The following is a 72,089-nucleotide window of genomic DNA, read 5'->3' on the forward strand; positions in this document are numbered from 1 at the left end:
ACCTTCTGCTAAAGAAAAATCACACCTGGGTTTGGGGTCAGCCGCAAGAAACCGCTTTCCGGCGGGTAAAGCAACAATTGTCGTTGTCTGGGTTACTAACCCACTATGATCCTGGAAAGCCTTTGCTCGTCACATGTGATGCATCCCCGTATGGTATTGGGGCCGTCCTGTCCCACAAGATGGAGAACGGGGCCAAGCGACCGATAGCTTTCGCCTCCCGCACATTGACTGCAGCAGAGAAAAAGTACACGCAGATCGAGAAGGAGGGCCTGGCAGTGGTTTTTGTGGTGAAACGCTTCCACCAGTAGGTGTATGGCCGCCATTTCACTATCGTGACTGATCATAAGCCCCTGCTGGGACTTTTCAGAGAGGATAAGCCAATATCGCCCATTGCTTCCGCACGGATCCAGCGCTGGGCTTTGTTGCTTGCTGCATACGAGTATTCTCTGGAGCACAAACCAGGAACGCAGATAGCAAATGCCAACGCACTGAGCCGATTTCCTTTATCGACCGGCCCCATGTCGACCCCCACGACCGGTGAGGTGGTTGCAACCCTAAATTTTATGGACACCTTGCCTGTCACGGCATCACAGATCCGTGAGTGGACCCAGAAGGAACCAGTCCTGTCAAAGGTTCAGCACATAGTCCTGTATGGTGTATGGGGCTGTTTAGCACAGGGCTAAATCGCTGGCTTTGAAAGCAGACCGAAACAGGCCAGCAGCACGGTTCGATTCCCGTAACAGCCTCCCCGAACAGGCGTCGGAATGTGGTGACTAGGGGCTTTTCACAGTAACTTCATTTGAAGCCTACTTGTGACAATAAGCGATTTTCATTTCATTTCATTTCATGGTGGGCAGCATAGACAGCTCCCAGGCGAGTTGCGGGTATTTTCCTCCAAGCTGTCAGAATTCAGCGTGGAAGATGGCATCCTCTTGTGGGGGGACGCGTGTGATTGTCCCGGAAAAAGGCCAGGAGCTGATACTAAGAGACTTGCACAATGGGCATCTCGGTGTCACCAAAATGAAAATGTTGGCCCGGAGTTATGTCTGGTGGCTAGGCCTCGACACCGACATTGAGAAGGTGGCCCAAAACTGCTCCATTTGCCAGGAGCATCAGAAGCTTTCGCCGGCCGCACCCCTACATCACTGTGAATGGCCAGGGCGGCCTTGGGCACGCTTGCATGCAGATTTTGCAGGCCCTTTTCAAGGATCCATGTTCCTTCTATTAATTGACGCCCAGTCTAAATGGCTAGAGGTGCATAAGATGCAGGGGACAATGTCCTGCGCAACAATTGAAAAGTTGCGTTTGTCTTTTAGTACGCATGGCCTCCCCGAGGTGCTGGTCACAGATAACGGCACTCCATTCACGAGTGAGGAGTTTGCAAGATTCATGAAGATGAACGGCATACGCCATATCCGCACGGCCCCTTACCACCCGGCTTCAAATGGGTTGGCAGAGCGCGTAGTGCAGACATTCAAAAGAGGCCTAAAGAAGCAGTCTTCCGGATCAATGGACACGAGACTGGCTCACTTTTTGTTTACGTATAGGACCACCCCCCATGCGGTGACTGGGGTAGCTCCCGCAGAACTCCTAATGGGCTGGAGACTTCGCACCCGCCTCAGTATGGTTTTCCTGGACATTGCCGCAAAAGTACGCCGCACACAAGAACGGCAGGGACAGGGATTTTCTCGGCATCGGCCGATTCGGCAGTTTGCGCCCGGTGACCCAATGTTCGTTCGGAATTTTGCTGGTGGTGCCCAGTGGGTTCCTGGTGTAATCTTTCGCCAAACGGGCCCTATATCTTACCAGGTGCAAGCCCAGGGCCGTCTCCAGCGCAAACATGTAGACCACGTTCGGTCCAGAAGACTATCCCCTCAAAAGATTCCCCGCCCCCGGAGCTCATTTCTAAAGCCGCAGAGACCAGAGACAAGGGAAGGTAGTCCTCACAATCTTCCACTGGTGCCTCACTCGAAGCCTGCGCAGGTCGGTACAGAACCGAATGGAGATAGAGACGCTGACATGACGGAGGCAGCAGACTCTGACTCTGAGGTGGAGACACAGGACGCATCAGAGGGGGAATCCCGGGTCCACGGGCCGTGGATGTACAACCGTTGACCCGTTAATCACGGAAGCGCCGGTCTCCGTCTCGTTACACGCTGCCTGATCCAGCGCCGCGTGCAAATGGTGTCTGGCCTGCGGCAAAACGAGTCCGACGCCCTTCTTCGCCAGGGTCTTCGGTGGAGTCCTTGGACTTTGGGGGGAGGGATGTTATAACCTGCCTACTTACCATTGACTGGGGACTAATGACTATCCCACAATCCTGTGGGAGTATGAGCTTCCCCAATGAGGGGGGGCGGAGAAACCATTAGTAAACTCCAAGTATAAATAAAGCTGGCCAGTTTGGAACCAGCAGGAAGGAGTGTGCAGCAAGGGAAGTTGCTGCTGCTGCTGTTATATATATATATGTTATTGTAAATAAATGTTATTACTTTGTATCCTTAAAACTCGTGCTGGATTCTTCGTGGCCCTCACAAAAGTAGCAGAACTAAAAGAATTGTGGCAAACAAATTCTGTTGAAATCTGAACTTTATGAATCATTATGTGTTCGGATTCACCGTGGTACTGAAAGAGCTGCTGAGGTTTACCTCACCTGCTGATGTTCAACTTGCATGAGGTCCTGAATATGGGCGGCATGGTAGCACAGTGGTTAGCACTGTTGCTTTACAGCAGCAGGGTTAGAGGTTCGATTCCCAGCTTGGGTCACTGTCTGTGTGGATTCTGCATGTTCTCCTGGCGCCTGCGTGGGTTTCCTCCGGGTGCTCTGGTTTCCTCCCACAAGTCCCGAAAGACGTGCTGTTAGAACATACATAGAATTTACAGTGCAGAAGGAGGCCATTTGGCCCTTCGAGTCTGCACCGGCCTTTGGAAAGAGCACCCCACTTAAGCCCACACTTCCACCCTATCCCCGTAACCCAGTAATCCCTCCTAACCTTTTTGGACACTAAAAGCAATTTAGCATTGCCAATCCGCCTAACCTGCATATGTTTGGACTGTGGGACGAAACCGGAGCACCGTTCGGTGAATTAGACATTCTGAATTCTCCCTCCGTGTACCCGAACAGGTGCTGGAATGTGGTAACGAGGGGCTTTTCACAGTAACTTCATTGCAGAGTTAATGTAAGCCTACTTGCGACAATAAAGATTATTATTATTATTATTATGGAATTGGTCCTGTTCCACACAATGCAGGGGTCCAAATTAGGAGCCTAAAAGGATGCCTGAGCACCAGTAATGTAGTTAGTTTGTCATTTCTCAAACAGGACACTTTATGAAATGGAGCATAGGATATAATATATGCTTTTAACAGTTCAGGAATCAGCAACTCAGTGGTTTTCGCACATGGAATACCCCATTTTGCCCATTGTGAATCCAACATCCAGTGCCGGATGAGCATAAATTTCCTCCAGTTAAACACTTGGAAGACTGAAGCCATTGTTTTCATTCCAAATTCTGTTCCCTGTATATATACTGGAGGACAGACGGAAGTCAGGCACTTTGTAGCAGGACGGACAAGACAACAGACATCAGTGACGGAGACGGAATTGTTTGTATATATTAATGCATGGTTACCACTAAGAATAAATACTTGAAGAAACTATATTATTGTGTTCTATGTGTACCTTCATCATCGAAAAAGTAACAGAACACAACATGGTACCAGGCGTACTGAAGAACCCGGGGTAACCGCAGCAAGACAAACCACGCGGCACGGTGGAAGAAGCCAACCTGGTGAGCCAAGGGGGTGCAACGCAATGCAAGACAGTGAAGTGTGAGATGAATGGGCTTAAGGTACCACATAGATTTCAAGTCCTGGGCTATATGGACTCAAACTGGCGTCCGTTCAAGCAGCAGTTTGAACTTTTTTTCGGCCCGTGACCTACAGGCGCTACCTGATGAAAGGTGTGTTGTGTTGCTGTTAACGGCAGTTGAGTTTCCAAGTGCTCCAACTCTACAACTCGTTCAGTTTTAAAAAGGTAAACAGAGCTATGAGAATGTGGTTTAATGCTTTGATGTCACTGCTCTCCCAAAAGCAATGAGACTTTTGAGAGATACGTATTCCGGTCTCGCACCAAGAAAGGAATCCTTCGAATTTGTGATGGATCTGCGTTTGAAGGCCCAGTCATGCAGTTTGGGCAGTTGCAATCGTCACTGATACGATACCAGATCGTATATGAGGGGCGGGATTCTCTGACCCACCGCCGGACCGGAGAATCGGCAGGGGGCGGTGTGAATACCGCCCTGACACCGGCTGCCGGATTCTCTGCCGCCGGTTTTTCCGTGGGGCGGCGGGAATCATGCCGCGCCGGTCGGAGGCCGCTGGTAGCGGCCCCCCGGCGATTCTCTGGTCCACGATAGGCCGAGTGGCCGCCCATTTTCAGCGGGTCCTGTCGGCGTGTATTACACCAGGTCCGTACTGGCAGAACCTGGCTCTGCGGGCGGCCTGCAGAGTCCTCGGGGGGGCACGGGGGATCTGGCCCCAGGGGGGTGCCCCACAGTGGCCAGGCCCGCGATCGCCGCCCACTGATCCGCGGGTGGGCCTGTGCCGTGGAGGCACTCTTTCCATCAGCGCCGGCTGGTGTAATGGTCCGCCATGGCCGGCGCGGAGAAGAACCTCCCTGCGCATGCGCTGGGATGACGCCAGCACACTCTGGCGCTCCCACACATGCGGCAACTCGCGCCGGTCGGTGGAGGCCCTTTGCCGCCAGTTGGCGTGGCGCCAAGCCTTTCGGCGCTGGCTGGCATGGCGCCAGCTCCGCCGACGCCAGCCTAGCTCCTGAAGGTACGGAGGATTCCACACCTTCCAGGCGGCCCGACGCCGGAGTGATTCATGCCACTCCTCGGCGCCGGTACAACCCACCCCGCCGGGTAGGGGAGAATCACGCCCGGGATCTCTGATGGTTGCTGCGAGAACAGCTATTATGAGAAGACGACCTCAAGTTGGATGCTACTATCAGGATGTGCCAGGCAAGTGAGCTCTCTAAGCAGCGGATCGGGGCTTTCTGCAAACTCAATGCTGGTTCCGTTCCAAGTAAGGATTCTAATGCCACGATTGCTGAGACGCAGTATAAAGAAAATGTGGCCTTGTTCTTGGCTGTCATTTTGAGTGCTATGGTATGCAGCCGGATGGACAACGTGGGCTCGCTGGGGGCAGCCATTTTGGACAGCAGATCCCGTCCACATTTTGTGTCCAAGCTGTGGCAACTGACACTCGCTGAAAAGATGTCTGCCGTTTAACAAGAACTGTTACCGGTGTGGCAGTGGGGGGCACTTTGTTCGCTGCTGCACAGTTGATCAGCCAGTGCAAACGAACCCAAAGCAGGACAAACGAGTTGATTACCGGCCTGCCGTGAACGTGGTTACAAGACATGACTCCAGTGTGTTGGCCGGCTTCGGCCAAAATGTGAAGCGTACTGTCTGCAGTCACAGTGAGGTGCAGGTGGGGACCATCGAAGACAGGTGGTCGATCCCGGGAATGCTAAATGAAATGGTCATTAGGTGTAAACTTGATAAGGGAGCGAGGATCAACCTAATTCCGCTCTCGGTGGTGTGGCAGCTCAAGAGAATCCCTCACATATATCTGGAGGGCATCATTCTCAAGGACTTTAATGGATGTCAGATTGAGACTGTGGGAGAATGCGAGCTGGATGTCACCATTAAGAAGGTAACCCACAGGATACGGTTCTCCGTAATAGTGGCGGAATGTGAATCACTCATTGGCGTGCAGGTCTGTGAGCAGCTTGGGCTAATCAAAAGGGTATACGCTGCAGATTGAGTGGAGTTTTCCCAACATGCCTCAATGGAAGCTATTTCCAAGGCATATCCGGAGGTATTTGGGGGGTTTGGCACCCGACTGTTCACCTACAGCTGAAAGAAGATGCGAGACCAGTGGTGCATGTGCCCAGATGGGTTTCGGCCCCATTGAGGGAGAGGCTCAAGGCTGAGCTACAGTGGATGACAGACCTGGGTGTTATCAGACTCATTGAAGAGCCCATAGACTGCGTGAACTCGATGGTCTGTGTGAAAAAACGGAATGGGGGCCTGAGAATCTGCATAGACCCCAAAGACCTCAATGCGAGCATCAAAAGGGAGCACTATCCCATCCCAAAAAGGGAAGAAATTGCCTGTGAGGTGGCTGGGGCGACATGCTTCAGCAGGATGCATCGCAGGGTTTCTGGCAGCTCAAGTTCGATGAGGCAAGTACCAAGCTGTGCACCTTCAATACGTCCTTTGGCCGATATTGTTTTCAGCGGATGCCTTTCGGCATCGTTTTGGCCTCAGAAATATTTCATCGGGCCATGGGACATATAGTGGAAGAGCTGCCATGTGTGCGCATATGTGTGCATGACATTGTTATCTGGGGATCACATGGGAGGAACATGATGCTCGGCTCCTGCAGATCATCCAAAGCGTCGAGAAAAATGGCCTCAAGCTGAATCGGGCGAAATGCCAAGTTGGTGTAGATGCCATCACGTTTTTAGGCGACAGGATACCAGTTAAAGGGGTGCAGCCGGGTGAGGAGAAAATCAAGGCCATCATCAACATGCCGAGGCCCACAGATAAAAAGGGAGTCTTGCGAATTCCGGGTACGATTAATTTTGTGGGAAAATTCATTCCAAACCTCGCCTAAACCAGTGGGCTGGTTTAGCACATTGGGCTAAATCGCTGGCTTTTAAAGCAGACTAAGCAGGCCAGCAGCGCGGGTTCAATTCCCGTACCAGCCTCCCCGAACAGGTGCCGGAATGTGGCGACTAGGGGCTTTTCACAGTAACTTCATTGAAGCCTACTTGTGACAATAAGCGATTTTCATTTTTCATTTCATTTTCAAAGATGTCCCAGCTCAGGGAGTCCATTAAAAGGATGTGATCTTTCAGTGGTCGCCGAAACATGAGCAGGAATGGAGAGCGCTCTGTGTCTCCCTAACAACGGCGCCCGTGCTGGCCTTCTTCGACCCGGCTAGGAAGACAAATCTCCACGGAAACCTCTCAAGATGGGATTGGAGCGGTATTCTTACAACAGGGTGCGAATATAGACTGGTTGGCGGTAGCATATGCCTCAAGGGCCATGACGGACACTGAGCACTGTTATGCACAAATTGAGAAAGAATGCCTGGGAATTGTTACGGGGCTGGAAAAGTTCCACGATTACGTGTGTGGGCTCCCCACGTTCTTGGTTGAGACGGACCACAGGCCGTTGGTCTCAATAGTCCACAAGAACCTGTGCCAGAGGTCCCCACGGATACAACGGATCATGATGAAGCTTCCGCAATATGATTTTAAATTGATCTATATTCCGTACAAATCTCTGGCTGTCGCTGACACTTTCCAGAGCTGCATCTGTAGATGAGGTCTTTCGGGGGGGGGGCATGTGCGAAGTTCAGTACACGTCAATGTGGTGACCACATCACTGCCGGTATCGGATGAGAAGTCGAAGCTCATCAAAGCATAAACGGCCAAGGCTCTGGTGCTTCAGAAGGAATCAGGTGCCTGGAGGACGGCTGGACAAAAGGCTCCTGTCCCGCCTATTACAACATTCTGGCTGAACTCAGTGAGGTGGATGGGCTCCTTCTCAGACAGCACAGAATTGTCATCCCCCACTCATTAAGACTGCTCATGCTCAAGAAGCTGCATGAAGAACATTTAGGTGTTGAGAAATGCAAGTGCAGGGCCCAGGAGACGATATACTGGCCCAGTGTTACCCAGGTCATAGCTGGTATGGTGGAACAGTGTGACACCTGCCAGAAATTCCGCTGCAGGCAAGTCAAGGAGCCCATGCAGGTCGAGGAAGTTGTTGCCAGTCCATGGTACAAGGTTGGGGTGGACCTGCTCCATTTTCAAAGGGAGAGACTACCTGGTGGTCATTGATTATTTTTCCAACTACCCCGAGGTGGCGCAATTGTCCAACACGACAGCAAGTTGTGTGATCCAGCATGAAAAGCTGATATTCGCACTGCATGGCATACCATCAGTTGGCTAATGGTCTCTATTTTAGCAATTATGAATAGACTGTGTTTGCTCACCAGTATGGCTTCAAGCACATAACATCAAGCCCGCTTTATCCGCAGTCAAATGGGGAGGGGCTGGTCAGAGGGCAGGGCAGGGCATAATCAAATGGTTGCTTATGAAAACGTTAGACAATGGGGAGGACATGTACCTTGCCCTGCTCAGCTACCGGTCAGTCCCACTGGTAAATGGCCTGTCACCAGCATAGCTGTTGATGAACAGGCAGCTGCGGTCAACCCTGCCCTCCATCGCAGCTCCCACAGAAAATCGAGACCTCCTGGCGAAGCTCATCTCACAGAAGCACAAATAAAAGCTCGCATCTAACAAATCTGTGAGGGCCCTTCATCTCCGCAAATACGTGACACAGTTAGGATAGAGAATCCCAATGGCAGAGGGTGGACAAAGCTAGGAATGGTTGTCCAGCATGTGGGTCCACACTCATACAGGATGCTCACGGAGGATGGCTCATATCTGCGCCAAAATCGAAGAGCTCTACTCAAGGTACAGCAACCCTTTGTCCTCAACTGGGCAGGTGAGGCGGAGTACACTCCCAAGAGCGACATGGGTGCACAGGATCTGGTGCATCCTGGGGCAGCTGATGCGTCTGTGTTGGTGCCAGGGGAAGGAGCAGTGAGTAATGCAGATGGGGTATGCTCACCAGCCCAAATGATATCTAGGCGGTTGTCCAAAGTGTGGCCGAAGCCGGTTAGACTAAACCTTTAACTGAACACTTCTTTCTCTGAGCAGGAATGTGGTTGTAAATAAGGGGATGTTAAAAAGAGAAACATCTCTCTAAAGGAGGGGGCATGTGGTGATATGCATACAGGCATATCTGTTCATAATTGTACATAATTGTCTCAATGTACATATGTATATTTAAAAGTGCCGCTGTATATGGACAATGACCAATGCATGTAGGGACAGCTATAGCCTCCAACCAGCAGGTGGAACCAAACCAGACAGATGTATATATATTGGAGGACAGACGGAAGCCAGGCATTTGGTACCAGGGCGGACAAGAGAACAGACATTAGTGACGGAGACGGAATTGTTTATATATAGTAATACATGGTTACCACGAAGAATAAATACTTGAAGAAACTATATCATTGTGTTCTATGTGTATCTTCATCATCGAAAAGTAACAGGACACAATATTCTCTAGCTACCAACTCCATCTCACCCTCTCTGGCAACAGTCTGAAATTAAACAGGTTTGCTTGAAATCTTGAATTTGGATCTTGAGATGATCTTCTGATCTCACATTTGTGCTGCCACTAAGACCCTCCTTCAGGCCTTCACTACCTCGAAACCTAACTGTTCCAACTTACTCTTGGCTGGTCTGCCATGTTTGACCCTCCCGTAAACATGAGGTCATCCAAAACTCTGCTGCCTTTGCCACTTCTGGTAATTTTCCATTCACCTTAACATGGTTAAAGGACAATATGAAAAATAGGCTAATAAATGATATAAAGGAAATAGCAAGGCAATTTCTAAGCATATGAAAAGTAAGCAACCAATTAGAAAGGGTTGGACTATTCAAGGATGAAGGGAGAAATCCAATTGTGAAGGATTGAAGGCACAGCAGATGTGGTGAATAAATATTGTGTGGCAGCATGCTGGTTTCTGGTTGACTCCACTGCAATGAGATCTATCCACCAATATTTCACTGCTCCCATGTTGAATCCTCTGACTACCATGCAGACACATGAAAACCACTTTCAGTATTCTAGATGTGGTCAGAACAAGGTTATAGGGGGAAAGGATTGTATTTCTTGTTTTATATTTAATTATCCTGGCAAGACATCTTAACACCCTGTTTGTTTTTATTTTAGTCTGAGCTACTGGTCATGGACTTCCAGACACAATCAGTGTTGTATGGGAGTGATTGGTTGTTTTTTTACCTGGGATATTGTATACGTGTACAAGAGCTGATGCTGAGGCATGCATTAATCACCGAGCAAGTTCCAGTCAGGAGTGAATTGGCAGCCTTCACCCACAGTGTATTGTGTGAGCCAACCAGAATGAACAGACAAAGCTTGCAATGATTCAGCCCGGGCTTGAAAGGACAGAGCAGTTCTCAAAGCCTGAACATTTTCTGATTATAAAACAATGAGAGCAGCAGCTTATTGTTCAGTTTGCTGACAAGCCTCCTGCATTTGCAGGAGCATCTGAGGAATGCAGCTGGCCAAGGGTGCATAATAAACCCATTGCAATTAGCTTCTGATAGGGGAACTGTTCAGCAAAAGCAGGACCTTGTTGTGTGTACACACATTGTGCTGTAGCCAACAATGAGTACTATGTGAGGGCCTGCGTTGCTCCGTGTTTTCAAATCTGTGTTATTTTTAAAGACACAGTGAGGATTTCTATTGGCAAGTTTGACTTAAAAATAAATTAGCAATTCAAAATTGTGATTAGCCCCTTGGTGAGGAACAGGAGAATTAGCTCCTAATCACCAATCTCTTCACTATAACGTGTTGGTGCAGGACAAGGTGAACTATCATCTCCCCCTTACTTAAATTGCAGTGATATTGGAGGCTCTGACACAGCTTTCAAGTAAGTGGGACTCAGCATTTATTCCCTAACCCTTTAGAACTCTTCCTCTATGTCTGTGTGGAGTCTGCACGTTCTCCCCGTGTCTGCGTGAGTTTCCTCCGGGTGCTCCGGTTTCCTCCCACAGTCCAAAGATGTGCAGGTTAGGTGGATTACCCCTTAGTGTCCAAAACAGGTTAGCTGGGGTTACTGGGTTACGGGGATAGGATGGAGGTGTGGGCTTAAGTGGGGTGCTCTTTCCAAGAGCAGGTGCAGATTGATGGACCAAATGGCCTCCTTTTGCACTGTAGATTCTATATGAATGCCAAAGATGTTGCTCTCTCACTATAACTCTATTACAATTACAGACCTTGTAGGCTCTATATCCCAGCTTCTAAAATGTTATAACCTCTGTGAGGACCATGGGGAAACAATAACTGATCTCCCTGTGGGCTCATGGAATACGAGCTCCCTGGGTAGGGGATGGAGGCCAATCACCTGAAACCTGTTAAGGCAGGTGTCATGTGAGAGTACTTTTAAGACATGGATGCTTAAGCAATGTACCTTGAAGAAAACAGTGATGTCAGAGAGTGGGTGGGGCTGAGGTCAGGTCAGCCATTTTGCAGTTTAGTTTTGCAGGTTTTTAGTTTCAGTTTAAAAAGCAGTGGGTGTGTGTCTGTGTGTGTCCAGAGAGCTGCAAGAAGAAAGCAAGGTGCTGGAGCTGCCATTCTACAGAAACTATATATATCCTTTAACCTGATGTGATACTGTTTAAAGGTGTTAAGTCTCTTGGAAGTTTGAAGGAACATTTTAAAGAGTTATTTACTGTTGCAATATTTTCTGAGTTATCTTTGAAGTAAGGGGTGTTAAGAGATCCAATGTTTATTTAAGATGTTAAGATGAGTTCATGGAATAAACAGTGTTTTGTGTTTAAAAACCCACGTGTCCATAATTGTAATCCCACACCTAGGGAAAAGCCGTGTGCTCGGAAAAGCAAAAAATCCATTTCAGGAAGAGGTTGGTTGAACTCCATGATACATTTTGGAGTTCTGAAAACGCCTCACCCATAATAATTGGGGGCCCGAGGGGGATAAAAGTCTATCTATTGGATTGGCGTTTGTGAACTTAAAGACAGTGAAGGATTGTTGCTTTTCCAGTGTGGTATTTTAGTTTAAATGGGAAGAGTGTTGTGAACAATGGCTCTTTCAGAGGCTCAGAAGTTTTGGGGTGGCGAATGTTACACGTAGTACCTTACGGACAGAAACAAAAAGCAGACTGTTAGATTTGGCAAGAACATTGCAGTTAACATTACCTGACAAAATGTAAAAAGATGAGGTATTTATGGCGGTGGTTAAGCATTTAAAGTTGCCTGAGATAGAGTTTGACTCATTGAAATGGCAAAGATTCAGTTGCAAATTAAACAAATGGAACATGAGACAGAATTAAAGCGGCTGGCATACGAGAGTGAGAGAGAGGAAAAAGAAAGAGAGAGAGAAGAAAAAGAAAGAGAAAGAGAGAGAGAGAGAAGAAAGAGAAAGAGAGAGAGAGGAAAGAGAAAGAGAGAGAGAGGAAAAAGAAAAGGAGAGAGAAGAAAGGAGAAAAGAAAGAATAGCTCCAGCAGAACAGAAAGAAAAAGAAAGGGAGACACAGATCAGGGAAAAAGATAAAGAGAGGGAGTTTGAACTTCAGAAAATGGCCATGAAACATGACAATCAGTTAAAATTGGCAGACGTAAAGGGAAACGTACAGTTGGATGATAGTAATGAGGATAGTGAGAAAGAGCGGCATAGTCGAAGGCTTGGTGGGAATCTATTTAAATATGTCCAAGCATTGCCAAGGTTTGACGAGAAGGAAATGGAAGCCTTTTTCATTTCATTTGAGAAGGTAGCTAAACAAATGAAACATGTGGGTGTTACTGATTCAAACAAAGCTGGTAGATAGAGCTAGTGAAATGTTTGCATCACTACCGGAGTAGGTATCTGGAACGTATGAGTAGGTGAAGAAATCCATCTTAATTGCATATGAGCTAGTGCCTGAAGCTTACAGACAAAGATTTAGAAATTTAAGGAAAGAATTTGGTCAAACATACATGGAGTTTGAAAGGCTCAAACAGAGTAATTTTGATAGGTGGATAAGGGCTTTGAAAATAGACCAAACGTATGAAGCTCTCAAAGAAATAATACTTTTGGAGGAGTTTAAAAATTCAATTCCTGATGTAGTGAGAACTCATGTGGAAGAACAGAGGGTTAAAACTGCGAGATTAGCAGCGGAAATGGCAGATGATTATGAATTAGTTCATAAATCAAAGATTGGTTTCCGACATCAGTTTCAGCCTGTGAGGGATAGATATTGGAGACATGAGAAATACTCACGTGGCAAAGGTAAAGGTGATCTGATGGGAAACAATAAAGAGAGTGTACATCAGATTAAAAACAAAATCCAGGAGGGTGGAAAAGAAATGAAAAGTTTCAAATGTTTTCACTGAAATAAACTAGGCCATGTAAAGTCACAGTGTTGGTGGTTGAAGAAAAGCACTGGGAAGGCTGATGTGGTAAAACAGGATAAGAACGTGGGATTTGTTAGAGTGGTAAAGGAAAGCCCAAGAGAAGCGAAGGAGGTGCAAACGATTGCACAGCCTGTTCAAGAAGTAATTGTTAAGAAGGTGCCAGATGTCTTTAAAGAGTTTACTTGTGTGGGTAAAGTTTACTCATGTGTATCAGGAGGAGCAGATAAAGAAGTCACAATTTTAAGAGATACAGGGGCTAGTCAATCTTTAATGGTAAGAGATGAGGAATTATGTAGTTTGGGAAAAGTGTTGCCAGAAAAGGTGGTGATATGTGGAATTCAGGGTCAGAGGAGTTGCGTTCCATTATATAAGGTAAGGTTGGAAAGTCCAGTGAAGAGTGGTGAAGTGGTAGCAGGAGTAATAGATAAACTATCTTGTCCAGGAATACAGTTTATCTTGGGTAATGATATAGCTGGATCGCAGGTGGGAGTGATGCCTACTGTGGTTGATAAGCCATTGGAAAATCAGTCAACTGAAGTGTTGAAGGACGAATATCCTGGGATTTTTCCAGATTGTGTAGTAACAAGGTCGCACAGTCACAGGTTAAGACAAGAGGAGAAATCAAAGAGTGAAGATGAAGTGGAAGTGCAATTATCGGAAACAATTTTTGATCAGATGGTTGAAAAAGAACAAAAACAGGTGGAGGGAGGATGAGCCAGATATTTTTAGTTCAGGAAAATTGGCGGAGTTACAACAGAAAGATGTAGAAATAAAACGGATATATCAGAAAGCATATACGGAAGAGGAATCTGAGAGTATACCAGAGTGTTATTACCGTAAAAATGAGGTCTTGATGAGAAAATGGAGACCTGTTCATATGCAGGTGGATGAAAAGTGGGCAGACGTTCATCAAGCAGTATTGCCAGGAGGTGTTGCGAGTTGCACATGAGGTACCATTGGGAGGTCATTTGGGAACAAGGAAAACTCAAGCTAAAATCCAGAAACATTTTTATTGGCCTGGACTACATAAAGATGCAGTTAAATTTTGTCAATCGTGTCACACATGTCAAGTGATAGGGAAACCTCAAGCAGTGATAAAACCAGCGCCCTTAATACCCATTCCAGCATTTGATGAACCTTTTACGTGGGAATCAATAGCTTTTGACTGTAATAGATGTGTCTACTAGGTTTCCAGAGGCCATTCCAGTACGTAATATTACAGCTAAAAGGATTGTGGAGGAGTTACTTAAATTCTTCACTAGATATGGACTACCCACAGAAATTCAATCGGATCAAGGAACAAATTTTACTTCAAAGTTATTCAAAGACGTTATGGATAGTTTAGGAATAAAACAATTTAAATCAACTGCGTACCATCCAGAATCGCAGAGAGCGTTAGAAAGGTGGCATCAGACATTAAAGACAATGTTGAGGGCATATTGTCAAGATTATCCAGAGGATTGGGATAAAGGAATCCCATTCATATTGTTTGCAATTAGGGATGCACCTAATAAGTCTACCAAATTTAGTCCTTTTGAACTAATTTTTGGTCATGAGGTAAGAGGACCACCTTAGTTGATCAAGGAAAAATTGGTGGGTGAGAAATCGGAAATTACACTATTGGATTACTTGTCAAATTTTAGGGAACGATTAAATAGAGCAGGTGAATTGGCTAGACAACATTTGAAAGTTGCACAAAATGTGATGAAACAGGGAGCGGACAAGAAATCCAAAGTTCGTAGTTTTGCCAGTGGAGATAAAGTTTTAGTGTTGTTACCAATGGTAGGGGAGCCTTTAAAAGCTAGGTTTTGTGGACCGTATCAGATTGAAAGGAAATTAAGTGAGGTGAATTATGTGGTAAAAACACCAGATAGAAGGAAGACTCACCGAGTGTGTCATGTGAACATGCTTAAAAGGTACTTTGAAAGGGAAGGAGAGAAAAAGGAGGTTTTAATGATTCTAACTCAAAGTGATGAACCAAATCCAGATGACTGTGAATTTGACATACCTCAAATTAAATTGGAAAATGAGAATGTTCTTAAAAATTGGGATGAATTGTTAGGTTACCTTCCAGAGGAAAAACAAACTGATATCACATGGGCAAGTTTGTAGAGATAAATTGGGAAGTACTAAAATGGCTATACATGATGTAGATGTGGGAAATGCTGTTCCTATCAAACAACATCCATATAGACTTTAAAATTGGCACAGGTTAACAGAAAGATTGAGAGTATGCTGAAGAATGGCATAATTGAAGTGGGTTGCAGCCAATGGAGCTCACCCATAACACAGGGGATAAAAGCACACCCGACTGAGGGCCTGATCAGTCCTATCCTCCCAACAGGCTCTGCACTGGGAGTGAGAGGCTATGTAAAGTCGAACTTGTATATATGTAAATAAATTCATCTTTGTTGTGACTGTTTCCTGATGAGTTATTTCTAAAAGGTCAGTGTATACTTTGCACCCCAACTACAAGACGCTTAAAAGTTTCTCTTTTCTAACTCCACAGGAACTTGCTTTGTCCCTGATTTGAAGATGGCTTCTGAGTGGTGGAGGTGAGGTGTGGGAATGGATGGGAATTGCATGTGGGTATTGACGTGTTATATGAGTTTAACATTGACTACAACTGGATGCAGTGAGACGAGAAACAGGCTTCCGACACAGGAGACGGTTCAACACTGTTTTATTGAACCTGCTGATTGCTGTACATAATCTGCTGTGGGTTGACACTCTATTAATCTAAACTGATAATCTCTGTCTGGCTTGACCAGACTAGCTCTCTGTCACATGGAGATGGTGCTCACTGCACTGTGCACCCTGACTATCTCTGTAGCTGTATCCAGTGAGAAGAAGAGTCTTGATGCCTCGTGGTGGTGTCCCCTGCAGTGTCCTGTCTGGTGATTGGTTGTTCTGTGTCCTGTGTGTTTATTGGTTATTTTGTGTGTCAGTCATTGCCTGACTGTATCTCATTATATACATGAGTGGATATTATGACATCTCTCCTTATTAAAATAAATGTTTGTTTTTTGAACGGGCAGCACGGTAACATTGTGGATAGCACAATTGCTTCACAGCTCAAGGGTCCCAGGTTCGATTGCCGGCCTGGGTCACAGTCTGTGCGGAGTCTGCACATTCTCCCCGTGTGTGCGTGATTTCCTCCGGGTGCTCCGGTTTCCTCCCACAGTCCAGAGATGTGCAGGTTAGGTGGATTGGCCATGCTAAATTGCCCTTGGTGTCCAAAATTGCCCTTAGTGTTGGGTGGGGTTCCTGGGTTATGGGGATAGGGTGGAGGTGTGGGCTTGGGTATGGTGATCTTTCCAAGAGCTGGTGCAGACTCGATGTGCCGAATGGCCTCCTTCTGCACTGTAGATTCTATGATTCTATGAATGTGGCTGTATATACATGTATGACTATGTACAAATGGTGAGTGAATGAACATATATACAGGTTTCAAATCTATAGATTCAGTCTTTCTGGTTGGCGATGGATTCTTGTCGACCTCCTCAGAGGTGGAGGGGGGGACGCCGGCACCTGGACAGGCGGGCATGCTGCCAGATCGGTGGCCTCATGGTGCGAGATGTCCGGAGGAGGCATGATGACATGCGGAAAGGTGTGGTCAGGTGGTGGACAGGCAAATTTGCGCAGTGCCTTCCTGTTGCACCGTAGAATGGAGCCATCAGCTATTTGAACAACGAAAGACCTGGGAGCAGCCTGTCTGACGACAACAGTTGGGGCTGACGAGCCTCCCTCAGGCAACTGGATGCGAACAACATCTTCTGGAGCCAGCGCAGGCAAATCAGTGGCATGAGCATCATACGTGATCTTCTGCTGGTCCCTGGATCGCTGCACTTTCTGCAGCACCGTGAGGTGGTCAAGGTCTTGAACATGGATGGCTGGAACAGTCGTCCGCAGGTTGCGGTTCATGAGTAGCTGAGCCGGAGACAAACCAATCGACAGAGTGGTTGCCCTGTATGCCAACAGCGCAAGGTGAAAATCAGATGTTGAGTCTGCAGCCTTGCAAAGCAGTCGCTTGACAATGTGGACCTCTTTCTCGGCCTTCCCGTTTGATTGCAGGTAATGGGGACTGGATGAGACATGCCTGAAGTGGTAGGATTGTGCAAAATTGGACCACTCTTGGCTGTAGAAACATGTCACTCATTACTGTGAGTGGTATACCGTGCCTGGCAAACGTCTCCTTGCAGGTCTTGATGACTGACTTTGACGTGAGGTTCGACAGTTTCACCACTTCCGGGTAGCTGGAGAAGTAGTTGATTAAAAGCACATAATCACGCCAATTTGCGTGAAAGAGGTCTATCCCCACCTTAGACCAAGGAGAGGTCACGATCTCATGCTGTTGCAGTGTTTCCTTGGACTGGGATGGTTGGAATTTCTGGCATGTGGTGCAGTTGAGGACCATGTTGGCAATGTCCTGGCTGATGCCAGGCCAGTAAACTGCCTGCAGAGCTCTGCGTCGACATTTCTCGACCCCAAGGTGACCCTCATGGATCTGTTTGAGCACCATGGTTTGCATGCTTTGGGGAATGACGATTCTATCCAGTTTAAGAAGGATCCCCGCAACAACCGTTAACTTGTCCTTAACGTTGAAGAACTGGGGGCATTGCCCCTTTTGCCAGCCATGTGCGAGGTGCTGCATCACGCGCTGCAGTAGAGGATCGTTGGCCGTTTCTTCGCATATTTGGACAACTCGTCACACGTCATGGTGATGGATCGGGATAGGGCATCCGCGATTACCAGCTCCTTACCCGGTGTGTAGACGAGTTCAATGTCATATCGGCGGAGACGAAGAAGAATTCGCTGAAGCCGAGGTGTCATATCATTTAAATCCTTCTGCATTATGTGGACTAAGGGCCTGTGGTCTGTTTCCACCGTGAACTTTGGCAGACCGTATACGTAGTCCTGAAACTTGACTATTCCTGTCAGGAGACACAAGCACTCCTTTTCGATCTGGGCATACCGTTGTTCGGTCTGAGTCATGGCCCTGGATGCATATGCCACTGGAGCCCAGGACGAGGAGTCGTCTTTCTGGAGGAGCACCGCACCAATGCTGTCCTGGCTTGCGTCTGTGGATATTTTGGTATCCTTGGTCGGGTCAAAGAACACCAGTACTGGGGCTGTGGTGAGCTTCGCCTTCAGCTCAAGCCACTCCGCTTGATGCGTGGGAAGCCACTGGAACATGGTGAACTTTTTTACGAGATGCCGGAGGGCTGTGGTGTGGGATGCCATTTTAGGAATGAATTTTCCTCGAAAATTTACCATCCCAAGGAAACGTAGGACCGCCTTTTTGTCCTCTGGGGTCTTCATGGCATTGATTGCCAGCACCTTGTCAGCATCAGGTTGCACACCCTGCTAGGAAATGTGGTCACCCAGAAACTTGATCGCGGACCGACCAAATGAGCATTTGGCCCTGTTTAGCTGGAGGCCATTCTCGTGGACCCTCTGAAAAACCTGTCTTGAGGCGAGCTATGTGATCCTCGGGCGTCGCGGACCAGATGATCACGTCATCCACATAGACTCGCACCCGCTCGATGCCCTCCATCATTTGCTCCATTATTCGATGAAAGACTTCGGAAGATGAAATGATACCGAAAGGCATGCGGTTGTAACAATACTTGCCGAACGGAGTGTTAAATGTGCATAGCTTCCTCCTGGACTCGTCCAGTTGTATCTGCCAGAAGCCACGTGAGGCGTCCAGCTTGGTGAAGAATTTGGCATGAGCCATCTCACGGGTTAATTCTTCCCGCTTCAGGATCCGGTAGTGCTCTCACATTATGTTGCGATTCAGGTCTTTGGGATCGATGCAAATTCGTAGTTCACCAGAGGGTTTCTTGACGTAGACCATGGAGATGACCCAGTCTGTTGGTTCCGTGACCTTTGAAATGATGCTCTGGTCTTGGAGCTCTTGCAGCTGCGCTTTTAGAAGATCCTTGAGAGGAACTGGCACCCGGCGTGGTGCATGGATGACTGGGGTGGCTTTCGGCTTGAGTAGTATATTGTAGCAATACGGGAGCATGCCCATCCCATCAAACACATTGCAGTATTGCGTGCGAATGTCATCTATCTCAGCTTGTAGATTCGCATTGGGCGAGGCAGTCGCCGGTGTCGAGGACATGGCATGGACTCGCTGGACCAGATTTAGGAGTTTGCATGCGCGAGCACCGAGCAGGGATGCCTTGTCAGGCTGGACGATCTTGAATCTTAACGTCGCCTTGATTGCCTTGTGAGAGACACTTAGCTGACACGAGCCACTGGCAGCTATGGCATTGGCATTGTAGTAAAGGAGCTGGCAGGTTGGTGGAAGAATTCTAGGTTGGTCTCGGATGCTGTTGAGGTCTGACTGGGACATGAGATTCGCAGACGGTCCAATTTGAATCGGATGCGACACTGGTTGACCATGATGACAGCACACCATTCGTCATCAGGATCCACACTTAGGATTGAAAGGCGTTTTTCAGGAGTGGACAAGACTAGCTCACATGGGGTGATGATGCCCACCTGATATGGAGACTCGAGGCAGTCAGCATCGGGGTCTGTTGGGCATTTGGGATCGGAATCCTGCATGCCTTGCTGTACGCAGCGGACACGTCTGCGCTGCAGCTGGGATCACTGGCTGTTGATCAGTGGAGCAGACCTGCATAAGGCCGTATAATGCCCAGGCTTTCCACATTGTAGACATCGCCTTCCTTTGGCTGGACATTGCCTCTTTAAATGGGCAGAGCCACAATTTTGACACGTCATGACGCTGATGTCAGCGCATTCCGCGCGCCTTCACGCATGCGCAGTGCGGTCGGCCGACGTTCACACATGCGCAGTAGGGTTTTCGGCCTCATCGTCCCCCCGGTCATGGTGCGCATGCGTAGGAACCCAGGAAAAGCACGCAAAATGGCCACTCTCTGCGATGGTCAGGCCTTGCATTCTGGAGACGGCCTGTACCCTTTCTGCCTCGTGGGAGACCAGTTTTGCATTTTCTGCAGCCCTGATGCGGGAGTATCGATTGCTGGCAAGTTCATGGACAACGCATGTTTCGATGGCAACGGAGAGGGTCATCCTTTTGATTTTGAGGAGCTGCTCCCGCAGGGAGTCCGAATGGATCCTGAAAATGATCTGATCCCGGATCATGGACTCAGCAGTTGAGTCATAATTACATGATTGCGCTGGGATGCGGAGATGGGTCAAAAAGGACTGAAAAGGTTCATCCTTACCCTGAAGCCTCTGTTGGAAGATGTACTGTTCAAAGCTCTCATTCACCTCGACTTCGCAGTGGCTGTCGAATTTCAGCAGAACTGTCTTGAGCTTCGTCTTGTCTTCGCCATCGGCAAATGTGAGCGAGTTAAAGATGTGGATGGTGTGATCCCCCGCAGTCGACAGGAACAGTGCGATCTTCCTGGCATCTGGTGCTGCTTCGCGGTCGGTGGCCTCGATGTACAGGAGGAACTTCTGTTTGAAGACTTTCCAGTTGGCGCCGAGGTTGCCGGAGATCCGGAGTTGCGGAGGGGGCTGGATCTTTTCCATGCCGCTGGATGGTTGCTTGCTGGTCGTTGCAGATTCACTCGAGAGAGGTTTGTTAGAATTAATAGTTTCCTGATATCATGATGTGTTTCTGAGTTGGTTTAACACTAACTGCAACTGGATGCAGTAAGACGAGAAACAGGCTTCTGACACAGGAGACGGTTCAACACTGTTTTATTGAACCTGCTGATTGCTGTACATAATCTGCTGTGGGTTGACACTCTATTAATCTAAACTGATAACCTCTGTCTGGCTTGACCAGACTGGCTCTCTGTCACATGGAGACGGTGCTCACTGCACTGTGCACCCTGACTATCTCTGTAGCTGTGTCCAGTGAGAAGAGGCAGAGTCTTGATGCCTCGTGGTGGTGTCCCCCGCAGTGTCCTGTCTGGTGATTGGCTGTTCTGTGTCCTTTGTATTTATTAGTTATTCTGTGTGTCAGTCACTGCCTGTCTGTATCTCATTATATACATGAGTGGATATTATGACGGGAAGCTCCCAAGTCAGCTGAGCAGGTCAGAATTTACATAGTATAGAAAATATCCTTCGACCCATTGAGTCTGCACTGACAAAACAACACTGAATCTACACTAGTTCCTCTTTCCAGCACTTGGCCTTGAATGTTTCAATACTTCAGGTACTCATCCACATACTTTTTTAAAGGTTGTGAGGTTTCTTTTGTGAGGGCCACGAAGAATCCACCACGAGTTTTAAGGATACAAAGTAATAATATTTATTCACTATAACATATATACATAACAGTAACAGTAACTTCCCTTGCTGCACACTCCTTCCTACTGGTTACTAAACTGGCCAGCTTTATTTATACTTGGAGTTTACTAATGGTTTCTCCGCCCCGCTCATTGGGGAAGCTCATACTCCCACAGGATTGTGGGATTGTCATTAGTCCCCAGCCAATGGTAAGCAGGCAGGTTATAACATCCCTCCCCCCCAAAGTCCAAGGAATCCACCGAAGACCCTGGCGAAGGAGGGCGTCGGACTTGTTTTGGTGCATGTCGGACACCATTTGCACGCGGCGCTGGATCAGGCGGCGTGTAACGAGACGGAGACCGGCGCTTCCGTGATGAACGGCGCAATGGTTGTACATCCACGTCCCGTGGACCCGGGATTCCCCCTCTGATGCATCCTGTGTCTCCATCTCGGAGTCAGAGTCTGCTGCCACCGTCATGTCATCATCTCTATCTCCATTCGGTTCCGTAACGACCTGCGCAGGCTTCGAGTGAGGCACCAGTGGAAGATTGTGAGGACTACCTTCCCTGGTCTCTGGTCTCTGCGGCTGTAAAAATGAGCTCCGGGGGCGGGGAATCTTTTGAGGGGATAGTCTTCTGGACCGAACGTGGTCTACATGTTTGCGCTGGAGACGACCCTGGGCTTGCACCTGGTAAGATATAGGGCCCGTTTGGCGAAAGATTACACCAGGAACCCACTGGGCACCACCAGCAAAATTCCGAACGAACACTGGGTCACCGGGCGCAAACTGCCGAATCGGCCGATGCCGAGAAAATCCCTGTCCCTGCCGTTCTTGTGTGCGGCGTACTTTTGCGCCAATGTCTGGGAAAACCATACTAAGGTGGGTGCGAAGTCTCCGGCCCATTAGGAGTTCTGCGGGAGCTACCCCAGTCACCGCATGGGGGGTGGTCCTATACGTAAACAAAAAGCGAGCCAGTCTCGTGTCCATTGATCCGGAAGACTGCTTCTTTAGACCTCTTTTGAATGTCTGCACTGCATGCTCTCCCAACCCATTTGAAGCCGGGTGGTAAGGGGCAGTGCAGATATGGCGTATGCCGTTCATCTTCGTGAATCTCGCAAACTCCTCACTCGTGAATGGAGTGCCGTTATCCGTGACCAGCACCGCGGGGAGGCCATGCGTACTAAACAACAAAGGCATCTTTTCAATTGTTGCACAGGACGTTGTACCCTGCATCTTATGCACCTCTAGCCATTTAGACTGGGCGTCAATTAATAGAAGGAACATGGATCCTTGAAAAGGGCCGGCGAAATCTGCATGCAAGCGTGCCCAAGGCCGCCTTGGCCATTCCCAGTGATGTAGGGGCGCGGCCGGCGGAAGCTCCTGATGCTCCTGGCAAATGGAGTAGTTTTGGGCCACCTTCTCAATGTCTGTGTCGAGGCCTGGCCACCAGACATAACTCCGGGCCAACATTTTCATTTTGGTCACACCTGGATGCCCATTGTGCAAGTCTGTTAGTATCAGCTCCTGGCCTTTTTCCGGGACAATCACACGCGTCCCCCACAAGAGGATGCCGTCTTCCACGCTGAATTCTGACAGCTTGGAGGAAAATGCCCGCAACTCGCCTGGGAGCCTGCCCACCATACAGGACTATGTGCCGAACCTTTGACAGGACTGGCTCCGTCTGGGTCCACTCACGGTCTGTGATGCCGTGACAGGCAAGGTATCCATAAAATTTAGGGTTGCAACCACCTCACCGGTCGTGGGGGTCGACATGGGGCCGGTCGGTAAAGGCAATCGGCTCAGTGCGTCGACATTTGCTATCTGCGTACCTGGCTTGTGCTCCATAGAATACTTGTATGCAGCAAGCAACAAAGCCCAGCGCTGGATCCGTGCGGAAGCAATGGGCAGTATTGGCTTATCCTCTCTGAAAAGACCCAGCAGAGGCTTATGATCAGTCACGATAGTGAAATGGCGGCCATACACGTACTGGTGGAAGCGTTTCACGGCAAAAACCACTGCCAGGCCCTCCTTCTCGATCTGCGCATACTTTTTCTCCGCTGCAGTCAATGTGCGGGAGGCGAAAGCTATCAGTCGCTCGGCCCCGTTCTCCACCTTGTGGGACAGGACGGCCCCAATACCATACGGGGATGCATCACATGTGACGAGCAAAGGCTTTCCAGGATCATAGTGGGTTAGTAACCCAGACGACGACAATTGTTGCTTTACCCGCCGGAAAGCGGTTTCTTGCGGCTGACCCCAAACCAAGGTGTGATTTTTCTTTAGCAGAAGGTGCAACGGGGCCAGCGTAGTTGCCAGATTGGGGAGGAACTTCCCGTAATAGTTTACGAGACCGAGAAAAGAACAAAGATGCGAAGTGTCAGTCGGGGCGGGGGCTTGTTGAATCACACGAACCTTCTCTGCGACGGTGTGCAAACCTTCGCGGTCCACCCGATAACCTAGGTAGACTACTTCCTTAGCCTGAAATACGCACTTTGTGCGACGTAAACGGACTCCAGCCTCCGAAAGGCGTCTAAGGACAGCCTCCAGATTTTCCAAATGTTCCTGCTCCGACGTCCCTGTAATCAAAACGTCATCTAAGTAGACAGCAACACGTGGTAAACCTCTCAAAATGCCCTCCATAACACGTTGAAAGATTGCGCAGGCAGAGGATACTCCAAAGGGCAACCGTGTATATTCGTACAGGCCCCGGTGTGTATTAATCGTTACATATGGTCGGGAGGCAGGGTCCAGCTCCAACTGCAGGTAGGCGTGACTCATATCTAATTTTGTGAATGAGAGTCCACCTGCAAGCTTCGCGTAGAGATCCTCTATGCGAGGCATTGGATATCGATCGAGTCGGGAAGCCGTATTCACTGTAAGTTTATAGTTGCCACACAAGCGAACTGTGGCATCTGGCTTCATTACAGGTACAATTGGTGCTGCCCAATCAGCAAAACGGATGGGCCTGATAATACCCAAACTCTCCAAACGAGTGAGCTCCCCTTCTACCTTCTCGAGCAAGGCGTAAGGCACCGGACGCGCCTGGAAATAGCGCGGCGTGGCTCCTGGTTCGACTTGGATACGGGCTACGGCCCCTTTTATTTTCCCCAAACCAGGCTGGAATACATCTGGGTATTGTCCTAGCACCTCAGTCAACCCTTCAGAAACTGTTTGGAGGATGTGCTGCCATTGCAACCGCAAATGGCGCAACCAGTCCCGACCGAACAGGCTGGGCCCATGACCACGCACCACGATAAGTGGGAAATAACTGGTGTCCATAAACAACAGGGGTCATTGTAGTTCCTGCAATGTCCAGTGGTTCCCCCGTGTAGGTGGCCAACTTGGCCTGTGAGTCGGTTAATGTAAGGGTCTGTATACCCTGCTTGATGCGGTCGAATGTCCTCTGGGCAATCACGGAGACCGCTGCGCCAGTGTCCAACTCTATCTCAAGCGGGTGGCCATTGACCCGTACTGTCACCTTAATGGGGGCCACACGGGGAGCTGCCACACAATGCAGCTGCAGGCAGTCGTCCTCCGTCTCCACGTCCTCAGGAGTAGTCGCCGCAGGTTCATCCATATGGAAGGTACGGCCCCTGGGCTGGTCCCAGTTTTGGCCCCTGGGCTGGTCCCAGTTTCGGTCGGAACGACGGCGCCTCTGGCGCCCCCAGGACCGCCGTCCACCACGGGGCCGGTGCCTACAAGTCTGACACGGATATGGCTCCTCATCCATTGGCTCTGGAGAAGGCTCCCTTTGGGAAGGAATGTCCGATGGCCACTGCCGTCGGTCCGGACGTTGCCTCGCCCAAGGTACTGCAGGAGTGCGGGGAGAAGTTTTCGGACGGAAGGGGTTGCGCCCCAAGGCATGCACTTCCATTCCCTGTAGCTCCTGCACTCCTCGTTCTGCGCTCTCTTGGGACAATACTATTTGAATGGCCTGTTGAAAAGTCAATGTTGGCTCAGCTAACAACTTTCTCTGGGAGGCCGCATTGTTAATACCGCAAACCAAACGGTCGCGTAACATTTCTGACAAGGTCTCACCATAGTCACAGTACTCCGCAATCCTGCGTAGCCTGGAGAGAAAATCGGCAAGGGATTCTCCAGGGGTCCTCTCAGCGATATTAAACCAGTAACACTGGACTATCATGGACGGGGTTGGGTTAAAATGTTGCCCCACTATATTCACAAGTTCATCAAACGTTTTGGTGTCCGGCACAGCTGGGTACGTAAGGCTCCTAATCACCCCAAATGTATGCGGTCCTAGGCGGTGAGCAATATGACCACGTGGCGCTCGTTTTTGGTGATATTGTTTGCCCGGAAATAGTAATGCATCCGTTGTGTGTACTGGTTCCAGCTTTCCAGCGCAGCATCAAAAACATCCAAACGTCCGTACAGAGGCATGGTATAATAGAAAACAATTTCCAACCTGTATTCAACAAAACTCCAGGGAGGTGGCTTCAGCAGTGTAGACAGCTATTCACTTTAACATTCGTCGCCAGTTTTGTGAGGGCCACGAAGAATCCAGCACCAGTGTTAAGGATACAAAGTAATAACATTTATTTACAATAATATATATATATAACAGCAGCAGCAACTTCCCTTGCTGCACACTCCTTCCTACTGGTTCCTACACTGGCCAGCTTTATTTATACTTGGAGTTCACTAATGGTTTCTCCGCCCCCCTCATTGGGGAAGCTCATACTCCCACAGGATTGTGGGATTGTCATTAGTCCCCAGCCAATGGTAAGTGGGCAGGTTATAACAGTTTCCCACCTCTACTATCCTCCCAGGCAGTGCATTCCAGACTCCCACCACCATCTGGGTTAAAATCTTTTACCTCAAATCCCTCTTAAACCTCCTGCCCCTCCCCTAAAAATTATGCCCCTCGTTAGTGACCCTTCACCTCATGGGAACAGCTGCTTCCTATCCATCTTGTCCACACCTCTCAATCTTATACACCTCAATCAGGTCTCCCCTCAGCCTTTGCACTAAAGAAAACAACCCAAGCCGATCCAGTCTCTCTTTGTCGCTCAAAAGCTCCATCCCAGGCAACATCCTGATGAATCTCCTCTGCATCCTCACCAGTGCAATCACATCCTTCCTTTAGTAAAGAAATGTGCACAGTACTCTAGCTCTGGGTGCTGCGACCTAACAAAAGTTTTCAAAACAGCTTCAACATTATCTCCTTGCTGCCACGACTGATAAAGGTAAGTGTCCCATATGCCGCCTTAACTACCCTATTAACCTGTTCTGCCGCCTTCAGGAATCTGTGGATAAAACCTCCAAGATCTTCTGTTCCTCTGAGCTTCCTCCTGTCTTGCCAGTGATTGAGGATATTGAAATATTCAAGAGGCGGCTGGATACAGCACTTGGGGAGAATGCGATCAAAGGCTATGGGAAGAAAGTAGGATTAGGCTATTGAATTGGATGATCAGCCATGATCGTGATGAATGGCGGAGCAGGCTCGAAGGGACAAAAGGCCTCCTCCTGCTCCTATCTTCTATGTATCATTCTCTGTCTCCTTGCACCTTTGGGATCCAACTTGCCAAGTTACCCTGGATCCCATGTGCTTTTGGGGTGGATTCTCCATCCTGCAATGCCCAGATCGAGTTTCCCGATGGGAAGGAGACTCAGGAGTCGGGGGGAAAATCGGGATCAATGGCGGGTGCTGACCCGATGCTCCGACCCCTGCTGGCGCCAGGATAGAGATCCACGACCGTGTGCCAGCGGGATGTAAATGAATACAAATCGGTCTTAATGGAGCCCCCTATCTTCCAACCCTCAGTGATTCTCTGGTCCCTGGGGCATCTGATGGCCACCCTCCCCACCACAATGCACCAACTGCCCACCCCTCCTCAACCAGATACACCCCTCAGAAAAGAGACCCCTGTCTAGAAGCTAGAGAGCAGACCAGATAGGGGCAGTGAAAAAAATTACAACTGTAACAGTGACCAGGAGGCTCCACGTGCCCATTCCTCCAAGGAGAACAGTTGTGACCTGTGTTCCAACCCCGCGGCAAGCCATTCATAACTTTCTCGTAGTGGGGTGTGATTGACATCTTCCACAAACCAGCTACAGCATTGATTCATTCATTCATCTCCCTTCATGGATCAGTGACTCCAAGTGGTGAAACCACAATGTTTACAAATATTACCACATTTCATTTCAATTTCACCATCAAAGAGAGGTTAGTGCATTCCAACTAAGTACATCCCAATCACTCAAGTGTGTGATCAGAATGCACTTACCTCTTTATGTTTATCACTCTCCCATGTGGGACCTCGTCAAAGGCTTTGCTGAAATCCATGTAAACTACATTAGCTGCAACTGCACTACCCTCATCTGCAGAGCCGATCACCTTCTTGAAAATTCAACAAAATTTGTTAGGCAGCACCTCCCTCTGACTAGGCCATGCCTACTATCTCTGATCAAACCTTGTCTCTCCAAATGGAGAGTAATGTTCACCTTCAGAACTTTCTCCTATAGTTTCCCGACTCACTGGTCTGTAAATCTCTACCACCCTTCTTGAAAAGTGGTGTTCGGAATTTGAGAAATTAACGAGGTTAACAGTGAACTTGAGATAAAAATTAAATAACAAACATGTAACACGAGTAGCAGGCGTCTAGAAGAATAATGAGATGCAATTTGCCCAGTAACATGATTAACAGGCTTCTAGAGACATTGAGGTGCGAATGTCCATATCAGAAACATTGTTTACCTGAGATCAGTGGGGCTCTCATAGAATACTCATAGAATCCCTACAGTGGAAAAGGAGGCCATTTGGACCATCTAATCTGCACAGACCCTTCGAAAGAGCATTCCACCCATGTCCACCTCACCCTATCCCTGCAACCCATAACCTAAGCTGTACCCGAAGCTGTACATCCCTGGACACTAAGGGGCCATTAATTATGGCCAATCCACCTAACCTAGAAGTGGCTATACCCATTTCTAAAGGCAAGGAATTTGAGAAATGTAGAAAACTGAATCCACCGGGTGGGATATCAAAGGGATTAAACAGTATAACAGCGAGCACCCTTACTGGGGAAGAGACTGGTTCACCATCCAATAGACAGACAGGCCAGTTCCACCTGTGATCTGAGCCATGGAGGCATGTTCCATCTAACATTTAGGGCATGGCAGATATTCTCCTCTGAAATATATTGTTTCGTACCTTTGTTGAAACAGGAAGAGGCGTCTTCCCAGAATTGGTCACCTAAACAGTATTGTGTGGATTTGACCCATAGCGTTACTAAAATTGGGTATTGCTTGGGAAAAGGTGTGTCTCAGTGGCTTCAAGGATCGTGGCTATATTTTGGGAACAAGAGGTAACTTCAGATAAAATGGGATGTTTAGTTACTACTATATTTAAGTGTCACAGTACATATTAGCCTTGTGTCATATAGTTTTTTCTTTTCTTTTTCTTTATTAAATATTCTTTGTTAATTATTTGCACAACGACTGGACTGGTTCCTGATTGTGTTGTACAGCGTTCCTCACATTATTCAAAACAAATATACACCACGAGGAACCAGTGTTCCAAGTTATCCTTCAGAGTTTTGAGACACACCCACAGATATCATCAGCAGGGTTAACAGTGGAACCACATTAGCTGTCTTCCAATCTCCTGGCACCTCCCCTGTGGCCCGAGAAGAATTAAACATTTGGGCCAGAGCCCGTGCGATTTCCTCCTTTGCCTCCCACAGCAGCCTGGGATACAACCCCCCCCCCCCCCCCCCCCCCCTTTTAAGAGTGCCAAAACCTCCAATACCTCTTCACTCCCTATGTCAAACTGTTTAAGAACTTCACAGTCCCTCTGTCGGAATTCTATACCTACATCCTCCTTCTTGCGAGTGAAGACAGATGTGAAGTACTCGTTTAACACCCTACAAATGTCCTCCAGCTTTATGCACAGATTGACCATTTGGTCCCTAAGGGGCGCTACTGCTTTTTCACCCCCCCCCCCCACTTTGCTCTCCTAATTGCCTTCGTCAGTTTCCCCCCCGCACTTTCTATACTCCACTAAGGCCTCCACTGATTTGCTACCTTTGTACCTGCTAAAAGCCACTCTTTCTTATCCAGTCCTGAATATTCCTAGACATCCAGGATTCTCTGGGCTTGTTGCTCTGACATTTCACCCTAAATGGAACATTTTGGGCCTGTACTCTCCCTATTTCCTTTTTGAACACCCCCTCTGCTTTACTGTAGATTTTCCCACAAGAAGCTATTCCCAGTCTACTTTGGTCAGATCCTGCCTTATTTTAATAAAATTTGCCTTCTCCCTATCTAAGACCCTTTTGTGAAGACCATCTTTTTCATTTTCCATAACCAATTTAAATCGTACTGTGTTGTGGTCACTATCACTAAAATGCTCCCCCACTTTCACCTTGAACACTTTGTCCAGCTTCGTTCCCCAGAATTAGGTCCAGCACTGCGTGGTCCTTTGTTGGACTCCTATGTATTGATATAAAAAGCTCTTCTGAATACATTTCAAGAAATCTTCCCCCTCTAAACCATTTGCATTTATCTATCCCAATTAATATTGGGGGAAATTAAAATCCCCTAATTAATATTATTTTTACACACCTCAGTGAATTGACTATACATCTGCTCCTCTATTTCCCATTGACTCTTTGGAGGCCTATAATACACTCCCAGCCATGTGACTACCCCTTGTTATTGCTAAACTCTATCCACTGTCATGACACCCTGGGCTAGTGCACGGTCAATTCCAGCCTCACTTGACCCGCAGTCGCAACACAATTGAATGAATCAATAATTCTTCGAAAAATATCCAAAGCCTTTGGGCCCTTGGCTGCCCAATAATTACAGTCACCAGGTTTGTACATTTAAACACAATTACTTTTTATTTATAACAAGAACTACAATGAAATATACAGCAAATACAAGTGGTTAACTATTATCTAATTCCTAATCCCCCAATGTAATTTGCCTCCCACCCTCTACACATGCTCACATAAGACAGACAAACACAAAGGGGTGGATAGGAGTGAAAATCATAAGGAAAAAGAAATAGAGTCTTTGTTTCAGATGGTTGTTTTTAAAAAAATCTTTTTATTGGCATTTCCCATATTGAAAACAGTTGGATATATACGCATCAAATATTTCTCGCCCACGCTAATTTCCTTTATTATACAGAGAGGTTTACTTTGTCCTTAGTGTAACTGATCCTATGTGCGTTTTGTTGCCCTCTGGATCTGTCTATGGTTCCTCCCCCGTTGTCCCTGCCCCCCCCCTCCCCCGGTTGCGCAGTCTTTTGGTGCCTCATCTATCTTGGTGATTTTTCTTTAAATTTTTCTTAGCTTACTCCTCGTTGCTGGCCTCGAACAGGTTTTGGAACAGCCCAACAAACTGCCCCCAAGTATCCAGGAAGCCTTCCTCTGACCCTCGGATGGCGTACTTAATCTTCTCCAGGTGGAGAAATTCCGAAAGGTCAGCGAGTCAGTCTGCAGCTGTGGGTGGGGCTGTCAATCGCCAGCCGAGCAGGATTCTCAAGCGTGCGATTAGGGAAGCGAGGGCGTTGGCCCCCTTCCCCATGTGTAACTCTGGCTGCTACGATACCCCGAAGATTGCAACTATTGGGCTTGGCTTTACCCTCACGCCCACAACCTTGGGCATTGCCTCGGAGAAGGCTGTCCAGAACCCAGCAAGCTTGGGGCAAGCCCAAAACATGTGGGTGTGGTTGGCCGGGCCCCTCTGGCACCGCTCACATTTGTCCTGCACCTCCGGGAAGAACCTGCTCATTCCGGTTCTGGTCAGGTGCGCTCTGTGCACCACTTTGAGCTGCATTAGGCTTAGCCTTGCGCAGGAGGAGGTGGAGTTCACCCTGCTCAGTGCTTCACTCCAGAGTCCCCATCCTACCTCTGTCCCCAGTTCGTTCTCCCATTTTTGTCTCGTCTCTTCCACTGGAGTCCGGGCTCTGTCCAGTAGCTGTCTGATACACGATCAATGACTACTAACGCGAGGTTGTAGTCTAGCTGAAGGCTTTAATAAGCTAGATGTTTCCCCCAGCAGCTCAGGTACAGAAAGAAGGCTGCTGGGGCGCCAGGGACTCTTATACCCTGCCTTGCAGGGCGGATCTACCATACAGCTTGACCAATAGGAAACAGACAATATCTACCAATGGTATTCCAGCATTACCAGGTACCATAATACCTGTACACAGACAGCCACATTCACCCCCTGTTAAAAAAGTGTCCGGCGGGGGTGGTGGCTTGATACTACAACATGGTAACGTGATAGAAATTATAGTTATGGAGGTACCGTAATACGTCCGTACAGCATTTCGTCTTATTGTCGTAACTATTTACAATTTCACAGTCAACTCCATGCACTTTAAAATGAAGCAATCAGTCGGTTGGGGGCCCTGGTCATCCTCTGTGATCGTCGAAGCTCTGGTGGTGACGCCGGTGGAGGCTCATGTGACTGTGACCCCGGGAGCGTGGCCTCGATCTCTGTGGCAGCTTCAACACCCCTAGGCGGCTCTGGTGGGGAAGCCGGTTGACCTGGGAAGGGAGCGTCTGCAGGGTGTGTCGGTGGGCGGGGCGGTCTAGATGGGGCTGGCGGAAGAGCCGATCCTCCTGGGAAGGGGGTGGCTGTAAGATGCACCGGTGGGAGTGAGGGTGGGACTAGTGGCTGGGGTGTGCGTGGGGATCCGGCGGGTGCCAGGTCTCGTAGGGAGACTGTATCTTGCCGGCCATCGGCATGCGCCACGTAGGCGTACTGGGGGTTAGCGTGGAGAAGATGGACCCTATCGACCAACAGGTCCGACTTGTGCACCCACACGTGTTTTCGGAGCAGGTTGGATCCGGGAGCTGCCAGCCAGGTCGGGAACGAGGTCCCAGAGGAGGACTTCCTGGGTAAGACAAGGAGACGTTCGTGTGGTGTTTGGTTGGTCGTGGTACAAAGCAGTGACCGGATGGAGTAGAGGGCATCCGGGAGGACCTCCTGCCAGCGGGAGACTGGGAGATTCCTGGACTGTAGGGCCAGTAGGACGGTTTTCCAGACCGTTCTGTTCTTCCTCTCTACCTGTCCGTTACCCCGGGGGTTGTAACTGGTCGTCCTGCTCGAGGCGAGGCCCTTGCTGAGCAGGAATTGACGCAGTTCGTCGCTCATAAAGGAGGACCCCCTATCACTATGTATGTAAGCGGGGAACCCAAACAGCGTAAAGATGCTGTGGAGAGCCTTGACGACGGTGGTTACGGTCATGTCTGGGCAGGGGATGGCGAATGGGAACTGGGAGTACTCGTCAATCACGTTCAGGAAGTACGTGTTGCGGTCGGTGGAGGGGAGGGGGCCTTTGAAGTCCATACTGAGGCTTTCAAAGGGACGGGAAGTCTTTATCAGGTGCGCTTTCTCTGGCCTGTAGAAGTGCGGTTTGCACTCTGCGCAGATTTGGCAATTCCTGGTGGCTGTCCTGACCTCCTCGATGGAGTAGGCAGGTTGCGGGTCTTGATAAAGTGGAAGAAGCGAGTGACCCCCGGGTGGCAGAGGTCCTCGTGGAGGGCTCGGAGGAGCTCCACTTGTGCTTTGGCACATGTGCCGCGGGACAGGGCATCAGGAGGCTCGTTTAGCTTCCCGGGATGATACAAGATCTCGTAGTTAAAAATGGAGAGATCGATCCTCCACCGCAAGATCTTATCCTTTTTTATCTTGCTCCACTGTGCATTATCAAACATCAAGGCGACCGACCGTTGGTCAGTGAGGAGAGTGAATCTCCTGCCGGCCAGGTAATGCCTCCAATGTCGCAAAGCTTCTGCTATGGCTTGTGCCTCCTTTTTGACTGAGGAGTGGCGGATTTCGAAAGCATGGAGGGTATGTGAGAAGAAGGCCACGGGTCTGCCCGCTTGGTTGAGGGTGGCCGCCAGAGCTACGTCAGATGCGTCGTTCTCGACCTGGAAGGGGAGGGACTCATCGATGGCGTGCATCGTGGCCTTTGCAATGTCTGCTTTGATGCGGCTGAAGGCCTGGCGGGCCTCTATCGACGGGAAAAACTGTGGATTGGATTAGGGGACGGGCCTTGTCCGCATAGTTGGGGACCCACTGGGCATAGTAAGAGAAAAACCCTAGGCAGCGCTTCAGGGCCTTGGAGCAGTGAGGGAGGGGGAAATCCAGAAGGGGGCGCATGCGTTCCCCCTCCCTCACTGCTCCAATGGGCCTATAACTCCATTTCGCACTACGTAGCCGAGGATGGCTAGGCGGTCGGTGCTAAACACGCATTTATCCTTGTTATACGTAAGGTAAAGGACCTTTGCAGTCTGGAGGAATTTTCGGAGGTTGGTGTTGTGGTCCTGCTGGTCGTGGCCGCAGATGGTGACATTATCGAGATACGGGAATGTTGCCCGTAAACCGTACCGGTCAACCATTCGGTCCATCTCGCGCTGGAAGACCGAGACCCCGTTAGTGACACTGAAGGGAACCCTTAAGAAGTGGTAGAGCCGCCCATCTGCCTCGAAGACAGTGTACTTGCGGTCACTAGTGCGGATGGGGAGCTGGTGGTAGGCGGACTTAAGATCCACCGTGGAGAAGACCTTGTAATGCGTGATCCTGTTTACCAGGTCGGATATGCGGGCGAGAGGGTATGCGTCCAGCTGCATAAACCTGTTGATGGTCTGACTGTAGTCGATGACCATCCTATGCTTCTCCCCGGTCTTTACCACCACTACTTGAGCTCTCCAGGGACTGTTGCTAGCTTCAATGACTCCTTCCCTCGGTAGCCGTTGGACCTCTGACCTAATAAAGATCCGATCCTGGACACTGTACCGTCTGCTCCTGGTGGCGACGGGTTTGCAATCCGGGGTGAGGTTCGCAAACAGGGAAGGCGGATCCACCTTGAGGTTCACGAGGCTGCAGACAGTGAGAGGGGGTATAGGGCCGCCGTATTTGAAAGTTAGACTTTGGAGGTTGCACTGGAAGTCTAACCCTTGGAGTGTGGCCGCGCAGAGGTGGGGAAAGACGTAGAGCCGGTAATTTTTAAACTCCCTTCCCTGGACCGTGAGGTTTGCTACACAAAACTCCTTTATCTCTACTGAGTGGGAACCGGAGGCCAGGGAGATTTTTTGATTAACGGGGTGGTCGAGGAGAGAACAGCGCCTTACCGTGTCGGGGTGTATGAAGCTCTCCGTGCTCCCAGAGTCGATTAAACAGAATGTCTCGTGCCGTTGATTAGTACCGTTGTTGTGGCAGTTGAGAGTGTTTGAGGCCGGGACTGGTCCAGAGTCACCGAGGCTAATCGCAGCAGTTGAATGTTCCCTTCCGGTGGTGTGTGGTCAGCCGAACTGGGGTCCTGGGAGTCCATCCAAGATGGCGGCGCCCATTTGTCACACATGGCTGGGGGTGCACAAAATGGCGGCGTCCATCCATCACCTATGGCATCCGCGGGACAAGTTGGCGGCGCCCGGAGGACACACGTGGCCCTGGAGGAGGAAGATGGCGGCGCCCGCTGGCCGCACGGAGACCGTGGAGAGGATTGTGGTGGCGGTCCGCATTCGCCACCGAAGACCGCAGCGACCGCCCGGGCCTGGCATACCGCCATGAAGTGGCCCTTTTTACCGCATCCCTTGCAGGTGGATGCGCGGGCCGGTCAGCGCTGCCTGGGGTGCTTGGCCTGCCCGCAAAAATAACAGCGGGGCCCCCCGGTGTTGCCAGGCCGCCTTGCAGCACAAGCTTGTGGGGGGATGGGCAATGTTTCGGGGTCGGCCGCGGGGGGGGGGGGGAGGGTTCCACGCTGCTCAGGGGGCTGTCGCGAGGTCGGGGACATGAGCGCGGGTGTTTTGGGAGGCCACATCCAGGGAGCTGGCAAGGGCCCATGCCTCCTTGAGGCCTAGGGTGTCTTTCTCCAGCAATCGCTGGCGGATTTGGGAGGACGGCATGTCTGCAATGAAAGCATCCCGGATCAAAGATTCTGTGTGGTCGCTCGCCGAAACTTGTGGGCAACTGCAGTTTCCCCCCAACACCAGGAGCGCATGGTAGAATTCTACCAGCGATTTCCCAGGGCTATGTCGCCTCGTCGCTAGCAGATGTTGGGCGTAGACCTGGTTTACCGGGCGAATATAATGTCCTTTTAGCAGCTCCATTGCTGCACGAAGTCTTCCGCGTCCTCGATGAGGGTGTAAATTTCTGGGTTCACCCTCCAGTGCAGGACTTGCAATTTCTGTTCTCCCGTGGGTGTGTTTTCGCCCGTTCCGAGATATCCATTGAAACCCTACAGATCCACTTGTGGGTCTGTGTCCAGTCTCTGGCTATCTGGATCCCCAGGTAGCGGAATCTGTTCTGGGCTGTTTTGAACGGGAGCCCCTCCAGCTCTCTCCCTCCCCCGTTTGGGTTCACTGGGAATGCCTCGCTTTTGCCCAGGTTAAATTTGTAGCCCGAGAAGGGGACTTGCCTTCAGTCCCTCCTGTGCCTTCGAGACATAGAGGAGCAGGTCATCTGCACAGAATGGGACTCTGTGCTCTCTGTCTCCTCTCCGGATTCCCTTCCAGCTTTTCGCGTGACCCAGGGCTATCGACAGGGGTTCGATCGCTAGCGCGAACAGAGTGGGGACAGGGGGTAGCCCTGTCTTGTTCCTCTTTGCAGCTGGAAGTATTTAGAGCTGGTGTTGTTAGTTCAGACACGCGCTTTGGGTTGCACAGGAGCCTCACCCAGCCGCTCCTAGCCCAAACCGTTCCAGTACCTCGGGGAGGTATTTCCATTTGACTCTGTCGAAGGCCTTTTCTGCGTCCAGGGAGACGATCACCTCTGATGTTCTCTCCCCAGAGGGGGTCATTATTACGTTCAGCAGCCGCCTGATGTTCGCTGTGAGCTGCCTACCCTTGACAAAGCTGGTTTTGTCCTCTGCCACCACCTCTGGTACACGGCCCTCCAGCCTTTAGGCCAGGACCTTTGCGAGTATTTTTGCATCCACGTTCAACAGTCAAATGGGTCTGTATGATCCGCATTCCGTCAGGTCTTTATCTTTTTTGGGTATCAGTGAAATTGTGGCCTGCGCTAGCATGGGGGGCAGGGTGCCCCTTGCCAGTGAGTCTGCGAACATGTCTCTTAAGTGTGGGGCCAGGACTGGTGCAAATGTTTTGTAGAGGTCTGCCGGGAAGCCGTCGGGTCCCGGTGCCTTCCCCGCCTGCATGGAGCTGATGCTCTCCATGATTTCTCCCAGGTCTATTGGTGCTTCCAGCTCCCCCCATTTGTCTTCCCCCACAACTGGTAGTTCCAGTCTGTCTCGGAACTGTTTCATCCCCACGTCCCCGTTGGGGGGCTCGGAGGCGTATAGACACCGGTAGAAGGTCTCAAATGCCCGATTGACCTCCTTTGGTTCTGTTACCAGTCTTCCTCTGCTATCCTTTACCTGCGCTATTTCCCTTGTGGCTGCCTGCTTTCTCAGCTGGTGAGCCAATAGGCGGCCAGCCTTGTCTCCGTGTTCGTAGAAGGTCCCCCATGTCTGACTGAGTTGGTACACTGCTTTCCTGGTGGATAGCAGGTTAAAGTCCATTTGCAGCTTTTTTCTCTCCGTCAGCAGCTCTACAGTCGGAGCCTTGGAGTATTTTCTGTCGACTTCCAGGATGGAATCCACCAGTTGTTGCCTGGCGACCCTCTCTTCCCTATCTCTGCTTGCCTTGTAGGCTATGATCTCTCCTCTTATCACGACCTTCAGTGCCTCCCAGAACGTGGAGGGTGAGACCTCCCCGTTTTGGTTGTTACTAACGTAATTGCCTATGGCCTGCGATGTTTTTTGACAGAAGGCCTTGTCGGACAGGAGGTCCGTGTCCAGCCTCCACGTGGGGCGTTGGGCCCGGGCTGTCTCCAACCTCACATCCATATAGTGTGGAGCGTGGTCAGAGATAACAATTGCGGAGTACTTTGTTCCCATGATCCCTGGAAGCACCGATTTCCCCACTGCAAAGAAGTTGATATGGGTGTATACCTTGTGTACTTGTGAGAAGTATGAAAATTCCTTCTCTCCCGGGTGCAGGAACCTCCATGGGTCCACTACCGCCATCTGCTCCATAAATGCTAGTTCCCTCGGCATGCCAGTCTTTTTCCCTGCTCTGGGGTTTGATCGGTCGGTCAGTGGGTCCTGTGCACAGTTGAAGTTGCCCCCCCATGATCAGTCGGTGTGTGTCAAGGTTGGGGATTTCTGCCATGGTCTTCTTTATGAATTCTGTGTCATCCCAGTTGGGAGCGTACACATTTACCAGTCCGTCCGGTGCCCCTTCCAGGACACCGCTGCCCATGACGAACCGTCCCCTGGGTCCGTAACTGTCTTGGTTTCCGTAAACCTCGTCCTCTTGCTAATTAATATTGCTACCCTCTTAGCCCTCGTCCTGCAGCATGAGTGATATGTCAGTCCCACCCAGCCCTTTCTTACCAGCAGTCGGTCCTCCTCCCTCAGGTACGTCTCTTGTAGGTAGATTATGTCTGCTTTTAGGCTTCTTAGGTGGGTGAAGACTCTGGATCTTTTCACTGGGCCATTGAGTCCCCTTACATTCCAGGTAACAATCCTAGTGGGTTTTGTTTTACTCCCCTCGGTCCTGCGGGGTCACCCATACTTACCTGGTGGACACGCCCCTGCACTCCGGGGTTTCCCTTCGTTAGGGGGCTGTCCCAAATGGCCACGGTTGCAGCTCTCACCATGAGGTCGGGCCCCAGGGCTCCGGGGTTTCCTTTTGTCCAGGGGGCATCCAACATGGCCGCCAGCTATGTGTACGCCAGGTGGCTGGGCCCCTGCACTCCAGGGTCTCCCTTCGCCCTGAAGCCCTCCCGAGTGGCTGTTTGTGGTTCCATTTTGGTTCCTCGTCCTGCTCCATGCACGCTGAGGCCTGTGTTCGTGCTGCTTATCTACCTCACCCTTCCCTTTGCTTCTCTTTTGTTCTGCGCTCTCCCCCCAACTCCTTCCCCCCCCCCCAACCATCCCTGTCCCTCTGTCCACCCCGCTGTGTTCTTCCCCCCCTTTGGCCCTGCCCCCCCCCCCCCTCTTTGTGGCAGGCACTCCTTCTCCCCTGAGAGGCACGTCGTGGCCCTCCTTTCTTCCTGCCCTCCAGTCTTGGCCCTCCTCGCTAGCACGGTGGTCTACCTCCAAGTACTTGCCCTGCTCTGGCCGTGTTTTATCTTCCTTTTGCTAGCCCTTGTCTCGCCCTCCTGTCCGCCTTCCTCATCCTCATTTAGAACATAGAACATTGAACATTACAGCGCAATACAGGCCCTTCGGCCCTCGATGTTGCGCCGACCTGTGAAACCACTCTTAAAGCCCATCTACACTATTTCCTTCTGGTCCATATGTCTATCCAATGACCACTTGAATGCCCTTAGTGTTGGCGAGTCCACTACTGTTGCAGGCAGGGCATTCCACGCCCTTACTACTCTCCGAGTAAAGAACCTACCTCTGACATCTGTCCTATACCTATCTCCCCTCAATTTACCTTGCTTCGCTCCCCCCGATTGCATTGAGAGATGGAATGAGCCCGGGAATGAGTCAGCACAGTGCACCAAACACATTTTCATGATATGCGAACACACACATAATGATATACAGACAAGCAGCTAATGGACACAGAGAACAGGACATGACCAATAAGCAGGCAGGACACTCAGGGGTGGGATCTGACTATAGCACACTCCGCCTCTTTCCACTGATGAAGATCTAGAGAGTCAGTCAAGGGTGTTGTTACAATCTCACCACGTGGCTAAGAGCTAGTCTGGTTCAGTCAGACAGAGTAACCAAACTTAAGTTAGCAGAGAATCGAACTCACAGAGAACTGTGCTAACTGTGCTATTAGTTCAATAAACCTGATTGAACTAACTTCAAGATCTGGAGTATCTTTTTGATCTATGCTGCATCCAGTTGCAGCCAGTGTTATACCAGTGTACCTAACATGACACACGTGTGCACAGTTTGTGATCTTATTGTCTCTGTTTGCGGTCTGCCCGTTGCTCTTTGTTCCGATTTTTCCGTTCTTTCCATCCCCATCGTTTTCATGATGGCCGTTGTGGCTGTTCCTCCCCCAGTTTGTTCGCTCCAACGAGCTCCTCCGCTGCCGCTGGGGTGTTAAAATACAGCTCCTTCCCCTCAAATGTTACCCAGAGTTTGGCCGGGAATAACATCCCAAATTTCACATTACTTTTGTAAGGTGCTGATTTGGCCTGTTGAATTCAGCCCTCCTTTTGGCCAGGTCCGCCCCAATGTCCTGGTACACCCTTATGATCTTGGCTTCCCGCGTGCTCGATTTTGCCTGCCGGGCCCTCTCTAGGATTTTATCCCTCTCTTGGAACCTGTGCAGCTTCACGATAATCGCTCTGGGCTGGTCCCCGGCTTTGGGCCTGGGTCGAAGCGACCTGTGCGCCCTGTCGATTTCTGGGGGGTTTGGAAACTTCTCCCTTCCCACTAGCTTGCCCAGCATTTGGGTAACGTAGCCTGTTGGATCTCTGCCCTCCATCCCCTCTGGCAGACCCATTATTTTAACAATCTGCCGTCTGGACCTATTCTCCTGGTCCTCCACTTTCCCTCTTAGGCTCCCCTGGGTCGTTACCAGCCTTTTCACCTCGGCTTCCTGAGTTACCATCCTGTCACTCTGGTCCGAGGCGGCCCTCTACCAACTCCTGAATCGTTTTCTCCTGCGCCTCCACCTTCCTTTCCATGCCATCGATGGTTCGCTGCATTTTGTCCGTTGTCTCCGCCAGCATCTCCTTCATCATTGTGTGGAGCTCCATCCTGAGTGCCTCCCTCATGGCGTTTTCTCCTCCTTTATGGCGTTTATTTCCGTTTTCAGCACGCTTTTCCATTCCTCCATGTGGTAAACCACGTTATTGTCTTATATTCACTGTGCTGTATTGTACATGCCTGGGGTTGTCCAGGCTGGCTCTGCCTGTGACTCCTCCCCTCGGGCTTCTGTATAAAAGTGGCAAGTCTCCGCCTCCGGACCCAGTTTAAAGCCTCAGTTACGCTTATCACTCGTCGTCTCTTATTGATGGGGTATCAATTTAATACACTAAACTTCTAAAGATGGACTCTTCACTCAAGATGAACACCTCACTCAAGCCTGATCACCTGGAACTGGACCCACAAGTAGCTGAAGCTACAGAGACTTTTGAACACTGGATAAGCTGCTTCGAGGCGTACCTCACATCTTTCAACGAAGACTTCACAGACCTTCAGAAGAAGCAGGTCCTCCACGCACGGGTGAGCCCAAGAGTCTTTAACCTCGTCAAGGATGCCCCCTTGTACACGGACGCAATAACGCAGCTAAAGGGACATTACGTGAAATCCGTTAATCAGGTATATGCTAGGCACCTCCTCGCCACGAGACGACAATGCCCTGGGGAATCACTCGCGGAATTCCTGTGTGCCTTGCACGGAACTGTGACTGTCGGGCGATATCGGCTACCCAGCACGCGGAGCTGCTGATCAGGGACACCTATGTCGTGGGCATGCACTCGAACTATATCCGCCAATGATTATTAGAAGGGGGGACACTCGGCCTCCCAGAGACAGTACAACTCTCCAACTCGCTGGAGGTGGCCTCCCAGAACATGGGGGCCTACACCTCTGACCGCGCAGCACCCTCGTGGGCCTCGTGGGCGCAACCATCAACCGACCCGGGTGCGACGCAAGCCTGCGCCGCGCAGGGGCCCGCCAATGCCGGAGGCCCGAAGTGCTACTTCTGCGGCCAGAGTAATCAGCCCTGACAACGCTGCCCGGCACGGTACGCGACCTGTAACGGCTGTGTGAAGAAGGGACACTTAACAAAAGCCTTCCAGGCCCGACTCCCTTCTAAACCTTTTAGGCCCAGCAGCGCTGTCTGCTGCCTGACGGGGTCACCCCCAGATGCCGCGCCACCCGCCATGTGCGACCCGTAGGTGCTGCCATGTTTAATTTCGGCCGACACGTGCGACCCACGGGGGCCGTCATCTTGGACGCCATCTTACACCTCACCCACCAGGTGCGACCCAAGGGGGCCGCCATCTTGGACGCCATTTTGGGACCACTCCGCGGCCTCCCAGGAGCCCTGGTCACCCGATCATACGCTGGCCGCTGCCACCTCCGACCGACCTACCGACCGCCTTCCAACACTCGCCTCCGTCACACTCGACCAGTCCCGGCCGCACCACCTCGTGAAGTCCACGAAGACCGTCCGGATCAACGGGCACGAGACGGCCTGCCTTTTCGACTCCGGGAGCACAGACAGTTTCATACACCCAGATACTGTAAGGTGCTGCTCCCTCCCCATCCTATCGCGACCCAGAAAATCTCCCTGGCTTCCAGATCCCACGCAGTGGAAATCCAGGGGACTGTGTCGCGACCCTCACTGTGCAAGACGTAGAGTACACCGACTTTAGTCTCTACGTCCTCCCCCATCTCCGCGCTGCCCTATTACTGGGGCTCGACTTCCAGTGCCATCTCCAGAGCCTTATCCTAAAGTTCAACGGACCCCTGCCCCCCCCCCTCACCGTCTCTCACCTCGCCCCACCCTCCCTCTTCGCAAACCTCACCCCGGACTGTAAGCACGTTGCTACCAGAAGCAGACACTACAGTGCCCAGGACAGGGCCTTCATCAGGTCAGAGGTCCAGCGACTCCGGCGAGAGGGGATCATTGAGGCTAGTAACAGCCCCTGGAGAGCCCAAGTGGTGGTCGTCAAGACTGGGGAGAAGCACCGGATGGTCATCGATTATAGCCAGACCATCAACCGGTACACGCAGCTCGATGCGTACCCCCTCCCCCACATATCTGACATGGTCAATCAGATTGTGCAGGATCGAGTCTTCTCCACAGTCGACTTGAAGTCGGTGTACCACCAGCTCCCTATCCGCCCGGAGGACCACCAATACACTGCCTACGAGGCAGACGGCCGCCTCTATCACTTCCTCAGAGTCCCCTTCGGCGTCTCCAATGGGGTCTCGGTCTTCCATAGGGAAATGGACTGAATGGTTGACAAGTACGGGCTGCGGGCCACGTTCCCGTACCTAGACAACGTCACCATCTGCGGCCGTGACCAGCAGGACCATGACGAGAACCTCCGGCGCTTCCTCCACACCGCAAAACTCCTGTACCTAACTTATAATAGAGAGAAATGCGTCTTTCGCACAGCCCGCCTGGCCATCCTCGGCTACGTCGTGGAACACGGAGTCCTATGTCCCGACCCCGACAGCATGCGCTCCCTCCTGGAATCCTCCTCCCCCACTGCCCCAAGGCCCTGAAGAGATGCCTGGGGTTCCTCACTTACTATGCCCAGTGGGTCCCCAACTACGCGGACAAGGCCTGCCCACTGATCAAGTCCACCACGTTTCCCCTGACGACTGAGGCCCGACTGGCCTTCGATCGCATCAAAGCAGACATCGCCAAAGCCGCGATGCACGCTGTGGACGAGTCCATCCCTTTCCAAGTGAGAGCGATGCGTCGGACTTTGCTCTGGCCGCGACACTCAACCAGGTGGGCAGGCCCGTGGCTTTCTTCTCCCGTACCCTCCATGCCTCCCAAATTCGACACTCCTCCATCGAAAAGGAGGTCCAAGCCATTGTAGAAGCTGTGAGATATTGGAGGCATTACCTGGCCGGCAGGTGATTCACTCTCCTCACTGAGCAATGGTCGGTTGCCTTCATGTTCAATAACACACAGCGGGGCAAGATTAAGAATGACAAGATTCTGAGGTGGAGGATCGAGCTCTCCACCTACAGTTATGATATCTTGTATCGACCCGGGAAGCTCCGCGAGCTCCCAGATGCCCTATCCCATGGTACATGTGCCAGCGCACAAGTAGACCGACTCTGTACCCTCCACAACGACCTCTGTCACCCGGGGGTCACACACTTTTTCCACTTTATCAAGGCTCGCAACCTGCCTTACTCCATCGAGGAGGTCAGGTCTGTGACCAGGGACTGCCAGGTCTGCGCGGAGTGCAAACCGCACTTTTATCGGCTAGACAGAGCACATCTGGTAAAGGCCTCCCGCCCTTTTGAGTGCCTCAGCATGGACTTCAAAGGGCCCCTCCCCTCCACTGACCGTAACGTGTACTTCCTCAACATCGTTGGCGGGTACTCCAGATTCCCCTTCGCCATCACCTGACATGACCTCTGCCTCTGTTATCAAGGCCCTGCACAGTCTTTTCACCCTGTTCGGGGTCCCCGCCTACATCCACAGTGACCGGGGCTCCTCCTTTATGAGCGACGAGTTGCGTCAGTTCCGGCTCAGCAAAGGCATCGCCTCCAGCAGGACGACCAGCTATAACCCCCGGGGAAACGGACAGGTGGAGAGGGAGAACGCGACGGTCTGAAAGGCCATCCTCCTGACCCTACGGTCGAAACGTCTCCCACTCTCCTGCTGGCAGGAGGTCCTCCCCGATGCACTCCACTCCATCCGGTCGCTTCTATATACGCCCACCAACGAGACTCCTCCTGAGCGTATGTTTGCCTTCCCCAGGAATTCCACCTCCGGGGTCTCGCTCCCATCCTGGCTGACAGACCCAAGGCCCGTCCTTCTCGGGAAGCATGCGAGGAGCCATTAAACCGACCCCCTCGTCGAGAAGGTCCTGCTGCTCCATGCAAACCCCCAATATGACACACCAGGACGGGCGGCAAGACACGGTCTCCTTCGGGATTTGGCTCTTGCAGGCTCCCCGGCGACCACCACCAACCCCCCCGCCCCCTCCCCCCCCCCACCCTACACCGTCGAACGCTACCTCTGCCCACCTCCCTCACGAACTGACTCCCGCAGGTCCACCGAGGACCGGCACCACCACCTCAGCCAATACACTGCCCCCCCCTTCGCCGACCCATCATCTGGGTGAAGAAGAAGAAGTCAACATGCTCCCGGACGCGCAGGTCTCGACGCCGGCGCCCACACCACAGCCGGGACTGAGGCGGTCACAGCGGAAGCTCAAGGCCCCCGAGAGACTGGACTTTTAAGATGACTTCACCCCCGCCGGACTTTTTTTAAACAGGGGGTGAATGTGGTAAGCCACGTTATTGTCTTATATTCACTGTGCTGTATTGTACATGCCTGGGCTTGTCCAGGCTGGCTCCGCTTGTGGCTACTCCCCTCAGGCTTCTGTATAAAAGTGGCAAGTCTCCGCCTCCGGACCCACTTTGGGTCCAGAGACAGGAGGCTTGCTGTTTAGTGTATTAAAGCCTCAGTTACGTTTATCACTCGTCGTCTATTATTGATGGTGTATCACTCCCCCTGTGCAGGGGGGCGGGGGCGGGGATGGTCGCCGCGACCTGTTCCCGCTTGGCCCGCCAGCTTTTCCGCTTCCTGGTTCGCCTGTGATGAACAATCAATTACCACAAAGACGAGAGTAGTGGAATAATCGAGGCTTTATTGAGCAAAGATGTTGTGCATCCTGTAGCTGGAACCAGAATGGCTGCAGCACCGGCGGGCACACACATTTATATGCTGCCTACTAGACGGAGCCAGCAGGCAGGGATTTACCCATGTACCTCTATTATACGTGTCTTACCGTAATACTGCTAGTGGTGAATACCACATTCACCCCATGTTGAAAAAAGTGTCCGGCGGGGCTGGTGGAAAAAAGAATTACAAGTTCAGTCTGTCAGGGGCCTTGACCCTCCTCTGAGATCGCCTCAGTCCTGGTGGTGATGTGGGCGCCGACTTGGTCACCTGAGACTCCGGGAGCGTGTTGTCCTCGTCTTCATCACCCCTGAGTGGAACCAATGGGAGGACGGATCCTCCTGGCGCGGGGGCTGCGGTGAGGTTCGCTGGGGGAGGGTGAGTAGCGCAGGGGTGAATGAGGCAACCGGGGGGGGGGTGGGGGTGGTGGTGTCAGGGGGGGGGGGCCATGGGTGGCGATCCAGCGGGTGCCAGGTCCCGGGGGGAGACTGTGTCCTGGCGCCCATCGGGGTGTGCCACGTAGGCGTACTGCGAGTTTGCTTGTAGGAGGTGGACCCTTTCGACTAAAGGGTCCGACTTATGGGTCCGCACATGCTTGCGAAGGAGGACGGGTCCAGGAACTGTCAGCCATGTTGGGAGTGAGACCCCGGAGGTGGTCTTCCTGGGGAAGGCAAAGTGACGTTCATGAGGGGTCTTGTTAGTCGCGGAGCAGAGGAGCGATCGGATAGAGTGGAGCGTGTCGGGGAGGACCTCCTGCCAGCGGGAGACCGGGAGATTTTTAGACCACAGGGCTAGTAGGACGGCCTTCCAGACCGTCCCGTTCTCCCCCTCCACCTGCCCGTTTCCCCGGGGGTTATAGCTGGTCGTCCTGCTCGAGGCAATGCTCTTGCTGAGCAGAAACTGACGCAGCTCATCACTCATAAAAGAGGATCCCCGATCGCTGGACGTAGGTGGGGAAACCGAACAGGGTGAAGATGCTGGAGAGCTTTACTGACCGTGGCAGAAGTCATATCGCGGCATGGGATGGCGAAGGGGAACCGGGAGTATTCATCGACCATGTTCAGAAAATACGTGTTGCGGTTGGTGGAGGGGAGGGGCCCTTTGAAGTCCATGCTGAGGCGCTCAAAGGGGCGGGAGGCCTTCACCAGGTGCGGCTTGCACTCCGTGCAGACCTGGCAGTCTCTGATGACAGTCCTGACCTCCTCAATGGAGTAGGGCAGGTTGCGGCCCTTGATGAAATGGAAGAACCGGATGGCAGAGGTCATAGTGGAGAGCCAGGAGTCGGTCCAGTTGGGCGCTAGCACATGTACCGCAGGATAGGGCATCAGGGGGCTCATTGAGCTTTCCCGGATGATACAAAATCTCATAATTATAGGTGGAGAGCTCGATCCTCCACCTCAAGATCTTGTCGTTTTTGATCTTGCCCCGCTGTGTGTTATGGAACATGAAGGCAACCGACTGTTGGTCAGTGAGGAGAGTGAATCTCCTGCCGGCCAGGTAATGCCTCCAATGTCGCACAGCTTCCACAATGGCTTGGGCCTCCTTTTCGACAGAAGAGTGCTGAATTTCGGAGGCATAGAGGGTGCGGGAAAAGAAGGCCATGAGCCTGCCCGCCTGGTTGAGGGTGGCAGCCAGAGTTACGTCCGATGCATCGCTCTCGACCTGAAAGGGGAGGGACTCGTCGACCACGTGCATCGTGGCTTTGTCAATTTCTGCTTTGATGCGGTTGAAGGCCTGGTGGGCCTCAGCCGTCAGGGGGAAAACTGTGAAGTGGATGAGTTGGCGGGCCTTGTCCGTATAGTTAGGGACCCACTGGGCATAATAGGAGAAAAACCCCTGGCATCGCTTCAGGGCCTTGGGGCAGTGGGAAAGGGGGAGTTCCATGAGGGGGTGCATGAGGTCGGGGTCGGGCCCTAGAACTCCATTTTCCACAACATAGCCAAGGATGGCTAAGCCGTTGGTGCGGAACACACATTTCTCCTTATTGTACATGAGGTTAAGGAGTTTGGCGGTCTGGAGGAATTTTTGGAGGTTAGCATCGTGGTCCTGCTGATCGTGGCCGCAGATGGCGACGTTATCTAGGTACGGGAAGTTGGCCAGCAGTCCGTACCGGTCAACCATTCAGTCCATCTCACGTTGGAAAACTGAGACCCCATTAGTGATGCCGAAGGGAACCCTAAGGAAGTTTTAGAGGCGGCCATCTGCTTCAAACGCAGTGCATTGGCGGTCCTCCGGGCAGATGGGGAGCTGGTGGTAGGCGGATTTCAGGTCCACTGTGGAAAAGACCCGATACTGCGCAATCTGATTGACCATGTCAGATATGCGTGGGAGGGGGTGCGCGTCCAGCTGCGTGTACCAATTGATGGTCTGACTGTAGTCAGTGACCACCCTGTGCTTCTCCCAGTCTTTACTACTACCACTTGAGCTCTCCAGGGGCTGTTGCTGGCCTCAATGACCCCTTCCCGCAGAAGCCGTTGAACCTCCGACCTGATGAAGGTCCTAACCTGGGCACTGTATCGTCTACACCTGGTGGCGATGGATTTGCAATCCAGGGTGAGGTTCGCAAACAAGGAAGGTGGATCGACCTTAAGGGTCGTGAGGCCGCATACGGTGAGGGGGGTAGGGGTCCGCTGAATTTTAAGGTTAAGCTTTGGAGGTGGCACTGGAAGTCCAGGCCGAATAACAGGGCAGCGCAGCGGTGGGGGAGGACGTAGAGCTGGAAGTTGCTAAACTCTACACCTTGGACGGTGAGGGTCGCGATGCAGTACCCCCAGATTTCCACAGAATGGGATCTGGAGGCCAGGGAGATTTTCTGGGTGACGGGGTGTACCGCGAGGGAGCAGCACCTTACCGTCATGGGGTGGATGAAGCTCTCTGTGCTCCCAGAGTCAAAAAGGCAGGTCGTCTCGTGCCCATCGATTTTCACCGTCGTTGTTGCAGTTGCGAGGTTGCGGGGCCGGGACTGATCCAAGGTGATCGAGGCGAGCTGCGGCAGATGCTGGGAGGTCCCGGGATGGTCAGCGGTGGTGGAGGTAGCGACAGGCCAGACTAGCAGGGGTCCTGAGGCACCGTCCAAAATGGCGCCCAAGATTGCGACGCCCACGGGGCGCAGATGGCGGGTGGCATCAAAAATGGCGGCACCCACGGGCCGCACGTGGCTTGCGAAGAGGAAAATAGCGCAGCCCCTGGGTCGGACGTGGGGGGTGCAGGAACTCCGGGCCTGGAAACAGCGGCGACCGACTGGGCCTGGCAAACAGAAACAAAGTGTCCCTTCTTTCCACATCCGTTGTAGGTCGCGCTCCACGCCGGGCAGCGCTGCCGGGGGTGTTTGTTCTGCCCGCAAAAATAGAACTTGGGCCCCCCAGGGTTGGCTGGCTGCCACGCAGTGCAGGCTTGCGGTGAGCTGGAGTCGGCAGCTGGTGGGGCCCACGATGCCCACGAGGGTGCCGCGCGGTCGGGGGCATGGGACTGGACATTACAGGAGGCCACTTCTAACGAGTTCGCGAGCTGCCTAGTTCCCGCAAGATCAAAGCGTACCCCCTTCCAGTAGGCACTGGCGGACGTATGCAGACCTCATGCCCGTAACAAAGGTGTCTTGGATTAAAAGTTCTGTGTGCAGGACTGCCGAAACTGCCTGGCAGTCACAGTTCTGCCCCAGGATGTGCAGGGCACGCCAGAAATCGTCCAGAGACTCACCATGGAGTTGCTGTCTCATGGACAGGAGGTGCCTGGCGTAGAGTTGGTTGACTGGCCGAACGTAATGTCCCTTCAGGAGCTCCATCGTTTCGGAGTAAGTGGGCGCAACCCGGATGAGAGGAAAAATGTCAGGGCTCACCCGTGAATAAAGGACTTGGAGCTTCCGCGAGTCCGAGGGTTCCTCAGCGGATGTTTGGAGGTAGCTTTCGAAGCAGGCTAGCCAGTGGTCAAAAGCGGACGTAGCGTTGGCTGCTTGAGGGCTCAGCTGCAGGCGATCAGGCTTGATGCAAAGATCCATAGTTTAAAAAATCTTTGCTCAGTAAATTGATGCACTATCAATTACCACGATTAAGACGAGAATAGTGGAATAATTGAGGCTTTATTGAGCAAAGATGTTGTGCCTCCTGTAGCTGCCACCAGAATGGCTGCAGCACCGGCGGGCACACACATTTATACGCCACCTACTGGGCGGAGACAGAGGCAGGGATTTACCCATGTACCTCTATTATACGTGTCTTACCGTAATACATATAATACTGCTAGTGGTGACTACCACAGCCTGAACCTCTGTCTCGCCTCGTGGGGCCGTCTGCCTGCGCGGCCGCAGCTCCTGCCTTTTTCCTTCGCCTTTGCTGCTGCTCCTTCTTACATCTCACCGTCCCCTCCGATTTATTATTATTTGCAGGCATATTTCTGTTATGTGCCTTTTCTCTTTTTTTTCCTGGGTTTTGGTGCGAAAAATAATAATTTTTTTTTCTCCCTCTCTTTTTAAAAACGATTTTTAATTTTTCAGGAGAGGAAAAAAAAAGTTGAATGAAAAAACTATTATTTTTTTTGTCTTATCCTCTCCCGTGTTCTGACTTTCAGGCTGTTGTTGCGATCCCCACTCCTCCTCCACGTGCAGCATACCGGGACCAGTCTCTCCTCTTTTTTTTTTCCTGTTCAGCTCCGTGCATAAGTATAAGAGCTGCTGACATGCGGGGCCACCTTCAGTGTTGTTCCGGTCACAGGCAGGCTCAGTTCTAAGCTGATTCAAACCACGGTTTACTTCTCCACGTGTCTTCGAGTGAATTGATGATCGCATCAGGGACTCTGGTGTCCCGTTAAATCTACCCCCTGGCTACTGTGGTGCTGCTTGGATTACCACCATTGATCAGTCAATGGCATTGGGTGACTGAGGTAATCCAGCCAGAGAGGTGAATCCGAATGCACACTCATCCTGGGGAGATGTACATCATTCTTTGCCTGTTGCCATGGCAATCAGATCTCTGCCTATGTAATTATGTGCAGCTGACTGGAAGATCCTGTATATGTTGTTGTTAGAATCCTGGAAGAACCTGAAGACAAACAAATTGAGGCTCGGAATGACCTTCATAGACCCTAGTAAGGCATAGCCACCAGGTTAAACTGGCAATGAGTCTTCATTTAGGACGCTGCAGATGTCTCCTCCCCACCTTTATGTGTCAATCTCACCTTTCAGAAGCACTGCTCTACTGAGAGATCAATAAAGCCGAGTGTCTGTGAGCCCTGTACTTCCTTCACAGATGCTAACTTCTCTCTCTGCTCCTGCCTGACACATCCCCCCAAATCACTGCTATTGCACATTCAAGCAGCCAAGAGTCAAGACATTTACCATAAAACTACTGCAGCAGTCAACCTGCTCAGCTACTCACACCCCTCAACCTCAGATGTCACTGTCCTCAGTGGATTCTTTACTCTCTCCCAACCCTGTAGGTTCCTCTTTGCTTCCTCAAGTCCGAGGACTGAAGCCTTGAGCCTATTCGCACACAATTGGCTTAACCTTCCTTGCCACACACCAAGGATTAGGAAGTCTGACTTGCTACTGAGAATGGCACTCATTCCGCCAGGGTAACCCTGGATTCCTTTTGCTGTCCTTTCTTTAAATCCCTCTCCCTTTCTCACCACACTCACTACCATCAGTGCTTCAAATTTAATATTGTGATCTTAATGTTTAAATGCCTTCTTAGCATCGCTCCCTTCCCTCCCTAGCACTGCTATCGCCTCCAAAGCACCATAACTCATCCTTCCTCTGAGTCTGGCCTCTCATGCATTCCCCATCTTTTGCACCAGGACTGGTGGTCTTGATTTCAGGCATGTAAACCCCACATTCAGGAATTTCCTCTCAAAACCACTCCATCTCTCGAATCCTTTACGACCCTCCTAATACGTTTAGCACTGCAATACTCACTGTCTTATATGAAGCATGATCTATTTTTAGAGGTACCAGATGGCAGTTAATGACCATGAACTGTTTCCCAGCATGAATGTACATAAGCAAACTTGCCTTCCTACAAATATCCCTCAAATTGAAGGGAAGACCTCTACTGAAATTCCACTCACACCCTTAGGTTTTCTCTCACTTTTCCATCCCCCACTCCCCCTCCCCTTGCAAAACAAAATCTCAGTTTAAACATAAACTTTGGAGATGCTTGGTGAGTCATGCAGCCCTAATCCAGCAGAACATTTTTTGGATGAACTTTAATACAGGTTCAAATCTGCAGCAACTCCCACCTGACAGTTGTAAGCAACCATTCACATTTTTGACCGAGGAGTGGTATGAGAATGAGATGAATGTTTTGCATAAAGAGTGCCAGAATGGACAGAAACCATCTCATGCCATTAGATAATGAAAAATAATATAAAATCGCTCTCAGGAGCCAAAAGCAATTTAATTTGTTTTCTCTTCACGGGTTTCTCCTCAAGATGTTGACTCATGCAGGGGTTCGGTGCCATCAGAACTGCTGTACCTGAGCCAAGTCACCAATCTTCAGGTGTAATCTTGGACAGTGAATGTCAGCAGTTTAGTCAACTGTGAAGAATAATACAGCCTCGCCTGTCCTATCACACATACCCATACACACTTCAGGGGGAATCATTAAATAATGATCATGAATAGAACTCTTGACAACCTTATTTCTGCTGTTCACTTTTCACTCGGTGCTGATTGTGGTCCATTGTAATGTCCCAAACATAGCACTGGTAAAATAGGCTAATGGAAGGGTTGAGCCGTAACTGAATCATTGCCTTTTGGTATGTATGGCTCAGTAATGTTTCCAAAGTTTTTTTAAAATTGATGTGTAGAACTGGTTCTAGAACTCACCACCAAGGGAACAATTTTATCCTGTCCACCCTCTCTCTTCCCCTCATAATTTTGTACAGCTCAATTAAGTCACTCCTCAACCTTCTTTGTTCCAAGGAAAATAACTCCAACTTATCCAATCTCTGTTCTTAGCTACATTTTTCGCAACATTCTTGTAAACCTCCTCTGCACTCTCTCCAGAGTCCTTCCTGTAATGTGGCGACCAGAACTGCATACAATGCTCCAATTGTGGCCTCGCTCGTGTTTTATACAATTCCAACATTATCTCCTTACTTTTATATTCTATAACTCTGCCAATGAAGGAGAGCATTCCATATGCTTTTTCAAAAACCCGGTCTACCTGAACTGCTACATTTAGGGACCTGTGTACTTGTATGGCAAGATCTCTCACTTCATCGACCCCTCTTAGTATATTCCCATTTATTGTGTGCTCCCTACAACTGTTCGACATCCCTAAATGCATGACCCCCCCCCCCCAACCCCCCCCCCCCCCCCCCCACGTCTCTGTGTTAAATCTGCCACTTTATCGCTCCTCCACCAATCCATCTATATCATTTAGGAGATCATAGCTATCCTCTACACTGTCCACCACTCGGCCAATCTTTGTGTCGTCTGCAAATTTACCAAACATGTTCCCCACATTCACATCGTTAATATATAACACAATAAGTAAGGGTCCCAACACCGAGCCCTGTGGAACACCACTTGAAACAACTTTCCAATTGCAAGGGCAGTCATCGACCATTGCCTTTTGACCATTACCTGGCCTCCCTCTCCGATTTGTGTTCTGAACCCTAGTATGGATCGATCTAAGCCCAAATCTCTGACTCCATTAGGGGTGGCCAGAACTTTGTTGATTTTCAGGAGCAGGTCGGGGAGGGAGGAGGAGTAGATCCTTGGCAGCTTTTTGTACCCAGATGATAAAGATTTTACATTTTTCTCACATGTGCATCAGGTATACTCGCAGATCGATTTTTTTGTGATAGATGGGTCTCTCCTCCCTTCTGTGGTGGCGGCTGGTTCAACGATTGTGATTTCGGACCATGCCCTGCACTTTGTTGATTAGGCACGAGAGTCAGGTCCTTCCAACGTCCGCCATGGAGGTCGGACATGACATTATTAGAGGACAAGAAATGTTGTGAATGCATGTCCACTCAAGATGGTGCCGGAGTGTGGCGACTCTCTGTGCTCTCTCTCCCACTGATCCTTTTCCTACATCTCTTATAACCATACTAACCTTTTAAAACTTAGTTCTAACACTAACACCATCTCTAACCTTTCTCTTTTATGTTTATCCACAGGCCTAAAGATCCTCCGACATCCGTGGGCCGGCCCACATGACCCAACCCGACCCGGCAGGACTTCTCCAACAACCCGACCCTGGCCTCGACCTGGAAGTGGAAGAGGCCCGACTCGAAAGTCCGAACCCAATGGTGGCAATAGTTGAGGTATTAGACTAGCGGTGCTTCAGTTGGGGATGAAGGCGGATGTCCTCGCCTTCGCCTTGTTGATAGCCTGGAGACAAGTTCTTCTTGGAGGTCTTCCACTCCACTTAGTGCCTTGGCTTGGTTAGGCGACCTCATGTTTTTTTTACATTTGGAGGTCAAGTACACCATTAGAGGTTTGATAGAAGGGTTCTACCCAAGGTGGCAGCCATTCATTTCCTTTTTTAAGGAGCTAGTCACTGTCAGCTGTTAGGAGGTTTAGTTTAGTTTTTGGGGGTTAAGTTAATATGTGGTTTTGCTTGTCAGTCTCATTTTTTTATTATGTAATTTTGGTTAATTGTGTTGTCTGGTTTTGTTTATTATGGAAAAATTTTAATAAACAAATTTTTAAAAATACAAAATCTACAGCATGGAAGGGGAATGTGGTGATATGCCTGTGAACAATATTGTATACACTTAGCTATGTGACCTCCAACCAGCAGGTTGCATCCGACATCGGCTATCGCCAGAAGGTTGTAAGGCATACACGAGGATAGTTGCACATAGGGGTAGTTCCAGGAGAGTCTATGTAACTCACTCAGTAACTTAGTCTGTACAGCATTCTGATTGTTACCTTATCATGTGTACATCAATAAATCATCATTCTAATTAAGTCACTGGCAATTCTGTGTGAATAATTGCAAAGACAAGGGGCGGGATTCTCCGCTTGCCAACGCCAAAATCGTATTCAGCGATCGGGCAGAGAATCCCTTTTGATGCCGGAATCAGGGACAGTACCTGTTTTTGGAGGCTCCGGCCCTCCAAAATGGCATCATCGGTGAGTACGGCGCACGCCATTGGGACAGCCTCAGGACGTCACCTGAAGGCCCTTCCCCGATGCCCCGCCCTCAATGGGCGACTTCCTGATGGCATGGATCATTTGTGCTCTTAGTTTTCGTCAAGCTCGCATGGCTGGGCAGCATGGTGGCGCAGCATGCTGGCGCAGTGGTTAGTACTGCTGCCTCAGGGTGACGAGTTCCCAGGTTCGATCCCGGCCCTCCATGTGGAGTTTGCACATTCTCCCTATGTTTGTGTGGTTTTCACCCCCACAACCCAAAGGTGTGCAGGGTAGGTGAACTGGCTACGCTAAATAGCCCCCTAATTGGAAAAAAATGAATTGGGTACTCTAATTTTATTTATTTTTTAAAACTCATATGGCGGCTGCAGACTGTGTCCAGTGCCACCACAGTCGGGGGAGGGGGGGGTCATTCCACTGGCTAGGGGGCTTCGGCGGGACTGGTGGGGGGTAGTCCAAGGGTGGTGAGCGGGGTTAAAGGGGGGCACTATTCGGCAGCCCAGGTCCGCGCGTGGCAGACGCCATGTTGTATGGCCCAACCGCTCCATGTCGTCGCAGTGCGCGCGCGTGGCCACAGACCCGGCAATTGTCCGACCGTTTCTGTCTGGAACGCCGGGGGTTTTACGTGGCGCAGCTGCGAGACCCCCACCGGACGGAGCATCAATGCAGAGGCGCCGCCGACTGTTTCATCATAAAACTAGACACTTCCACCGGACATAGCCTCAAAATCGGAGAATCCAGCCCACGGTCACAGAACACAAGAGACATCACCAGTACCTGGTATGTTGCCTCCTCTTGATGGTGGAATCTAATCCTGGTGTGTGTTAGAGATCACTCCGAGTCAGAGTTGTAGGCCAAGAGCATCTCAATAGTCAGGGCAGGGATCTGAGCAATGTGCTCTATCTCTACTGAATTCATGGGGCTGGCATAGTGCAGTAACAATAGAAAACAGAAGAGAAAACCTTTATAGTTCAACAAGGATATTCATGTGGGTGTTTGTTAAGTTTGAAATGGTTACTAGAATTACATAAAGCGTATTACTTTGAACCACTTTCATGTTGTCCATTCTTGATTACTGGGTGATAACTTACCTTTTCAATTGCTTGTTGATGAAAGGGAAAACATGAATTGATGGAGATCAATGGAGAGATATGCAATCGATGGATGGATTGTTACAGCATTGCTTTCCATTAGTGGGATTGGGGGTGGGGTGGAAATTCTATAGTTTAGGGCTTTGGCAGTTGAGGCACGGCCATCAATGGTTTAGTAAATAAAATCCAAAACACTCAAATAGCCAGAATTGGAGAGTGTAGTTATCTTGGAGGGTTGTTGGGCTCAAGAAGGTTACAGAGTGAGGGAAGAAAGTGAAGGCTTGACTGTCCACTCTCACTGGTCTCCCATAATTTATCCTCCATAAACTTAAGGTCATCTGAAAATCTGTTTCTCTGTCCTAACTCGCACCAAGTCCGTTTAACCCATGACCTATATCTGTAACATCCTTCAACCCATAAACACTCAAATATATCTGCACTCCTCCAATTCTGACCTTTATTTGCTTGTGGGATGTATTTTACCACACACTCTCACCGAGAATGCTCATACACAAAATATGTGGGGGTTTAATTTAAATGATAAATCTCATCCTGATGCAATGCAATTGAGTCCTTGTGGGATTTCCCAATCTCGCTGGGAAAACCCTGAGCACTCAGCTCGCCAACATAAATGGATGATAAAGGGCAGGGACATCTGGGCAGGATGCACAGCAATCGGCGAATTGGCCCGACCCCGGCGCCAAGAACAGCGCGAAGCACTCCGGCGTGGGGCCAACCGGAAGGTGCGGCACTTCCGGGGTCTAGGCCGGCGCCGGAGGAGCTGCGAAGGTACTGTACACATTACCGCATGTGCAGAACTGCTGGCATGGTTTAGCGCGTTGTAGCCATCTGGGATGGCCACTTCCCGATTACAAAATGGACACTTTGCAAAGATTGCAGGGAAAATGAATGCTGAGAAAACAAGCAGGTTCAGAGCTTGTCTGTATATTGGAGCCGCAGCTCCCAGACAAGACCAAAACGGTAGGCTCATTAGCATACTAATGGCCCATCTCCAGGAACAAAAGAGTAACATTTGAGTGACCGATACTAAGGCAGACACCCCGGTGCCAGAGGAGACCGAAACAAAGCAGGCCAACAGCCACCTAGGACACGCCCAGCCATCAGGGCACCCACCCCTTTATTGGATGAAATCAATAGGAATGATCAAGAAACGGACCAATTGATATGCCCCTTTGGGTATAAGAAGGAGCCCCCAAGAGAGAATCGCTCTCTTGGACTTGGCTCTCACAGCGGAGAGACCCGTCCACCAGCTGCACCAGAAGCAAGTAAGTCCAAGGTCAACGCACGCTACCAGACAGACGACCTTAGCTGTTATCCTGTACCAGTTCGACCCCAGCAGCCTCAGAACCGAACAACGGCCATTGTTCCTCTGACTGAGTGGGCGCAAGAAGCTAAGTATAGGCTTTAGCAGTAGTGATAGTTTAGTCTGTAGTATTTGTGCATGAGTACATTTAACTGTGTGTGTAAATAAATAAGCATTGACCTTGAACTAACTAACTGGTGTACCGAGTCTTTGATCAGTATTCGGTTTTGAACCTTGTGGCGGTATCGAAAGATACCTGGCGACTCTATAGCAAACGTAATTAAAATTAAGGAAGGCGACCATATTGACCGCCATATTCAGAGCCAACCAAAGACAGCAACATTTACTGGCGACCTCTGACGGGACGCGACCTAGAAATGGCCTAGTCACTCCAAGAGAACCCAAATTTGAATTGGAATCCAATTGGAAACAGAAAAACCACAAGTGTGAGAACGATACTGATCAAACCTCCGAGATTCGGAAGTGTGTTAATGCATGCGTACTAACAGTGATATAAGGTAAACATGAGAGATTTTGTTGCGTAAAACTGTCGGGAGTTCTGTAGGCCGGAAAATAGAGTAAGCCGTACCCGTGTTTACATCACCACTTTATCACCCCCTGTTCCAAATTCAGTAGAGAACCCGGAGATAGAGAGAAAATGGCAATGAAGGCAATGGAACGCCTTATGAACCCCCAAGAATTTGAGGTCGCAGCGACCAGTAGAGTAGGACAGTTCCCGTATGGGGAGAAGAGATCAGAAAATATCTCAAAGGGAAGGGATGGCCCCTTTGGAGTGAATTCTGTGGCAATGACGAAACAGGTCCCGGGAGTATAGGACATACTTGGTGGGAGAACCTGTCAGAGATTCATAAGAAGAGTTTGGGGAAAACTCGCAAGGTGATGGCAATCGTGGCCTGCTTGGCACAATTGCGAGGCACAGAGGAGGTCGTTAGGACGCTCCGTAGAGAGATTGAGGAGAGAGACAGAAATAGTGAGGGAGATGTGAGCGAATCTGAGAAGGAGAATAAGGAGTTAAGAGAACAGTTAGCAGCGAGGGACAGAGAGGTGGATGATGCCAAGTGGGCACACCAGTCTTGTCTCGCCCATTTGAGTAGTTTTCAGACCCAGTACGATAAGGCCTACCAGGACACGCAATGTGCGGCCTTGGTAAGACAAGAAACCGAGCAACAGGTAGAGAAATTGCAGAAACAGTGCAATGATTTAAAAGTAGCCCTACGAGCGCTCCACACTTCCACGACGGAACAAAGGCAGAGCTCCGTAGATCACGCAAAGTGCTGGAAGCAAATTGCAGAATTGCAATCTTTGCTTTCTGTCCAGAATGGGTTTCAAAGTACGTTTGGACCCCAGTTAGACCAGGCAAATGGCCCCGATTGGCAGGAGTTAAATGAAACTGCCCACAGATACGTACAGGGGACATGTACGCAAGGAAAACCCCAGAAAAGGAAAGCACCCCAACCACCGACTGAACGGGCAGAACAGACCCACATGAACCCGGTAAGCACACACCGCAGGGCCGCAGCAGAAGGAAACGCAGATTTCCTATATACAACCCCGTTAACCGTGACCCAATTACGGTACGCGTGTAGAAAAATTACACCATTCCTTCCCATATCAGACCCCCACCAGTTTTTCGCTAGAGTTAAACAGCAGGCTATCATGTACGGCCTGGGCGAAAAGGAGCAAGTGAAGCTCACAGTTTTAAGCCTCGACCCTTCAGTCATTGTAGCCCTTCCCGACCCACCGAATGTAGGAGGAGGCACACTCCAAGAAATGCACACAGCGATCCTGGATGCGATCGGCTATAACAGAGGAGACCCCGTAGAAGGTCTAAACAAGTGCAGGCAAAAGAAAACAGAGCACCCCACAGCGTTTGCTGGACACTTGTGGATACATTTCACAGCAGTATTTGGAGAATTAGCCCTCGCCCATATGGCCAAATGGACTCAAATCCTAGTCTCTCATGCGACAGAGGCAGGACAGAGAGCTTGTGCAAATTACAACCCCTCAGACGAGGCCCACAACGAGAAATGGGTTTTGAAAAGATTGTCCCGCTCTTGGGAACAACCCGTCCAAGGCAAAACCGCATTTGCAAAACCAGAGGAAGAGCAGGCACACATGCATCCAGTTAGGACGCACCAGAACCCCGCATGGGTAAATGAGGGCAGGAACAGCCCACCGCAGCCTAAATCCCAGGAATGCTACAATTGTGGACAATTAGGACACTATGCACGAGAGTGCAATGCGCCCCAAAAGCAGCAGAGAAACCAACAGACAGGCACCCGAAATAAGAACAAGGCAAAGCCAATCCATAGTGTTGGTGCCCGTTCAGAGAACGCAGACATGGACGGCACCGACTGATGGTGTTCGGGCTCCCTAACTTGGGTCTGCGACACCCTTTGGGACAAGTCCGGTAGACCGGTATAGCAGGCAAAGTCCGGGAACACCCCGTAGAATTTCTTTGGGACACAGGAGGGTCCCGCACCACACTCAATTCCTCTACGATGTTTCAACGAGACACGTGGCCCAATACAGACACCATCACACTTAGTGGCTTTACAGGTCATTTACAACAAGGACACATCAGAGCCCCTGTAGCGATACAAATAGGGAACATTATGACTAAATACTCTGTAGTTTTGGTCGATCTAACCCAGACAACTGAACACATCCTAGGAATCGGCTTTATGAGCTCCCACAACCTCTCATTTGATCCGGTAAATAAATGTGTATGGAGAATGGCAAAGGCAGCACGAGCACCCGCCACGCTCACAGTTGGAGAGTATGCAAACAGAATTAGCGCAGTAGGAGACTTTTGGTTCGACCCCAGAGCTATTAGTCAGGACAAACAGGTTAGGGAAGTCCTACAGCAACACCAAAGCAGCATTTGCACAGCACAGCACGACTGTGGCAAGATCCCTGGCTTAGTGAATATTACAGGTCCCGACCCCAGACCCCAAAAGCAGTACGGTTTTCCCCAAGAAGCATAGGGAGAGATCTCAACGGTAACAGAGAGTCTGCTTGATCAAGGCGTACTCCGATCAGTAGCCTCCACGAATAACGCACCGATTTGGCCCGTCAGGAAACCCGATGGATCATGGCGACTGACAATTGATTACTGGGAACTGAACAAAGTGACCCCAGTAGCAGCCCCCACCGTAGCCACGAGTCCCTAGACCATGCTCAAACAGGGACTACAGTCAAATTGTTTTTCGGTTGTGGACATTAGCAACGGCTTTTGGTCCATTCCATTGGATAAAGCGTGCCAATATAAATTCGCATTCGCATTCCAGGGACAACAATATACGTGGACATGCCTTCCACAACTCCCCCTCCATTTTCCACCGACAGCTGCCAAATGGACAAGCAAAATTTTCCCGACCCCATTGGCTGGTCCAGTATGTAGATGACTTGCTACTGCAGACAGACACAAAGGGAGAGCACATTTTGCTTCTCGCCAAACTCCTAGGACTCCGAAAACAGATTGGATGTAAAGTCAACCCCAAGAAGGCCCAGACTTTGCAGGAAAAAGTGATTTACTTGGGTACAGTAATCACTCATGGTAAACGCGAGATCGAGCAAAAGAGAATTGACTCGATCGTCAAATTGCCCCTTCCCCATAATGTCTCAGCCCTCCGGTCATTTCTAGGACTGGTTGGTTACTGCAGAAATAATTTCGATGTTTTCGCCACAAAAGCAGCGCCCCTATCCGACCTTCTCAAGAAGCAGGCACCTTGGGAATGGCTTCCACAGCACACGGATGCTGTGGGTGCTTTGAAAAGAGCCCTCAGCACAGCCCCCGCATTACAGGTCCCAGATCCACTTTCCCCGTACGCAATCGAAGTAGCAAGCACCGACTGAACCCTTTCGGCCGTGCTCCTCCAGGAACGCCATGACCGATTAGGCCCCGTGGCATAGGCCTCACGCGTGTTAGATCCTGTCGAGCAAGGATTTTCTGCCTGCGAAAGGCATCTGCTCGCAGTTTTTTGGGCAGTACAGTACTTCGCCTACATTACAGGACTCAGCCCCATCATCATTCTCACTGAACACAGCTATTATTAGATGATTGACTTAAAGATGGCATAGTCAGCCAAATCCGCGCAGCCTGTTGGACCCTTCTTTTACAGGGATTGGATATTACAGTTAAAAGAACCAAGACCCACACTTTCCTAGCCGACAATTTGCAATATGCAGGTACCCCACATAAGTGTGAGATTATCACCGCAAACCATAATTCAGACCCATTTATACCTAAGTCAGCTCCCAGGAAAACAGGTAATACACCCCAGAGACCCCAGCCCACAGACACGTGCGCACCCCTGAAAATTTATGTGGATGGCTCCTCCACAGTTTTGAATGGAAAGAGAATCACCGGTTGCGGCATTTATGTAGAGGACGCGCAGGGACGCGCCCTTGAAGAGATTTCATTAAAGTTGCCAGGACATCTAGGCTCGCAGGCAGAAGAACTGGCAGCCATAGCTTACATTGTTGATCACCCCGACTCGTTTCCGACCCCAGCAGACATATATTCAGACAGTTTATATGTCTGCAATAGTTTAACGGAATTCCTACCCCTGTGGGAAACTAGAGGATTTGTTTCCGCAGACGGAAAGCCCCTACCCTCAGCCCCATTACTCCAGCATATCCTAGATGCAGCTAAAGATAGGAAATATGGTATGATTAAGGTTCGCAGTCATCACCGTTCTTCCCCCCTGGTAACGTTAAAGCAGACGCCCTAGCGAAGGCAGGTTCCAGACATGGTTACTTTTGGAACCACCCCCCGAGAGCACCCCAGTACACGCGGTTCAGGTCTCACAGACCAACATTCAGGATCTAGCGAAAGCCCAAAATGAAGATGAAAAGCTCAGGGAAGTTTTAAAAGGAACCTTCTCAGCCCCGTACGACAAGTTTAAGAACGCAATCACCACACACGACGGTGTGATTTTGAAAGAAGGCATTTATGTTGTTCCCAGCCAGGACAGGAACCAGATTATTTGTCAGTTCCATGACAATCATGGACACCAAGGCATTGAACCCACCCTAACCCACCTCTGACCTCTCTGCTGGTGGCCTGATCTAAAAGCCGATGTAACCCATTACATTGAAAATTGCTTGATCTGTGCCCAGAACAATCCGGACAGATATGCAAGAAAGGCTCAGCTTAGTCACACCCGCCCCGTTAATGGCCCCTGGACGAATTTGCAGATATATTACATAGGACCCCTACCCCCCTGCAGAAATGGTTTTAAGTATGTGTTGGTGGTCATCGACACCGTCACAAAATAGGTGGAAGCTTTTCCATACAGAACGAATACGGCCAAAACAACAGCTAAAATCCTAACACAGCATATCTTCACAAGATGGGGCCTCCCACGCAGTACAGATTCCGATCAAGGCTCCCATTTTACAGGACGAGTAATGAAGAACATCCTCACAATTTTCGGAATTAGGCAGAAGTTTCAAATAGCATAGCAACCCCAGTCAAGCGGCATTTTAGAGAGGATGAACAGAACTCTAAAAGCCACTCTCAGGAAAATGGTGCAACAGAACAACAGCACGTGAAATTCAGTCCTCCCATTTGCTTTAATGTTCCTACGAAACACAGTTTCCACGCCCACAGGATACACCCCCCACAGCCTCATGACCGGACACACCATGAAAGGGGCAGAGTATTTACTAGGACTGGATTTGGCCAGCCCCGCAGTCACCACCCTCATGCATGAAAATGCTGTACAGCAGCTTATTGAGAATATAAAGGCAGCCCAGCTCACAACAGCTGTGAGACTTGAGACCAGGAGGAAACAAAGCAAGGCTTGTTTCGATAATACGGTACACACCACCAAATTTGTAGTAGGGCAGCAAGTGATGCTTTCCTTATATAACCCCAGTTCATTCCTTTCCCCCAAATTTTCCGGACCGTACCCCATCTCTGACAAAGTCAGCCCCTCTGTATACAAGATCACATATACCAATGGCAAGTCTGCGTGGTTTCACATAAACCAGCTTAAGGCTTATGGCTCGCAGAACAACCACACACACCACATCTCGCTCGCAGCAGCAGACGAGCATGCCCCGCCCACAGATGACCCATTCCTACCCTCCCCCAGCCAGTCCAGCCCGTCCTCAGACACATCTTCAACTCCACCCCCAGAGTCACGACTCCACCTCTCCCTTCCTTCAACCAGCAGCGACAGCGACAGTGATAGCGATAGCAGTGACGACAGCCACAGCACACCACATTATGATTATACCCCTGCACCAGCCCCCACTCCCAGCGAATCCAAGCATGATTCCAGTGACCCCTTCAAAATCACGTACATCAAAGCCCCTGACCCAGACCCACCGCCCGACGATCATGGATTAACCCCCAGTAGCTCCAACCTCGACACACGATTCTGGCACCGAGACAATTCGTTCAGGCTCATCGGGAATGATGCGATGGACCCCAATTCGCCCCAAGCAGCTTTAGCCAAACTACGCCAGTCAAGAGTATGGCAGCCGGGAGAAGATGATGACATAGAGTCTGACTCCCACCAAACGAATCCCTTTGTGACCCTGTTCGCTACTGAGCAATGAGTTGTCCACATGATGGAGAGATACGGTGTCCTTTCTGATGGAACCTGCACCATGTTTGTCGTATGTTTGTTCGTTTAATGTACATGTTAAATGTTGTTTGTGAATTTAAAATTTTTCATGGCCCCACGCCACAACTCTTTTAACACCCACTGGCAGTTAATGGAACAAGTTTGTCGACAGACAACCGTTCAGAGGAACTAGTTTGTCCGCAGACAACCAATCATCTCCTGATTTGAAGGTAATTACGAGAGGCAGCCCCCCACGACGACCACATATTCGTTCCGTTCTTGCCGGTCGCTCATGCAGTGGAGAAACGGCACTGGTCCCTGCCCTGCCTGAGGACCCCCCTCTGGTCAGCTACGCTTGGGTAGAGCACAAATGGCACTGATCACCGTCCTACCTGGGGATTCCACCCAATCTTACCCACCGCGGCCCATACGCACCCCATTTTGGTACTTTTAGTTCAAAACATTTTTGCTTGTTTCTGGCGACCCTTAGGTTGCTTCCGTATGCTATTTACATCCTCAAACACTAGGGTGGTAGATCGCACAGGCTGCGAGACGGCTCGCACTGTGTCAGTATTTTTCTCGGATGTCTTGTCCAAATATTGGTTTTTTTTTTTAAAGTGAGGGAGTCACAGATGGTGACCAATTATAATGGGTAATTGGCAACAAAGGACAGACAGACAGACATACGAGATCTTAAGCAAGATAATAACAGATATTATGCTTGTGCCATAGAACTCCGGAACCTCAGGAACCCCAGAGGAAGAAAAAGAAGAAGACAGAAAGAAGGAAAGATGAAGACAGCCTTCAGGTTCTACACTTGGATCTTAGCAGGATCCCTTCAGTTGCACACGGACGCTACCCCCCTGACCCCTACCACACAGGCCGTGAATGATTCCCACCCCTGCCATACACTGTACCCTGAGATAGTTAGCCCCGAGACTGTTACTGAGACCCCAACCTGGTGTGACAAGTTTATAACCTGGTATTCACTATCTTACTTCGTAGAAGCACTCTTAGTACTGGCGATACTCTGCAGTGCCGTGCAGACACTTAGACTCAGAAAATGGCCGAGGAGAGCCTTCCGCAACCGCACTCCGGTATACACATTTAGATCCCTGATCTTCAGACTCTAACACACCCCCCAACCCCTTTAAGTGAATTAAAGTGCATCCGTTTTTTGTGTATTTTGTTCATTTAATAAAGAAATGTAAATCTCTGTGCTTGACTGCCAAGCCAGAGAGACCTGTGTTGCTGCTATTTGTACAGTTTAAAATGTTGTAGATTATTTTGATTGTTTAAGTGAGGATAGTTGACTTAGGATAGTTAGAGGTTCCAGTTTCTTTATTTTGTAATGCATGCCTGAATGTCATAGCGGCACCACAGGATTGGTGAAAGTCACCAAAGCAGTTAACCTCTGAGCACCAGTTTGCCCACTAATGTGGAGTCTTACAGCATAAACACTAACATTAGTTTCCCCATGGAAACCAGCAACATAATGAGAAGGCATCACAAAGTTTCTGCATCATAGTATTCCCCAACATTCAGTGTGTTACTGAAGTATCCATGTGGCCTTTCTGGTTTCGATAGAATCTTAGGATTTCTGCAGTGCAGAAGAAGACCATTTGGCCCATTGAGTCTGCACCGACCCTCTGAAAGAGCACCCTACCAAGGCCCATTCCTGTGCCCTATCCCCACAACCCCACCTAACCTTTGGACACCAAGGGTCAATTTAGCATGGCCAATCCACCTAACCTGCACATCTATGGACAGTGGGAGGAAAACGGAGCACCCGGATGAAACCATGCAGGCATGGGGAGAACGTGTAAACTCCACACAGACAGTGACCCAAGGCAAGAATTGAACCCGGGTCCCTGCCGCTGTGAGGCAGCAGTGCTAACCGCTGTGCCACCCTAAAGAACATCAGTGAACCAGGTGGGCTTTTAAAAAAAAAAATCAACAATGATCTCATGGTCATCGTTTGATTTTTGATTACAGATGCTTTTTATTGAATTCTAATTTCACCATCTGCCTTGGTAGGATTTGAAACTATGTTTCCAGAGTATTAAGCTGAATTACTCGTCCAGTGACAATACCACTTCGCACCATCTTCCCTTAGAATTCCATTTCATTCAATCTCTCAATAAGATGGGATTTGACACTATAAATGTTCCTGTGGTCAGTGATCAGCCACACATGATAATACAGGCAAATAACTTGGTCTTGGTCCCTTTATTTTAATGCAATTCTCTATTCCTGGTCTCTTGAAAAGAGAAGGAATGGGCTAGAAGGATTGTTTCTAAGGGACCAGGGCTACGCAGGGCATCTATTGGTCATGATACCCTTGCTGCACCATATAGCAACCAGGATCATTATTCAGCATACATTAGGCATCTAGAAAGAGCACTTAAGTGCTTGGACAGATAATGGGGTATCCTACAATACAGTTCCACCAATGTGTCCAACAGGATTATTATCTTCTGCATGGGGTGCAGCTTTTAGACGTTTACAGTAGGGTTGCCAACTCTGGTTGGACGTTTTCCTGGTGTTGCTAACTTTTGGTAGGCTCTTAAATGTTGCCCGTTGTATCTTTACTTAATTTGCTCTGTTTCTATAACCTTTGCTCTAGAGTCGCCAGGTACCTTTATGATACCGCCACGAGGTTCAAGTTCAAGTACTGATCAATAACTCAACACACCAATTAGTAAGATTCAAATCAAAACACATTTATTATACACAGTAAATCACTACTCATGCATAAACTCTACTTTCTAGACTATTCTCTACAACTAACAGGCCTATACTTAGCTTCGGAATTGGCCCACCAGGTCAGGGGAACAAATGGCCTTTCGTTCGATCTGAGTCTGCAGGATTCAAAAGCTGGTATGGACTGGTAGCTAGGAGCGCCTATTTTATAGCGTGCGTTGACTGGAGACTTACTTGGTTGATGCAGCAGCTTAGGCAGTTCACTCTCAAGGGTTGATTCGAGTTGTTGAGTGACCCTGCCAAGAAGGACGATTTGAACTTGGAGACTCTACTTTATAGGCCCCAGGGGCTTCACGCCCCTTCGGGGCGGACCCCGTATCTGGTTCCAAGTGATTGGACTACGTTCCGATCACTTGGATTGATTTCTCCAATACTGGAGTTGTTTCCTGATCGCTGGGCGGTCCCTGAGTATCCGTTGTCCTTCCTTTGTCTCGGCTCCTGCTGGCGCCGAGCAGTTTGACTTAGCCTTATTCACCTTAAATGTTTCGATTGTTCCCGGGGATCGCTCATTAGTATGCAGATGGCTGTGAGTTTCAGTGCTGTCTGGGCTTTTGCAAGTTCTAATACACAGGATTTCTGCACTTGCTAGTTTTTGCCTGTGTTGGCTGAATTTCCCTGTAGTCTTTGCGGACCTCTATTTTCAGTCGGGAAGTGGCCAACCCAGGTGGCTACACACCCTCCTTGTGATCCCTAACGCGAAGTGTGAAGGATCACATAACTGCATTGTCTTCACTTCCTGACCCAGCGAGCACTCTTCCATGGCCTCTACACTGACCATAACTATGTATGAAAATTTTTTAACTAACAATTCTAAGTGGCGCTATGTCAGACAGGGACATGCATTACAACAACAACAAAAACGGTACCTCTAACTATCTCTCATAAACTACACTCACTCAAACATTCAATCATACTAACTTCCTAACAATACAAAAATAATAGCAGCATTCACATTTTTCCTCTGGCTTGGCAGTCAAGCACAGAGGTGTACAATATTTCCGTTGTAAACGAAACACATTTCTTTATTTACAAAAGATGCAACACAAATGTTCTTTATAGTAGATCAAGGGGTTCGGGGTCCTGGTGATATCCAAAAATAGGGGATCTTATCCTGTATACCGGGGTGCGAGAGCAGTAGGCTCTCCTTCGCCATTTCCCCATGCGGATAGTCTGCACGATGCTGCAGAGTATCGCCAACACTAGAAGGGATTCAATTACGTATGATAGTGAATACCAGGTTATGAACGTATCACACCATCATGGTGTGTCGGTGACTATCTCGGGGTTAACTCTTTCAGGGTGTAGTGCATGGTAGGGATGGGAATCATTCACGGCCTGTGTGGTAGTGGTCAGGGGGTTTGCATTTGCGCAGAACCGGATACAAATTACAATCACGGCGAAATACACGTATGACGTCTTCATTGTTGTTTTCTTTCCTTTTCGTCTCTTCCTTTCCGTTTCTTCTCTCTTCCTGGAGCTTCTGGAATTCTGTGGATTAAGCAGTTTCTGTTACTATATTGGTTAATATCTCGCGCGTTAGCATGTCTGTCTTGTAGTGCCAATTTCCCTTTATAATTTGTCACCATGTGTGACTCCCTCATTTTTTTTTTTAAACCGAAAATTTGGACTAGACACACCTAAAAAACTGAAACACTGCAAGCCGTCTCGCAGGCTGTGCGATTTACCATCTAAATGTTTGAGGATGTAAATAGCATAGGGATGGCAACCTAAGGGTTGCCCGAAAACAAAACAAAACTTTTTGAACCAAGAGTGCCAAAATGAGGTGCATATGGGCCGCAACCGGTAAGATTTGGATGGAAACCCCGGGTAGGACGGTGATCAATGCCGTATGTGCTCTACCCGAGTGTAGCTGACCAGAGGGGGAGTCCTCAGGCAGGGGGGAGACCAATGCCGTTTCTCCACTGCCTGAGCAACCAGCAAGAACGGGCTAAAATGTAGTCATTGTGGGGGGTTGCTGTAAATGTTCTACCGTCGAACCAGAAGAGCAGTTATGCACGGGGGCTGGCAAGCTCTCAGCGATTTCTGCCAATAAGAGTGCTGGCAAGTTTTCACAGGTTTCGGCCGACAAATATGGCGTGTGGCTGTGGAACTTCTGAGTATACAAACAACACTTAACAATAACAGTAACAAACAAACATTGAACAACATGCTGCAGGTTCCATCAGAAAGGACATCGTAAATCACATTTGGACTGGGGCGTAACTAGCATATGGAGGCAGTGTAGTGTGGCCGAAGAAGAGAGGAAGGAGGAGTGAAACAAAAATGAAGTGGCCTTGCTGAGGTGTCCCTGCCAGGAGAAGTGGTGGGTAAGCGCTCACAGTTTGCATGGGGCAGCTGGGACCTTGTAGCTGCTGTGGGTGGTGTTCTCTTTCATATCTGAGGGCTAGTCTAGCTGGTGGGGGGTCTCCTGCAATCTCGGGCGAAGTGTCCTGACTGCCCACAGTTGTAACATGACCCCTGGGGCACATAAGGTGGAGCAGGCTCTCTGGTGCACTGTTCCCTTGGGTATGGTTCCCTGGGTGGGGGGTCGGGGCTGTTGGTGTCTTTGCTGGTTCGGGGGGCATTTGTGGGCTGATTCCGTTGCTGTTTCAGGGGGGCTTGACATTCTCGTGCGTAATGTACTAATTGTCCGCAATTGCAACATTCTTGAGCTTTGGGCTGGGGTTGGCTGTTCCTGCCCTCATTTGCCCATGCGGGGTTCTGGTGTGCTTTCACTGCTTGGATATCTGCCTCTGCCTGCTGCTCCTCGGGTTTCCTAATTGCGGGTTTGTTTTGGACAGATTGCTCCCAGAGGCGGGACAATCTTTTTAAAACCCATTTTTCGTTGTGCGCTTCTTCCGAGGGGGTCATAATTGGTACAGGTTTTTTGTCCTGCCTCTGTTGCATGGGAGATAAGGGTGCGGGTCCATTTGGCCATGTTGTCTGGGGACAAACGGGCGCGGTCTAAGTTGCCGAAAACAGCTGCAAAATGAATCCACAGGCGTCCAGCAAACGCTGTGGGGTGTTCTGTCTTTTTCTGCCTGCACTTATTCAGGCCTTCTTCTGGGTCACCTCTGTTGTAACCGATCGCGTCTAGGATCGCTGTGTGCATCTCTGCAAGGGTGCCTCCTTCTACATTCTGTGGGTCGGGAAGGGCTGCTACGACCGAAGGGTCTAAGCTTAAATCTGTGAGCTTCACTTGCTCACGCTCATCCAGGCCGTACATGGTTGCCTGCTGCTTTACTCTAGCAAAGGAGTGGTGGGGATCTGAGGTGGGGAGGAATGGTGTGATCTTTTTGTACGCGTCCCGTAATTGGGTCACGGTTAATGGGGTGGTGCTAAAGAATTCCGCGTCTCCTTCCGATGTGACTGTGTGGTGGGTAGTGACTGGATTCATGGGTGCCTGATCTATCTGCTCTGTAGGGGGTTGGGGTGCTTTTCTCCTTTGGGGCTTTCCTTGCGCACATGTTCCCTGAACATACCTATGAGCGGTTTCATTTAATTCTTGCCAATCAGGGCCGTCATCCTCATCTAATTGGGATCCAAAGGTGCTCTGAAACCCATTTTGTACTGAAAGCAAAGACTGCAGTTTCGCAATCTGCTTCCTGCATTTTGCATGATCTAATGAGCTTTGTCTGTGCTCCGTGGTGGCAGCATGGAGTGCTCGTAACGCTGCTTTTAAATCGCTGCACTGCCTTTGCAGTGCCTCTACCTGTTTCTCTCTCTCTTTTCTTACCAGGACTGCACGTTGCGTGTCCTGATAGGTCTTCTCATATTGGGTTTGGAAGCTGCTCAGATGCGCTAGACAAGACTGGTGTGCCCACTTGGCATCATCCACCTCTCTGTCTTTTGCTGCCAACTTCCTTCTTAAATCTATATTCTCTTTCCCAATCTCGCTAACATCGACCTTGCTCATTCGATGTGTCTCCTCTATCTCTTTGCGGAGCATCCGAACGACATCCTCTGTGCCTCGCAATTGTGCCAAACAGGACACGATTGCCATCGGCTTGAGAGCTTTCCCTAAGCTTTTCTTATGGATCTCTGACAGGTTCTCCCACCAAGAATGTCCTCTACTCCCGGGTCCTGTTTCCTTATTATCACAGAATTCACTCCAAAGGGGCCATCCCTTCCCTTTGAGATATTTCCTGATCTCTTCTTCCCAAACGGGAAACTGACCTACTCTACTGCTGGTCGCTGCGACCTCGAATTCTTCAGGGTTCATGAGGCGTTGCATTGTCTGCATTGCCATCTTTCCTCTCTAAATACTCTCTTAAAATTTGGAACGAGGGGTACTAAGGCGGTGCTGTAATTACGGGTACGGCTTTCGCTATTTTCCGGAATACAAACTCCCGACAGTTTTTTTCGCAACAAAAATCTATCAGCTTTACCTTATAGCCCTGTTAGTTACGCATGCATTAACACGCTTCCGAATTATGAGGATTGATCAGAACTGCTTGAACACTTGTGGTTTTTCTGTTCCCAATTGGATTCTAATTCAAATTTTGGGATCTCCCGGAGTGGTTCGGCCACTTCTAAGTCAGGTCCCGTCAGGATGTCGGCAGTAATATGTTGCAAACTTTTGGTTGGCTCTTAAATGTTGCCCGTTGTATCTTTACTTAATTGGCTCTGTTTCTATAACCTTTGCTCTAGAGTCGCCAGGTATCTTTATGATATCGCCACGAGGTTCAAGTTCAAGTACTGATCAATAACTCAACACACCAATTAGTAAAATTCAAATCAAAGCACATTTATTATACAGAGTAAATCACTACTCATGCATAGACTCTACTTTCTAGACTATTCTCTATCACTAAAAGGCCTATACCTAGCTTCAGAATTGGCCCACCAGGTCAGGGGAACAAATGGCCTTTCGTTCGGTCTGAGTCTGCAGGATTCAAAAGCTGGTATGGACTGGTAGCTAGGAGCGCCTATCTCATAGCGTGCGTTGACTGGAGACATACTTGGTTGATACGGCAGCTTAGGAAGTTCAATCTGAAGGGTTGATTCGAGTTGCTGAGTGACCCTGCCAAGAAGGACGATTTGAACTTGGGGACTCTACTTTATAGTCCCCAGGGGCTTCACGCCCCTTCGGGGCGGACCCCGTATCTGGTTCCAAGTGATTGGACTACATTCCGATCACTTGGATCGATTTCTCCAATACTGGAGTTGTTCCTGTTGCTCTTATTAGCCTCAGTTTATTTAGTTCTAATTACGTCACCTTTGCTCATGAGTCGCCAGGTATCTTTCTGATACCGCCACGTAGTTCAAGCTCGAGTTATGATTAATAAGTCAGCACACCGCTTAGTAAGATTGAAATCAATGGTCATTTATTATATACAACAAGTAATGCTTACACAATAATGCTATTCTCTATACAGAAACCTATCACTACTGGCCAATACTTAGCTTTAGGAAGGGCCCACCAGGTTAGGGAAACGAAAGGCTTATCCAATCGGATCTGGCCCGCGGGATTCAAAAGGCTGATACAGGTCGATGGCTAGGAGTCTCTATCGGGTAGCGATCGCTGGAGTCAAACTTATGCTTTCTGGTCGATGTTCTTGCAAAGGTCGCGAGCAGACGAAGATGAGAGTGAGAGAGCTCTGAACTTGGCCCCGTATTTTATAGGGCCCAGGGGCTTCCCGCCTCTCGGGGCGGCCCTTGTCCCTGAGTCCCAAGTGATTGGACTTGTTCCCAATCACTGGGTTCGATACGTCCAATAACGGGGCGATTCCTCGATCGGGGGGTGGTCGTTCACCTGTCTTTGTTTCGGCCACTGCAGGCGCCGACAGGTCTGGCCCGGCATTCAATTGCTAATATGTTGCAATTGTTCCCGGGGATAGCCGATTAAACTGTAGATGTCTGGGTTGATGTGCTGCTAATGGTCTTGAGTATCGCTCTGGGCCGACTTCCCCAGAGCCGAATATGCTATTCTGTCTGCAGCTGACCGTTTGTGCCCTGTTGGCTGCTTTTCCCATCAGCCTTTTCGGTGAACCATTTTAAATCGGGTTTTGGCCAAATTAATAGGGAATCAGCCATTTTACGTGGCTACATTCCCTGATCGCTGGGCGTTCCCTGAGTGTCCGTTGGCCATCCTTTGTCTTGGCTCCTGCTGGCGCCGAGGAGTTTGGCTTGGCCTTATTCACCTTAAATGTTTCGAATGTTCCCGGGGATCGCTCATTAGTATGCAGATGGCTGCGAGTTCTAATACACTTGCTAGTTTTTGCCTGTGTTGACTGAATTTCCCTGTAGTCTTTGCGGACCTCCATTTTAAGTCGGGAAGTGGCCAACCCAGGTGGCTACACTGGAGGTTTGATCATATGACATCTGACCACACGACATCTGATCATATTATGTTTCCTAAAGTCATTGCATTTACCTTACACCGACAGAGGTGTCTTTGCCATGGTTTTGTGTCAACAGTTGTTGTCCGAGAAGTTTATAGAATCAGGAGACCACCCACAAGTGGATGAAGGTGGGAAAGTGAGAGCGGAGGTGAGGGGGAACCGAATGTGGGGTACGGAATTGCAAC

The 72,089-nt window shown here is 50.0% G+C and overlaps 1 long non-coding RNA gene across 1 annotated transcript; it reads left to right on the forward strand.

Moving 5' to 3' along the window:
• The first annotated feature begins 10,471 nt into the window (after positions 1–10,471).
• On the forward strand, positions 10,472–53,573 carry LOC140384901 (uncharacterized). Its single transcript, XR_011933204.1, has 3 exons — positions 10,472–10,614; positions 15,606–15,651; positions 52,802–53,573. It is a non-coding gene; the product is annotated as an uncharacterized lncRNA (long non-coding RNA).
• Positions 53,574–72,089: the final 18,516 nt, after the last annotated feature.

This window comes from Scyliorhinus torazame, chromosome 10 (genome assembly GCF_047496885.1).
Source record: "Scyliorhinus torazame isolate Kashiwa2021f chromosome 10, sScyTor2.1, whole genome shotgun sequence".
Lineage (NCBI taxonomy): Eukaryota > Metazoa > Chordata > Chondrichthyes > Carcharhiniformes > Scyliorhinidae > Scyliorhinus > Scyliorhinus torazame.